The sequence below is a fragment of the Hyla sarda genome, chromosome 3 (genome assembly GCF_029499605.1).
Source record: "Hyla sarda isolate aHylSar1 chromosome 3, aHylSar1.hap1, whole genome shotgun sequence".
Lineage (NCBI taxonomy): Eukaryota > Metazoa > Chordata > Amphibia > Anura > Hylidae > Hyla > Hyla sarda.
Genome location: NC_079191.1, coordinates 187825053 through 187889911, shown reverse-complemented (window position 1 = coordinate 187889911; position 64859 = coordinate 187825053). Strand labels below are relative to the sequence as shown.

At 44.3% G+C, this 64859-nt stretch overlaps 1 protein-coding gene, 1 non-coding gene and 1 pseudogene across 4 annotated transcripts; 2 read left to right on the top strand and 1 right to left on the bottom strand.

Annotated features, from left to right (window-relative positions):
* Positions 1 to 14364: 14364 nt before the first annotated feature.
* Positions 14365 to 37070, bottom strand: TMEM14A (transmembrane protein 14A). 3 transcript variants are annotated; one of them, XM_056565723.1, is made up of 6 exons: positions 36737 to 36756; positions 26396 to 26457; positions 25177 to 25256; positions 20708 to 20809; positions 18032 to 18119; positions 14365 to 14616 (listed from the first exon to the last, which is right to left on the bottom strand). In XM_056565723.1, exons 3-6 carry the CDS (start codon positions 25250 to 25252, stop codon positions 14577 to 14579), a joined length of 306 nt encoding a protein of 101 aa, XP_056421698.1. In that variant the 5' UTR covers positions 25253 to 25256; positions 26396 to 26457; positions 36737 to 36756; the 3' UTR covers positions 14365 to 14576. The 3 variants fall into 3 exon arrangements, with proteins under 3 accessions (XP_056421698.1, XP_056421696.1, XP_056421695.1); XM_056565721.1 differs by lacking the exons at positions 26396 to 26457; positions 36737 to 36756 and adding an exon at positions 36935 to 37070; XM_056565720.1 differs by lacking the exons at positions 26396 to 26457; positions 36737 to 36756 and adding an exon at positions 36884 to 37020.
* Positions 37071 to 46371: 9301 nt separating this feature from the next.
* Positions 46372 to 46479, top strand: LOC130363333 (U2 spliceosomal RNA; annotated as a pseudogene).
* Positions 46480 to 55227: 8748 nt separating this feature from the next.
* LOC130363312 (U2 spliceosomal RNA) lies at positions 55228 to 55413 on the top strand. Its single transcript, XR_008891787.1, has one exon. It is a non-coding gene; the product is annotated as a U2 spliceosomal RNA (small nuclear RNA).
* The last annotated feature ends 9446 nt before the right edge of the window (positions 55414 to 64859 follow it).

Sequence of the window (64859 nt, the reverse complement as noted above, 5' to 3'; positions counted from 1 at the left end):
CTGTCCCTGCACGCCCGCTGCCGGACTCTGCAGTAAGTGTAATGAGGAAGGGGGGGGGGGTTTGTGATGGAGGGAATGAGGTATGGCGCGGGGGGAGGGAGACTGAGGGGGACTAACTAATAGTTTATCTACACAGGTTGCCTCCAGCTGTTTCAATACTACAACTCCCAGCATGCCCTGACAGCCAATAGATGTCAGGGCAAGCTGGGAGTTGTAGTGGTGAAACAGCTGGAGGCACCCTGTGTAGATGAACTAAGGGCAGATTTGAAGTGGATTTTAGAAATTAGTGGATATTAGAAATACCTCCTTATAGAAACTGCACCCTCAAAGTATTCAAAATAACATTCAGAAAGTTTGATAACCCTTTAGGTGTTTCACAGGAATAGCAGCAAAGTGTAGGAGAAAAATGTTCTTGTAGGGAAGTCATTGAATTTTTACAAGGGGTAATAAGAGAAAATGGCATACTATTATGGAAACTACACCCCTCAAGGCACATAACAAGGGGTACAGTGAGCCTTTACACCCCACAGGTGTTGTATTTAAAAAAAAATAAATAAATAAATAAATTCACAAGTGCAGTCCCCCCCCCCCAAATTTACAATTTTTACAAAGGGTAATCGGAGAAAATGCCCCCCAAAATTTGTAACCCCACTTCTTGAGTATGGACATACCCCATGTTAGGACTGTACGGGCGCACTACAATGCTCAGAAGAGGAGTAGTGCCATTGAGCTTTTGGAGAGAGAATTTATCTGGAATGGAAGTCGGGGGGCCATGTGAGTTTACAAAGCGTCCACCCCCCCCCCCCCCCCACACACACACACACATTTTCACGGACCAGTGTTCCAAAAATCTGTCAGACAATCTGTCAATTTCGGACAAATTTTCTCTCCAAAAGCCCAATGGCGGGCCTCCTGAGCATTGTAGTTCGCCCGCAGATCACTTTACATCCACATATGGGGTATGTTCTTACTCAGAAGAGATGGGGTTACAGATTTTGGGGGGCTTTTTTTTTTTCTTCCTAATTTCCCCTTATTATCACAGCAGATCGCTGGTCTGAATTGACTGATGACATGGGGGGTCTCAGGACCCCCCACGGGGTCTGCACAGGGTGCCTGCTGAATGATTTCAGCAGGTATCCCGGTCCGGTCCCCGCCCGGTGAGCGGCGGGGACTGGAATTCCCACAGGCGTACAGGTCCCAAGGACGTACCTGCATGCCCTTGGTACCTAAGTGGTTAAAAATGCCCTATGACCACCCATAACTTTGTCATTTTTTTTTCTGTATACGGGGCTGTATGAAGGCTAATTTTTTGTGCTGTCATATGTAGTTTCTATTGGTACCTCTTTTGTGTATATACAGTCATGGCTGTAAATGTTGGCACCCCTGAAATTTATCAAGAAAATAAAGGATCACAGAAAAGGATTGCAGTAACACATGTGTTCAGGTCGTCCCTCACGCGCACATGTGACACGGCACGCGCGTTCATCCTCTGTGATTGACCATAAGTCCCCCCACCACGATGGCGGTGGCGAAATCAAACCCTGGGACATATAAGGAAGCTCAGGTTTATCCAACATCCTCTGGATCACCATGGATATTCGGTCTCTGCCCGCTCTGCATCTCTGGAGCGCAGAGGACCCAGTAATTAGCTGACCCATTGGGGTTCAATTACTTTTTTTTGGGGGGGGGGGAATTGTATTTTATAATTCCCTGTTCTTATGGGTTCCCTTCTCTCCTTTTTGGGAGACAAAGAGGCCCTGAAGAAATCTATAGTTAAACATAAGAAATGTGAGGTTTGTGCTATTTTATACTGCATGAAGGATATAATAAGCCTGTATGGATAAGATAATTCAGCAGGAATCCCCGTCTTTTTTGGAGGAACTTTGTTCTATTATAGAATCTGAAGTTCAAACTTCTGTTGCTGCGGCTCTGCCTAAAGCTCTGATTATTGACCCATCTCCACCGGTTGATCCCTCACATATTTTGGATCTTCCTTCATTTTCGCATCCTCCTCCTTTTAAAAACTCAGAAAACCACTGTGTTTGTAAATTCTGACTCAGATTCTGAAGTACATGTACATATAATTTCTTTTGGTGCCTACTCTCAAGAGGAAGGTGAAGTTATTGAACCTTGTCCCCAGAGGAATGATAAGAGATATTATTTCTCCTGTGAGGACACAGCATTAACCAGAATTTCTATGAACATTTCTGAAACCACAAAATCCACTTCTAGCCAAGATCTCATGTTTGCGGGATTGAAACCTAAAAAACAGGTTTTCACCGTTCATTACACTATTATGTGGAGGTAGTAGCCTCCCTGAGACTAGAGTGGATCACCATCATTCCCTACCTAGACGATCTACTGATTACTGCCAATTCTTATCACACCCTCTCTCTACATGTCCAGGGGACAGTGTCTTGCCTACAAGACTTAGGCTGGATAATACATTTCCAGAAGTCGGATCTCTTTCCCTCCAGAAGAGATTTCTAGGCATGATCCTGAATTCAGAGGTACAGAAAACCTTTCTTCCAGTGGAAATAGTATCCTCTATTCAGCAGAAGATAAAGGAGATAATGCGAAAGAAAACTGTTACCTTGAGGATAGCCATGTCCCTGCTGGGGTCCATGACTTCCTGCATACTAGCTGTACCCTGGTGTCTGAGTGATACCAGAACTCTTCAGTCACAAATACTGAAGACCTGGGATCTCTCGTTCTCCCTAGAGAACAAGATGAAGGTTCCTCTTATTGTAAAGAAATCCCTAAAGTGGTGGCTGAAAGAAAATCTTCTTGTTGAGGTACCATGGATCTCTCATCTATCTCCATAACAGATGCCAGTCTGAGGGGCTGAGGAGTTGTGGTGGAAGATCTCCAACCTTAGGGTTCCTGGTCTCAAGAAACTCTAACCTGTTCCTCGAATTATCGAGAGTTAAAAGGCAATATTCAAAGCTTTAAAAGCTTCAAAAAATCTAGTGGGGGCCTTCATGTAAAGGTCTATTTGGCACACACTACAGCAATGGCCTTTATCAATCATCAGGGCAGAACAAGACACACACCCCTGAATATTCTAGCAGAGAAAATATTCATTTGGGCAGAACAAAATGTGTTATCCCTTTCTGCAGTACATCTGAAGGGAATAGACAACGCAGCAGCCTATTTTTTTAAGTCGCCATGTTTTGGATCCAGGGGAATGGTCCCTGAATGCTCAAGTTTTTCTCTCCCTGACTCAAAGCTGGGACCTTCCGGAGATAGACCTATTTGCCTCTCAAAAGAATTTGCAGAGTTCATTGATTCTTCTCTCTCAACCCAAGAGAAAACCCGGAGGCGGTGGATGCTCTTCAACAAGAATGGTCCTTCAATCTCACATATGCATTTCCGCCAATTCCTCTAATCATGAGAGCTCACCAGAAGGTGAGACTAGGAAGAGGAAAATTCATCTTCAAAGCCCCAATGTGGCCGAAAAGAAGCTGATTCAGTCTTCTAAAAGAACTTCCATTTACCTTAAGCAATGGAATTTTTTTTTATCATGGTGTGGCTCCTCCTCCGGATCCTCTTAACCCAGAATATTAGATTTCCTGTAGGATGATTTTAATTTAGGTTTATCTTTAAGTACACTTAAAGTTCAGACGGCAGCCCTTGGCTGTTTTTTTTTATATCGGCATTGCTGAACACAAATGTGTCAAAAGTTTTTTTGCAGCAGTATCCAGAATAAGACCGAAAATATCTAATCTTACTTCCCCCTTGGAATTTGAACCTTGTATTATTATCTCTAACTAAAAGTCACTTTGAGCTTTTGTCGCAATCAGCTATCAAGTTTCTTACCTGGAAAACTGTTTTTCTAGTTGCAACATCTGCCAGAAGAGTAAGTGAAATCCAATCCCTGTCTATTGATTATCCTTACCTTACAGTGCTAGATGATAAGATCATTCTAAAGCTCAATCCTGCCTTTCTCCCAAAAGTCGTATCTAATTTTCATAGATCTCAAGACCTAATTCTTCCCTCTTTCTGTGCCAATCCCAAGAATAAAAAGAAGGAAGAGTTCCATAAACTGGATGTCAGGAGAGTGGTCTTACATGATCTAGAGACTACTAAGACCTGGAGGAAAGACTCTAACCTGTTTGTTCAATATCAAGGACCAAGTAGGGGCACGAAAGCATTAAAAAAATCAATTTCCAGATGGCTCAAGTCTGCAATCAGTCAGTCATATACTGCTGCAGGTCAAGATGTTCTGGTAGGCATTAAAGCTAATTTAACTAGGGTTGTTTCAGTCTCCTGGGCCGAGAGAGCTTTGGCCTCTCTAGAACAGATATGCACACTTCTCCGCACACTTTCTTTAAGCATTATAATCTGAATGTGGCCTCTACTTAAGACCTTGGGTTTGGCTGAAATGTGCTGCAGGCCATGTTCCCTCCTTAAGTCTACATTTATCTGGTATGTCTCATGTGGTGCTGTCGTGAGGGACAATCTGAAAAGTCGGAATTATTACTTACCAATAATTCAATTTTCATGAGTCCATCACGACAGCACCTATTTATTCATACCCTTACTTTATATATGTATTTGTATATGTATATTTAATAACTGCTCTCCTAGTAATTTATAAACACTGAGGGGGTATGGAGGGAGGGATCTTTTAACCTCTCTTGTGCTTCTTGTTCCTATGCAGATAGGGGGCAATCTCATGTGGTGCTGTCGTGATGGACTCATGAAAACGGAATTATCGGTAAGTAATAATTCTGACTTTTGCTATACTCATGTTTATTCCCTTTGTGTGTATTGGAACTAAACCAAAAAAGGGAAGAAAAAAAGCATGTTGGACATAATGTCACACCAAACTCCAAAAATGGGCTGGACAAAATTATTTCAAAATTGTGGATAAATAAGATTGTTTCAAGCATGTGATGATCCTTTAAACTCACCTGGAAATATAAAAATCACACCTAAAAGCAGATAAAAAGGAGAGAAGTTCACTTAGTCTTTGCATTGTGTGTCTGTGTGTGCCACACTAAGCATGGACAACAGAAAGAGGAGAAGAAAACTGTCTAAGGACTTGAGAACCAAAATTGTGGAAAAAATATCAACAATCTCAAGTCCATCTCCAGAGATGTAGATTTGCCTTTGTCCACAGTGTGCAACATTGTCAAGAAGTTTGCAACCAGTGGCACTGTAGCTAATCTCCCTGGGTGTGGACAGAACAGAAAAATTGATGAAAGGTGTCAACGAAGGATAGTCCGGATGGTAGATAAGCAGCCCCAAACAAGTTCAAAAGATATTTAGGCTGTCCTGCAGGCTCAGGGAACATCAGTGTCAGCGGGAACTATCCGTCGACATTTAAATGAAAGGAAATGCTATGGCAGTAGACCCAGGAGGACCCCACTGCTGACAGACATAAAAAAGCAAGACTACATTTTGCCAAAATCCTTCTGGGAAAACGTCTGGTGGACAGATGAGACCAAGATAGAGCTTTTTGGTAAAGCACATCATTCTACTGTTTACCGAAAACGGAATGAGGGCTACAAAGAAAATAACTCAGTACCTACAGTGAAATATGTTGGAGTTTCATTGATGTTTTGGGGTTGTTTTGCTGCCTCAATGTGGGTGCCTCAAATGTGTGCAAGGCATCATGAAATCCGAGGATTACCAATGGATTTTGGGTTGCACTATACAGCCCAGTGCCAGAAAGCAGGGTTTGAGTCCGAGATCTTGGGTCTTCCAGCAGGACAATGACCCCAAACATACATCAAAAAGCACCCAGAAATGGATGGCAACAAATCGCTGGAGAGTTCTGAAGTGTCCAGCAATGAGTCCAGATCTAAATCCCATTGAATACCTGTGGAGAGATCTTAAAATTGATGTTGGGAAAAGGCGCCCTTCCAATAAGAGACCAGGAGCAGTTTGCAAAGGAAGAGTGGTCCAACATTCCGACTGAGAGGTGTAAGAAGCTTATTGATGGTTATAGCAAGAAACTGATTTCAGGGAATAAACATGTGTATAGCAAAACATGTGTTACTGCAATCCTTTTCTGTGAGAAATACTTAATTGTCTTGAAAAATTTCAGGGGTGCCAACATTTACGGCCATGACTGTACACTGTTCCAAAATATAAAGGGAACACTTAGACAACACACTGTAACTCCAAATCAATCACACTTCTGTGAAATCACACTGTCCACTCAGGAAGCAACACTGATTGACAATCAATTTCACAGGCTGTTGTGCAAATGGAACACACAACAGGTGGAAATTATAGGCAATTAGCAAGACAACCCCAATAAAGGAGTGGTTCTTCAGGTGGGGACCACAGGCCACTTTTCAGTTCCTATGCTTCCTGGCTGATGTTTTGGTCACTTTTTAATGCTGGGCGGTGCTTTCACTCTAGTGGTAGCATGAGACAGAGTCTACAACCCACACAAGTAGCTCAGGTAGTGCAGCTCATCCAGGATGGCACATCAATGCGAGCTGTGGCAAGAAGATTTGCTGTGTCTGTCAGCGTAGTGTCCATAGCATGGAGGCGCTAGCAGGAGACAGGACAAGACATCAGGAGACATGGAGGAGGCCGTAGGAGGGCAACAAACCAGCAGCAGGACCGCTACCTCTGCCTTTGTGCAAGGAGGAGCAAGAGGAACACTGCCAGAGCCCTGCAAAATGACCTCGAGCAGGCCAGAAATGTGCATGTGTCCACTCAAACAGTCAGAAATGGACTCCATAAGGGTCGTATAAGGGCCCAATGTCCACAGGTGGGGGTATGCTTACAGTCCAACACTGTGCAGGACATTTGGCATTTGCCAGAGAACACCAAGATTGGCAAATTCGCCACTGGCACCCTGTGCTCTTCACAGATGAAAGTCTGGAGACGCCATGGAGAATGTTCTTGTCACGATCACACCCTATCGGTCCAGCCAAGACGCTAGAGAGAGTGTGATGGTGCAAGGGTTAAAGCCGCCAGACCTCTGGGTATCCACTACTAGTCCCAGCAAGTCACCAAATTAACCCTTAGATAAACGTGTTTCACCCGAGCTGCCTTCAGAAAGGTGAGCTCATATATTTAGAGATCAAAGACCAGAGCTGATTAATTAAACATTTAATCTGATAAAAGGTATCACAGTGCTATGCATAAAAATACAGAAACAAATGACATACAGGTATAAGAATATATATAAGAGTTTAGCAATCAAGTTCAGAAAAGTAAAAATGAAGTTCTTACAGCATTGATATTATAGCAGTCCATGAGAGAGGGTCTCCAGCTGTTCTTAGGATGGTCTTGTCAGCTTGGGGCACAGATCTTAACAACCCTCTCTAGCATTGTTACATATTATATATCTCCTTTTTGGAGGGACTCCATTCCCCCCTCCCCTCTGGTCCCACCAGGGGGCATCTCTCTTCCTGGCCCTCTTATCTGGTTGATTATATGCAGGACTTCAAAAGACGATGTAAACACACAGCCAGACCCCCCCAATAAACTTCAATATACAAAAGACACAGGATACACCGTCTGAATGACCCCTCACCCCCCAGGTCTTAGTTTATACACAGATGCAATAATAAAACACAGGTATGATTCCATAATCAGGCCTTGGGCCTGACAGTTCTGCTGCCTGCAACATCCTCCAGCATGACCAGTTTGGCAGTGGGTCAGTAATGGTGTGGGGAGGCATTTCTTTGGGGGCGCACAGCCCTCCATGTGCTTGCCAGAAGTAGCCTGACTGCCATTAGGTACCAAGATGAGATCCTCAGACCCCTTGTGAGACCATATGCTGGTGCGGTTGGCCCTGGGTTCCTCCTAATGTAAGACAATGCTAGACCTCATGTGGCTGGAGTGTGTCAGCAGTTCCTACAAGAGGAAGGCATTGATGCTATGGACTGGCCCGCCTGTTCCCCAGACCTGGATCCGATTGTCAGCACATTCAACTATTTAAAGACAAAAGTATTTCATATGATTAGTTCATTCATTCAGATCTAGGATGTGTTATCTTAGGCTCCTTTCACACTATGAACAGGACCCGTTGTATAACACACGTTATAAATTGCGGGCGATCGCGGGGTAAAATGGTCATTAGAAAAGCCCTAAGCCCTAACTTACGTTAGTAAATTCCATTATAGTCTATGGGATTGTTCTAATACACGTTTTAACCCGTTCTCGCCCATCATTCATAACGCAAGTTATTTTGGGTCGGGAGATAGTAGCTGGAGAAATGTGGATGGGATTATTAACATTATACACCATACAGGATCAATTAACATATTTTGATATTTCATACATTTATGCACATGCTAATACAAAATGTGTTTAATTTATTTTTTAATGCTTGTTTGGGTAAAATGGAGAAAAAGGGGCGCTTTTATTTATTTATTTATTTTTTGTGCCGCGGGTACGGAATCTGAGGGGTTAATGTTGTCCATCAGCACGATCGCTGATGTCCGCCATTACCTGCGGGTCCCTGGCTGCTGATAGCAGCCAGGACCTGCCATGCATGAAGCAAGCGCAATTCCTGTGCTCGCTTTATGTATAGGATCTAAATATATGTCCTGGTGCGTTATGTACCAGGACACCAGGATGTACATGTCCTTTAGGAGTGAAGGGTGCCAATACATTAAAAAACACTCTTCATGCAGCATAACATCCACAGCGTATACACTAGTTTTATTGAATTTGATTGCTATGCAAGTAAAGGATGTAAAAGAGAGAGAAGCTGGCTATACACATCAGACAAATGTCAGAAGGTAAGAATCAGTCAGTTGGATATAAACTGCCTGATCCCTTTATTTTCTGGAAGATAGCCCGCTATTTGCATTCAGTAAACGAAGTGAACATAGTTACTAATTGACTACATTTGAGTAAGTCACTGAACATTTTTGCTGTTATCCCAATATATAACACAGACATGAGGGTGTGAACCCAGCCTAACCTGATCGAACAGGATACAGAAGATTCAGCAGCTTATTCCCATGTTGCTTGTAGGCGAAGACCTCACGTCCTTGATAAAGCCATTTTGACTGGCAAACGTTGGGTGACGTTGCGGTAAATTTTAATCTGCAGTCAGTGTTATATCACAAGGTGCGAATAGGCTTTTTTGTGGTCCAAGTTACAATAGTTGCCAGGCACTAGTTGTTGGTACTGATATTGCTGAAAGCACCATGGCACTATCGGGGGTTCACCCCAAATTTATTTTCACTTTTCAATGCATATTTGAGTTTTCAGATTGAAAAGTGCAGCTAAAACTTGGCTATGCTCAAAAATTTACCCAAAGGTGGTCGGTAGCGGACTAGGTTTGGGTCATAAATTGAATTAGCCCCATGATGATCCAAGCACAGATAAATCGGCAAATGAATTCAAGATGTTGCCGATGTATACGTCCTTTAGGAGACACAAATCCTGATGTGAATGACACCTTATTAGCATGTGATTTCCTTATCTGAAACTAAAGAAACATTCTCAAGGCTTACACTTCCAGTTTGATAAATGTGTTTATAAATTGAAGTCTAAGGCTATGTTCACACACCGGAATGTCCGCATGGAGAATCTCCGTGCATACATTCCGGACACTGTGGGGAGCTGGCATAATCTGCCAACGCTAGGACCGCACAGAAATGTGCCGTCTCAAAGACTGCTATGCATTCCATGCAGCAGTATCCCGTTGAATTCAATGCAACTCTGCTGCAGCGGAATCTCCATGCCGGATTCCAATGCGGAATCTGGCATGGTAATTCTGACGTGTGAACATGGCCTAAAAGTGAGCAGAACAAGGTTGGCACCTTCCAGATACAGATCTCCGTAATAAGAAAATGGCACACCGAAATGCAACAGAATAGATATTATTTTATTTTTTGGCACCGCTTGTCTACGTCCACTAAAGATGAGCTGCTGGAACATTCTGAAATGTATACATATGGTATAGTACAGTCCATTTCACAACTGTACTAAATATCACTGTGAACCTGGACCATAGGTTTGAATGCAAAGAGTACACACATTTTTTCTTCTATAAAATAGCTGCTTTGAAAGGCGTGTTGTACTTGGCATCCATCCATTTTCAACCCATGTGCTGAGGATATGTTTATCATTACACAACCACCCATTTCATAAGCTGGTAAGATTAGCGCTGACCTAGGCCATGTTCACACACAGCAGATTTGCTTGCTGGAATTTTTGCAACTGAAAAAGCAATGGAAGGGATTATTACTACAGCATGTGCATAGTTTTCTGCAAGTCTCAGTCTCAACAAATTTGTTTTGTGTGAATTCACCTCTAAATGTGCTCAAAGTCAGAAGCTGTGTAAATTACACAAGAGGAATGTTAATCAGATAATCTTGGAATTGAATTTAAACTGTGACTTATCCTTTAAAGGGGCCTTTTTATATAGGTGTATAGAATAGTGGGTAATGGTGATATGTGTAACTTCAACAATTTGGGGGAAATTTATCAATTTTGTCTGTTAAAAAAAAGTGTAAATTCAAAGGGTACTCCAGTGGAAATTTGATTATTATTATTATTTTTTTAAATCAACTGGTGCCAGAAAGCAAAATAGATTTGTAATCTTAAAGGACAACTGCAGCAGCATTACACTTATCCTCTATCCACAGGATAGGGGATAAGTGTTTGATCACGGGGGGTCCGACCGCTGGGACCCCCCCGATCTCCCTAACGGGGCGCCGCCATAAGCGCTCATGGTGAGCGCTAAGAGCGTAGCGTCGACCTAGAAGTCGACGGTGACGCCCCGTCTCCTCCCCGTCCCCATACAGTTCTATGGGGCATGCGGGGAGGCACAAAAGCTGCCTCCCCGCCTCTCCCATAGAGATGTATGGAAGTGGCGTGCCGGCCGTAACGTCATGCTGTGGCTTGCACACCCCCTGCACGGGAGAGCCGCGGCCCCGTACAGGAGATCGCCAGGGGCCCCAGCGTTCGGACCCCCCGCGATCAAACACTTATCCCCTATCTTGAGGATAGGGGATAAGTGTTTGTAACGCTGTAGATGTCCTTTAATCCTTCCAGTACTTATCAGCTGCTGTATGCTTCATAGGAAGTTCTTTTCTTTTTGAATTTCTATGTCGGACCACAGTGCTCTCTGCTGACACCTCCAGAGCAGTATAGGTTTGCTATAGGGATTTTATTCTGCTCTGGACAGTTCCTAACATGGACAGAGATGTCAGCAGAGAGCACTGTGGTCCCACATAAAAGAAATTCAAAGAATTCAATTCAAGAAAAGAACTTCCTGTGGAGCATACAGCAGCTGATAAGTACTTAAAAGGATTAAGATTTTTTAGAAGTAACTAGCAAATTTGTTTAACATTCTGGCACCAGTTGATTTGAAAAAAAAAAAAAAAAGTTTCCAAACAGATTACCCCTTTTAAGTACATTTTTTGCTTTGGTTTTTCTCACATGTACCGTAATTATAACGCATGGGGGTTGATAAATTTGCCGCATGTAAGTAAAAAATAATTTCAGAACTCCACTTTGATTTCTTCGCTGCAACATTTTAAAAAGGCTCTCCTCCAATAGTTTTGTAAACCAGGGCTAGGCTGGGGTAGATTTTGACCTTGGTGCAACACTTTGCACTTGATACGTTACCACTGCAAGTTAAAAAATGAAACTGACTTTAGTAAGACCATTTGTAGATTTTTGCTTACTGACCTCTCTGGCAGAAAAGTTGCAAATAAATGTGCTTTGGGGAACGTGAGATTTCACACAACATTTATAAGCTAAAAATGCTCTAAACACAATGATAAATCTTCCCCTTTATCTGCTCACTTGCTGCAGGGTTTGGCATAAAATGCGCCTGTATCCATCCATTTATGATTTATTTGCTATTTCTCTCCAGTTTGGGAATTGCATGGACAGCATCATCCATTATTAAACTCTGGGTAATAAATAGTTTTTCAAGTAAATGGAGCTTGAAAGTTATATTGTTTACTGAAGTACTTTAAAGGGGTTATCCACCATAAGGTGATTTTAGTACGTACCTGGCAGACAGTAATGGACATGCTTAGGAAGGGGATCTGCTCTTGTCTTGGGGCTAAATGGTTATGTTGTGAGATTACCATAACACTGTGGCTAGCTTTTTGTGAACTGGTATTTCCTGTTTGACTTTTCTTTTTTTGACTCCAAATCCCACAATTCCATTTTCTTCCCTCCCACACATTAGCCACCCCACCCATTAAAACAAAAGACCTGTGGTTTTCAATCAGGGTGCCTACAGCTGTTGCATCTGTTGCAGATTGATCCCTCCACCCATTGAAGTAGATAGGCTCCCTGTCATCAGCTGACAGGTCTCGGCCGCATTGCAAGCTGGGAAAAATCCGAGACAACAGTCATTTTATATGCTGTTAAAAATAATGCGGTGAAAATCACAGAAGAATTGTGAGAAAACCGTCACACACAGGTACAGACACTATATTATGAACTACACTAACTTTATAGCCCCTGTAGCCTAGTCAAAATAAATTCCTGGAATATCCCTTTAATTACAAAAAAAAACACTGTTTTGTTCGATGTTGCACCCATTGGCTGAAAGTGTGTAGCTCTCAGTTACGCACATCTCACTACTGCCACCTGTGTCTGTCTTGGGAACTTCAGGAGAAGGAGAACAAAAGAGTTTGGCGTTCTTGTGTAATGCTTTACATCTACACTAGAGATGAGCGAACTTACAGTAAATTCGATTCGTCACGAACTTCTCAGCTCAGCAGTTGATGACTTATCCTGCATAAATGAGTTCAGCTTTCAGGTGCTCCGGTGGGCTGGAAAAGGTGGATACAGTCCTAGGAGACTCTTTCCTAGGACTGTATCCACCTTTTCCAGCCCACCGGAGCACCTGAAAGCGGAACTCATTTATGCAGGATAATTCATCAACTGCTGAGCTGAGAAGTTTGTGACGAATGAAATTTACTGTAAGTTCGCTCATCTCTAATCTACACCCCTTTGTTTCTCCTAATTCACTCTTCCCCTGCTATGACTTACAACCCCTCTGGGTACATCATGTGACCACACTGCTTGGCATCTAGTTGAATTAGAGAGCAGGGAGCAGCACTGGCACACTATGAAATCTGTGAGGCGATGGGATACAATATCTAGACATAACAGGTCCAATATTTTTAATACATACTTTTTTTTTTCCTATTGAAGTACCCCTATACTAAATCTGTTACCTTTACCTTTGCCCACATAAAAATGACAATAAAAACGACTTCCATAATTAAACAGTATTTAGAATTTCTGTGCCATTCTCTTATTCTGCTTTCTTTATAAAAAAAAAAAAATAAAAAAAAAAAAAGGCTGCTGTGGGAATACATTTGTTACTCAGTTTTTAATTCTAATCTGTTTTGCTATAAAAGCAATATGGAACTTCAGTGTGTGACTTTTACTTATACAAAGGATAATTGCTGGTTCATAGCAATTAAATCTGTTTTACCTTACAACTTTTACTTCTACACAATTAACTGCCCTGCCCAAAGCTGGGACACGCCAATGGGCCTCCGTGGCTGACATGACCGATCATGGAGCAAAATTGCACAGTAAAATTATTATTATTATTATTTTTTTTATTGTTCCTTATAAATTTGGTTTCTGGCTTGGTAATGCATTATATGGCAAAATGAAGAGTCACAGTAAAAAGTGCAACTTAACTAGTAAAAAATAAAAAGATAATTAAAATAGGCTCTCATATGGCTCTGCTGGTCTTTATTAAATTAAAAAGGTTTTGGGTCCCAGAATGTTGGGTGAAAGTAAATACAAGTAAAAAAAAAAAAAAAAAAAAAAATGTATAACTAAAATTTGGAGGGGGATAAAGGAGACATCTTCCCAACACTTATCCCATATCAGCAGTGGATAAACATGGGAGGTCTGACAGTCATCTGAAGAACAGGGGACTCCTATAGGAAAAGAGTGGCAGACACATTCTCACTGCTGCTCTATTCCCTGGTTATGAAACGGTTTCGGAAACATCCAAGCGTTGAACTTGGATACTGCAGCAAAATCTGCAACTGCAGATATTTAAAGGGGTACTCCCAAATGCTTAGAGCCGGGTGCTTGTGACGTCATAGCCCCACCCCCTCATGACGTCCCGTCCCTCAATGCAAGTCTATGAGAGGGGGCGTGACAGCCGTCACGCCCCCTCTCATAGACTTGCATTGAGGGGGCGGGGCTATGATGTCACAAGCTCCCGGCGCCGGCTCTAAGCTTTCGGAACATTTTGTTCCGAATGCTGAGCAGCGGAGTACCCCTTTAAGTACATTTAGCCTTATTCTGCACCATATCCACACAAATGGTACAGAATTTTTTGCTGTGGATTTTGATGCAGAAGGGCCAGATATGGCTGTATTCCCACAGTTTTACAATTTTTTTTTTTTTTAACCATTCATTCTACAGACACATGAGAACTTTAAGCATGCTTGTTTTATTGATTCATTCCAGATGAATTAATTGGCAATATAAAAAATTCATTCTCATGTAAAATTAATACAATACAAATGAGGAGATTAAAAAGATTTAGTGCACAGGTCATCATAGCAAAATGTATAAAATTGATCCATATCCAAAAAGTTAGTCTGTTTAGAGTGCGTTCTTCCATAAAGTGCAGGCCTCTAGCTCTAGCTCAGGTTAAGTAGCAGCTTCACGACCATGGAAATGCTGTAGAAGAAGGAAAGCATAGATAAGTTTAATATACCAATGCATGCTGCACCGTGTTGTCAAATACAGACTTTGATCTTCAGGTGAGGTGTACCCTCCCCTAATGACCACTTACTATTAAAGAGGTTATCGAGGAATAGAAAAACAAAGTTGATTTCTTCCTTAAACAGTCCTACACCTGTCCACAGGCTATGCATGGTATTGCAGATCGGTTCCATTGAAAGGAACAGAGCAAAGTTGTAATACACAACACAAGCCACACGAGGCATGGTTGTGTTTTTGGAATGTACCAGCACTGTATTTCTAATTCTGGATAACCCCTTTAAGGTTAATCTTGAATTAAACAGGGCCTTTCACTTATTTATGTGCACAAGTTTTCTGCAGGACTTGCCCATCGCCCCCCCCCCTGCCGAGATCAGAGCCCCCAAAGAAGACCCCCATAGATCAGGGAAATAATACAGCCCGGGGAAAGGTAGGGTAAAAAGTTAAAAAAGAAAAATAGTAAAAATCCCCCGACCCCTAACAGGTCCCCAAGGGTCATCTGCAGTTTTTCAGTGTGACCCGGGCTCTATTAGTGGTTCAGGGTGTTGAATTTGCCCCCCATCTTTTTTTGGCTGCAGCATTTCCCCCCCCCCATATAACGGTGTGATTTCTCATCACACACCGTTATACATAGTTACACCAAGCACACACACACAGTACATACTCAACCCCCCCCCCCCACACACACACACACAGCTCTCGGTAGATGAGTCTCTTATCAGTTTTAAGGGGAGACTCATCTTCCGCCAGTATATTCCCTCGAAGCGGGCGCGGTATGGCGTGAAGCTCTATAAACTTTGTGAGAGTACCTCCAGGTACACTTACAAGTTTAGAGTGTATGAGGGATGAGATTCCCTTATTGAACCCCCAGATTGTTCCCCCACTCTGGGTGTTAGCGGGAAACTAGTTTGGGACCTTGTGCACCCATAAGATAAGGTGGATAAGGGTTACCACGTGTACGTGGACAACTTTTATACCAGCATCCCTCTGTTCACATCCCTCACCGCCAGATCCACGTCCGCTTGTTGGACCGTGCAGAAGAACCAGAGAGGCCTCCCTCTAAATTTTCTGCAGACACTTATGCCCAAGGGTGAGTCCCGTGCCCTCACCCATGAAAACCTGTTGCTGGTCAGGTATAAGAATAAGAGGGATGTCCTTATACGAGCCATATAACGCCATGTGGAAAACATGGGTATGGTACAAAAAAGTTTTGGTCTACTTGGTACAGGTTGCCATGTACAACTCTTTTGTACTGTCCCAGTACGCTGGCAACACAGGGACATTCCTCCAGTTCCAAGAAGAAGTCCTAAAGGTCCTGATCTTTGGCGACCGGGAGAGAGCAGGCCGGACTTCCCAAGGAACTGAAGTTATAGGTGCCAGGATCATCCCAGGCCAACACTTTCCAGGTGAGGTCCCCCACACTGGAAAGAAGCAGAGCCCAGAAAAGATGCAGAGTGTGTTACAAGAGGGAGATTCGGAAGGACACCACCACTCAATGTGACACTTCCCCCAATCATCCAGGCCTCTGCATTAAGGACTGCTTCAGGGAGTATTACACTTCCATGGAGTACTAAATTTTCCCTCTTCATTTTAATTTTCCACAATTTGACCCCAATGTACCAAGTCCAGAGTACATTCCAAGTTTTAACCCCATAAAACCACTAAATTGCCCCCAAAAAAATGTTTACCGTATATACTCGAGTATAAGCAGAGTTTTTCAGCACGATTTTTCGTGCTGAAAACACCCCCCTCGGCTTATACTCAAGTGAACTCTCCGCCCTCAGTGGTCTTCAACCTGCGGACCTCCAGATGTTTCAAAACTACAACTCCCAGCAAGCCCGGGCAGCCATCGGCTGGGGTTAAAAATTTTGTGGGGGGCATTTTTCTCCTATTACCCCTAGCAAAAATTGTAAATTTGGGGGAAAACTAGCATTTTTGTGAAAAAAAAAATACTTTAACGAAAAGTCGTCAAACACCTGTGGGGTGTTGAGGCTCACTGTACCCCTTGTTACGTTCCTTGAGGGGTATAGTTTCCAAAATAGTATGCCATGTGTTTTTTTTTGATGTCCTGGCACCATAGGGGCTTCCTAAATGGGACCTGCCCCCCCAAAACCATTTCAGCAAAAACTGCTTTGCAAAAGCCAAATGTGACTCCTTCTCTTCTGAGCATTGTAGTGTGCCCGCAGTGCACTTGACATCCACATATGAGGTGTTTCCATACTAAGAAGAGATGGGGTTACAAATTTTGGGGGGCATTTTCTCCTATTACCCCTTGCAAACATTGTAAATTTGGGGGAAAACTAGCATTTTAGTGATAAAAAAATAAAAAATAATTTACACATCCAAATTTAACAAAAAGTCGTCAAACACCTGTGGGGTGTGAAGGCTCACTGTACCCCTTGTTACGTTCCTTGAGGAGTGTAGTTTCCAAAATAGTATGCCATGTGTTTTTTTTTTTTTTGCTGTCCTGGCACCATAGGGGCTTCCTAAATGTGACATGCCCCCCAAAAACCATTTCAGAAAAACTCATTCTCCAAAATCACACTGTCGCTCCTTCCCTTCTGAGCCCTCTACTACGCCCGCTGAACAATTGACATACACATATGAGGTATTTCCTTACTCGAGAGAAATTGGGTTACACATTTTAGGAAGATTTCTCTCCTTTTACCCCTTGTAAAAATTCAAAAACTGGGTCTACAAGAACATGCCAGTAAAAAAATGAAGATTTTGAATTTTCTCCTTCAATTTGCTGCTATTCCTGTGAAACACCCAAAGGGTTAACAAACCTTTTGAATGTCATTTTGAATACTTTGAGGGGTGCAGTTTTTATAATGGGGTCATTTGTGGGCTATTTCTAATAAGAAGGCCCTTCAAATCGACTTCAAAATAGAACTGGTCCCTGAATAATTCCAATTTTGAACATTTTGTGAAAAATTGCTGCTATACTTTGAAGCCCTCTGATGTCTACCAAAAGTAAAACATGTCTATTTTATGATTACATCATAAAGTTGACATGTTGTATATGTGAATCAATATATAATTTATTTGGTATATTCATTTTCCTTATAAGCAGAGAGCTTCAAAGTTAAAACAAAATGCAAAATGTTAAATTTTTTTCATCAAATTTTGGAATTTTTCACCAAGAAATGATGCAAGTATCGACAAAATTATACCACTAACATAAAGTAGAATATGTCACGAAAAAACAATCTCGGAATCAGAATGAAAAGGTAAAAGCATCCCAGAGTTATTAATGCTTAAAGTGAAAGTGGTCAGATGTTCAAAAAAAATGGCCGGGTCCTACAGTGAAAATTGGCTGGGTCCTTAAGGGGTTAAGCTCTACTCAGAAATTGTAAAAAGGGAATGAACTCACCTTATTACTGCTAATAATCCAGCAGGGAACATTTTCCTACCACGATAGTACCTGAGGCCCATTACTACAGACAGAGTGCCTGCAGCAACTATGGGAGAAAAATTTAATTTGTTAGCAGTAGTGAAATTACCATTGTTATGTTCACAGAAAAGAGATTCTACTTTTAAGGTATTTACAGTTTGGCTTACATGATACAGTTGCATATTTTGGCAAAACCTTTGTATCAAAATTCTGCAATAATGCTCAGTAAAATGCATTTAAAGGGGTTCACCGATGCTTAAACATCTTCTCCCCTATCCAAAGGGGCTATCACGCCCCCTCCCATAGGCTTGCATTGAGGGGCGGAGCGTGACATCACACGCCGGCGTGCATGATCCCGGGGGTCCCCAGTGGCGGGACTCCCGCGATCAGGCATCTTATCCCCTATCCTTTGGATAGGGGATAAGATGTTTAAGCACCGGAGAACCCCTTTAAGGGCTCATTCACACTACGATTTGTGCCTCCTATGCACATGATACAGTGGAAAACTGTCAAAATGACATGCCATATCCATGCTTGGACAGGCATGGGCCCCATTTATTTCAATGGCCCGAGCGTAGACAGTTTGACTGCGTTCTAGTAATTTTTTGGGCATATAAAAGTTGCTGATTTGTTGCTATGGGCAACTGGTCAAAAATCTTAAAACATAAAACAGATGCAGATTTTGCAACAGATTTCATGGCATCTCTTTTTATATTACTAATTTATTGTCATAATCAAAATTAACTTGAAGTTGCATAGCTGCATTGCTCTACATGATCTTTCATTGGTGTGGAAAGCATTGTATGGATGTATGGATCCTATTAACCCCATCTATTCTATGGGTTAGTATAATTTCAATGATACTGAACTTTTTTTTGGGTTAAAAAAATAAATTAAAAACTTGAAAGAGGAAGAAAAAAAAACTGTTCATTGCCATGTTCCGACCCCTGTAACTTTTTTATTTTTCCATCTACAGAGCTGTGGTACAGTTTATTTGTTTGAACCATGAGCTGTGGTTTTTAACTTTTAACTTTTGTTTAGTTTTGGCTTTGTGATCACTTTTTCCCCCCATTTTTCTGGGAGGTAATGTAACCAAATATCAGTAATTTTGGCGTTTGGAGTTTTATTTTGTGTTTACGCCATTGACCATGCATGATCAGGAATGTAATAATTTAATAGGACAATTATGCAAGGGCAATACCACATATGTTTTAATTTATTTTGGAATGTTTTATTTGAAAAAAAAAAAAAAAAAAAAGGAAAAAGGAGTGATTAAAATGTAATGGGCACTCGACTGATCCATGTAATGGGCACTCGATTGCTAAGGGCTGCCTAAGGCTGAGTTCACATGGTGGAGTTTCTGGGCTTCCACTTAGATTCTGTTCTGTCAAGCTGGCAGCAAATTCGTTGCAATTTTGCAGAATGTGCGCTGAATTTATGGAGAATTTCTTGCACTCAACGCACAGATTCTGGGCAGAATTCAGAGTCCCATTGACTTTAATAGGACTCTGCTGCAAAATTCCGCAAAAAGAATTGACATTCTTTTTGCAGAATCCAGAAGTTAATCTGTAAGAATGGACAGTGGAAAATTCCATTCACTGCAATGTTAACTTCATATAGCAGAATTTTCAAGCTGAATTTTTCCTTCAATTTCTGCATGGAAACTCTGTGGTTGGTGTGAACATACCCCAAGGCTATGTTCACACGGCAGAATTTCTGTGCTGAATTCCGCCGAAACTGACTGCACATTGATTTCAATGGGATTCTGCAGTTCCATTCAGACAGCGGAATTTCCATGGCAGGCATTCTGCCGCAGAACTTCTACAAAAATATAAGACCACTCATCTATTTAGCGGAATTTTGCGGCAATTTTCCGTGAAAACACAGAAATTTCACTACATTCAACAAGCTTTGCCGTATGGAATTTGTGCGGAATTGCAGAAATTCCGTTGTGTGAACCTAACCTAAGCCAGCCTTTAAAAAAATAGCTGATCAATGAAAGCCAGAGGAGAATATGTGAGACCCCGGGCTTCCACAACAATCCATCAGCATCCAGCAACTACATTGCAGAGGGGCTGATGGGTCCCCAAGACACCAGGGAGTACCGGCAATTAATTTTTTTATGCTGGGATCGGTATTGATCACAGCACTTAATTTAAATGATAGACATCAGAGTGATCTCCAATGTCTGCCATTACTGGCCTCTGCCAGTTATGATGCGGATCAACGCTATATTCCACGCATATGATGCGGATCCTCGCATATTCCCCTCACCCGACTCATGATGTACCTACCGGTCCCTAATGGGTCGATAAGGGGTAATTATACAGGTAAATACAATTATTACAATACTTTATAGGGAATCTATTCACACCTGCAGACAAGGAGATAAAACAAATGATACCTTTGCTGATGGCTGTTTGCAAAATGATAAATTAATGTTTTCATAGAGGTAATGCTAAGCTACAGCATGCACACCTCTTCCCTCCTCCACTTCTGAATGATGATCTACAGACCTAGTGCAGGACGAGGTGGGGAAGGGAGGAGGCATGCATGCAAACTGGGGATTAGGTATAATCTCATACTATTATTTCAAATTAAAATTTATTTAAAAAAAAAAAAAAAAAACACACCTAAGACTATAATTTTACTTACTTAATGATATCTTGATATCCCTCGGATTGGTGGAAACACGCAGAGCCCCATAAGCTGCAAGCAATCCAAAGGTGAGACCGGCAGCAAGGGATACAATACTGCCTGCAAGAAAAAGCAACATAAAGAAATTGAAGAGGCTAAATTCCATTAATCCAACATACATGGAATAAGCACAATCATGGATATTTTGATATTCTGCAGGGTTGTAGGAAATTGTAAAAATAAATATTATCTGCTACTGTAACTTCTAGGGGAACTTCTTAACCCCTTTAGCAGGGCCAGACTGGTCTACCGGCATAGCAGGATAATTCCCGGTAGGCCAACCGCTCCGTGGCCGGCAGCCTCCTCACACTAACATATAAAGGTCCTTATGAGGACCTTGTGTGTAATGGCTGCAGAGTGGCAGAGCTGAGAGCTATAAGCTCCCAGAGCCCTGCCACTCAATCCACTGACCGACTCCGGGGCCGCACAGGACGTCTGCGTCATTGCATGGGCGTCGCGATATGTCGTCATCACGCCTATGATGCGAACACTACTGTTTTTTTTGGTTTTTTTTGGGGGGGGGGGATTGTTTGAAGCCTGCATGTATACCTGCCTGCCTAATCTAAAGGGAGGAAACCTACCATACTTACCTAATGTGGGTTGAAAGGGGGGTCTGTCTACCTACCTAATAATAAGGGGGGGGGGGGGGGGTTAGAAATCTACCTAGCTAATGTAGAATGGGGATGGGGTTGAGGAAAGATGCCTGTCTACCTACCTCATATAGATAGGCAGAAAATGTATCCAGGCAGCTAAGGTAGAGGGAGGGAAGAAGGGGGGGGGGGGAAATAACCCTGTTTACCTACCTACCTACCTAATATAAAGGGGAGGGGGAATCTAACTAGTTAATATGGAGGGGGAACAGCCTGCTTACCTACCTAATATAAGGCTGGAGAGAAATCCCAATTATGGAGGAAGAGAGTGGGTGAGGAGAAGCCTATCTACAGTTGTGGCCGTAAATGTTGGCACCCCTGAAAATTTTCAAGAAAATGAAGTATTTCTTACAGAAAAGGATTGCAGTAACACATGTTTTGCTATACACATGTTTATTCTCTTTGTGTGTATTGGAACTAAACCAAAAAAGGGAGAAAAAAAACTAATTGGACATAATGTCAAACCAAACTGCAAAAATGAGCTGGGCAAAATTATTGGCACCCTTAACTTAATATTTGGTTGCACCCTTTGGAAAAAATAAGTGAACTTCCTATAACCATCCATAAGCTTCTTACACCTCTCAGCAGGAATGTTGGACCACTCTTCCTTTGCAGACTGCTCCAGGTCTCTCTTATTGGAAGGGCGCCTTTTCCCAACAGCAATTTTAGGATCTCTCCACAGGTGTTCAATGGGATTTAGATTTGGACTCATTGCTGGCCACTTCAGAACTCTCCAGCGCTTTGTTGTCATCCATTTCTGGGTGCTTTTTGACGTATGTTTGGGGTCATTGTCCTGCTGGAAGACCCAAGATCTCGGACACAAATCCAGCTTTCTGACACTGGGCTGTACAGTGCGACCCAAAATCCATTGGTAATCCTCAGATTTCATGATGTCTTGCACACATTCAAGGCACCCAGTGCCAGAGGCAGCAACACATCCCCAAAACATCATTGAACCTCCACCATATTTCACTGTAGGTCCTTTTGTTTGTAGGCCTCATTCCGTTTTTGGTAAACAGTAGAATGATGTGCTTTACCAAAAAGCTCTATCTTGGTCTCATCTGTCCACAAGACATTTTCCCAGAAGGATTTTGGCTTACTCAAGTTCATTTTGGCAAAATGTAGTCTTGCTTTTTTATGTCTCTGTGTCAGCACTGGGGTCCTCCTAGATCTCCTGCCATAGCATTTCATTTCATTTAAATGTCTACGGATAGTTCACACTGACACTGATGCACCCTGAGCCTGCAGGACAGCTTGAATATCTTTGGAACTTGTTTGGGGCTGCTTATCCATCATCCGGACTATCCTGCGTTGACACCTTTCATCAATTTTTCTCTTCCGTCCACGCCCAGGGAGATTAGCTACAGTGCCATGGGTTGCAAACCTCTTAATAATGTTGCGCACTGTGGACAAAGGCAAATCTACATCTCTGGAGATGGACTGGAACCTTGAGTTTGTTGATATTTTTCCACAATTTTGGTTATTAAGTCCTCAGACAGTTCTCTTTACTTTCTGTTGTCTATGCTTAGTGTGGCACACACAGACACACAATGCAAAGACTAAGTGAACTTCTCTCCTTAATCTGCTTCCAGGTGTGATTTTTATATTGCCCACACCTGTTACTTGCCCCAGGTGAGTTTAAAGGAGCATCACATGCTTGAAACAATCTTATTTTTCCCCAATTTTGAAAGGGTGCCAATAATTTTGTCCAGCCCGTTTTTGGAGTTTTGTGTGACATTATGTACAATTTGCTTTTTTCCCTTCCTTTTGTGGTTTAGTTGCAATACACACAGAGGGAATAAACATGTGTATAGCAAAACGTGTGTTACTGCAATCCTTTTCTGTGAGAAATACTTAATCTTCTTGAAAAATGTCAGGGGTGCTAACATTTACAGCCATGAATGTATGTAACATAAAGGGGGAGATCTATCTGCTATATGGGGTCACAGAAGGGGCCAAAGTGCTATATGGGTGGGGCACAGAGGGGGTCTTACTACTGTATGGGGCGCAGAGGAGGCCTAACTATTGTATGGGGACACAGAGGGGGCGTAACTGCTATGTGAGGAAATATTGATGGGAAGTTTCTATAGAAGTGTGGATGGTGCTGAAGCGAGGAGACTAAAAAATGTTTGTCTGGCAGATTCTGTGGTAACAAGTCTTGCCCCGGGAAAAGTCTTCATGATGCCCAGGAAAGATGGAGAAGAAAAGTAGAAGTGAACAACTCTCAACAAAGAAGACACCCCCCTGTGATTCAATGGATGTAACTGCACTTCTATTTTCTGCAGATCCTGTGTAGTGTTGGTGCCTACCAGTATATGGTCACTGTATGGGTAATTGTGGGCATTGATTCAGTGTTGTGTTCTATGAGAGCTCTTTTTGTATGCACACTGTAACTGGGCGGCCCCTGTACATCACTGGTTTGTAGGGATGTAAGAAAAAAATCGATTCTCGCGATAATCGCGATTTTTTCATTTGCCGATACTGAATCGATTCAAAATATTTTTTTAATCGATTCTTTTAGGGATGTGGAATTTTTATCTCCTGACGCCCGGAACAGCATGTCATGTCCTGGGCATCAGGAGATACAAGTTCCACATTTGTGGAGCCGGGCAGGCCGGATCTGACACGGCGTCGCTCTGGGTGTATGGAGCGGGCTCCGACTCGTGCCCGCTCCGTACTATGCGACCCCCGGCTGATTTCAGTAGCCGGGGGCCGCCGCTAATAGCCAGCATGCGGCGATCGCCGCGGCTGGCTATTAAAGGAGTACTCCGGTGCACACTTTTCTCAAGTTATGCAAAATAAAAGAAAACACACTTTATCTTACCTGCCAACGAGCCCCAGGAGCTCCGGTACAGGTGTTCGGTCCCCGGGCTGTATTCTTCTTACTTCCTGTTAGCCCGACACGTCACACGGAGCTTCAGCCTATCACTGGCCGCAGCGATGTCCCGCCTCTGCTGGTGATAGGCTGAAGCTCCATGTGACGTGCCGGGCTAACAGGAAGTAAGAAGAATACAGCCCGGGGACCGAGCACCTGTACCGGAGCTCTGCGGGCTCGTTGGCAGGTAAGATAAAGTGCGTTTTCTTTTATTTTGCAGCCCGGACGGGATAAAATGAGAAAAGTGAGCACTGGAGTACTAGATCGCCGCTGTCAAAGCTGACAGCGGCGTCTATTGGGATCTATGAATGCTCCCAGGTGGGCGATGTATCGGGATATATCGCGATGTATCGTCACCTAGACGGTATCGCGATATATCGGGATATATCGAATCGCCACACTGGTATCGCGATTCGAATCGAATCGCCAAATTCTTGGCGATTCACACCCCTACTGGTTTGTTTAGTATGTGCTATTTTTGGGGGGACACATACAATTTGCTGACTAGCAGAAACTTGCATGTCTGCTACAATAAAGCTGTATCAGTTGGTGACGTTTACTGAATGGCTATTCCAGGACCCATTATGCTCCAGTACTTGGCTTTAAAAAAACATCTTTAGTGATTCAAACCTAAGTAGTATAACAAATAGGGTACAAGGATCCTTGCAGAATTTCTGCATGGAGAAGTGAGGAAAGTGACATGTGAACATAGCCATAGAGGAAATGCATCAGTTATTCAGCACAGAAAGCCTAAATCTGCAGACAATGCTGTGGATAGAACGCAGATTTTTTTTAAATGAATCAATTGGCTTTATCCGCAGTAAGTAAGTAAGATTTGGCACAGGTTCTATGCTGTGGATTTTGAATGTAGCCAGAAGTATTATTTTTAATATTGTTCTTACCTTTCCGGGAAAATCCCATAAAGCCCCCAGAAACCAACAGGGCTGCATATCCAAAACCAATCCAGTCTACAGCCATGATTCTGATGAAATAAGAAGGCATGACATAGCGTTAAGGGGGCTGTTTCCAATTAGGATATGGCACAAAGCTCTACCTCCAAATGCTGTGCACTGTCCAGTGGAATCCTATTGATAACAATGGGGCTCTGCTGCAGCGGAATTTCTGAGCAGAATTTCAAAGCGGAATTCTGCTCAGAAATTCTGTAGTGTAAACCTAGCCTAAAGGGTATTCTGGTGCTAGAAATTTTGGAAATTGTGCATTAAATTTAAAAACAGTGCATTAAAAATACTCATTGCCCCAATACCCCACAGATGTTGTTTCAATATTGCCCAGTCCCTGCTGATCTCTCACTGTTCCTCCATCACGCCATCCCAGGAAGAAGTGTCTTGTTAGCTAGCTGCTGCGCCCGTGATTGCCTGAGTGGGCAACTCCTGGCAGGGACAATACAGCAGAGCATGGAACCTGGAGGAGCAATGGGGATTTATCAAAACTTGTGTAGAGGAAGAGTGCTGCAGTATCCCATAGCAACTAATCAGATGGCTACTTCCATTTTTCACAGGCCTCTTTAAAACTGAAAAATAAAGGACCTGATTGGTTGCTATGGGCAACTGCATCACTCATATTTACAGGTTTTGATAAATCTCTCCCTGTGAGTATTTTTACTTTTATGAATTTTTTTTTTATGCACTCCAACTCCACTCTAAAAACAAATTTCTAGTACCAGAAAGAATACCCCATAAGGGCTCGTTCACATGAGCGGATTTTGCTGCGGATTTTAGTGCATATTTTGCTGCAAATTTTCAGCTGCTTATTTTCTGCAGCTTATTTTTTGCTGGTAAGTCAATGATAAAATAAGCAGCAGAAATTAGGCATCTAAAAATATGCAGCAGAAAATAAAAAGCTGCAGATCAGCTGAGGAAAATCCACACATAAAATCTGCTCATGTGTTCACAGGTGCTTATTTTCTGCGGCAGATTTTCTGTAGAAGATTTTGTTACCCATTGAATTCAATGGGCAACAAAATCTGCTGCAGCAATTCTGCAGAATATCTGCAGTAAAAATAAAGGACATGTGAACTGACCCTTAAACTATGTTCACACAGTGAAATGTCTGCTGTCCGTGCAGACATTCCACGGACAGCGGAGTGCCAGCAGAACATACCAACGCAAGGACAGCTTGGAAATGTGCTTTCTTATAGACGGCAATGCGGTTCCTTGCTGAATCTGCAGAAAAAAAATAGACATATCTATTCTTTCTGTGGATGCCGAAATTGGAATTACCATGGCAAAAATATCTGTTCTTGGGAATTCTGCCATGTGAACAGAACAGCAGAATCCCATTTAAATCAATGAGACTCTGCTGCAGCAGAATGTCAGTGCGGACTTCAGCACAAAAATTTCAACATATGAACATGGCCTTAGGGTATGTGCAAACTGCATATTTTCTGCTGCTGATTTTGCTACCTGTTAAAATGATTAATATACAATATAACTTATGCAAGGGTATACAAGATGGCTGACAAGAGTCAAACCTAAAATGGATGCCATGACCTTTAGGAACAGTTAAGCTATAGCTAGATACTATAGATAGAATTACTGAGGTATGCATAACTATACTATTTTAGGAAGGGTAGTAATGTACAATCAGTATGTAAGTTAAGCGTGACATAATGTATACACCCATTAGTTAAAGATATACTCAATCCAACCCACTAGGAGGAGATATATAGAGACAAGTATATTTATGGATATAAGGCGTAGTATAACCACGCCCACATATGTAAAGAACACACCCATAAGTACGGTATTTAAGAAGACTGCAGGATCATTAAAGTATTATTATGGAAGCATCATTAAGGCATCATCATTAAGGAAGCCTCATCCATGGAGGACGAGGAGGACATCATGAAGCAAGACCATTGAAGTAAGCCAAGACAAGTCTGATGAAGGAGGAAGCCATCTTAGGTGAACTTTCCATGATGGATCCAGCCCACACAACCCTCACTTGGTGAGATTGTTCTAAGAACATGCCTACACTTCCTACTGTTATTATTGTAATACTTAAGCAAGAACTGTTATTTACATAAGATTTACTAGTTTATTCTGTCTGCCATATTTGTCTATGAGCCTAAAATAAATGTATGATTGTTTACTTAATTTGACGTAAAGTGAGTAATTTATTCCTCTCCAATGGTGACTGTGTCAAATGAAATTTGACCAGTATAAGAATGTAACATTTTGGCGACGCCAGCCATTCGTCTTTGTTCAGCTTGTACAGGGGGAGAGACGTACGGATGCCATATACTATACAAGCTTCCCAGGAAGACGAGACCCTAAGAATCTGACGACCATTGGAGAAGGCCAGGGAAAAGAATTCAGCTGCGGGAACTTGCTAAAGGACGTTTCAGCAAAGCAGACTGAGAGACAAGAGGCTATCTTGTGAGTATTGTTTTAATAACTCTATATTATGGTAGACAAATGTAAATTGCAGGTTTCAGACATGTCTAGTTTTAAGTCAGATGTATCTAAAGTAGACTTAACACAGTTATGGTTTAAATTAGTTACAGAATATGAAACTAAGAATAAGGAAATAGATGGTAAACTATTTGTAAATAAAGAGAAATGTAAGCTAGCAAATCTGGTACATATGTCACAAGTTTTCCATGATCAAGTTTTGATGCATGGAAATTATGGAATTGTATCCAAAAAAGATTGTGGTATACAATGTAATGGTGACGTAACAAGTCAGAGTCAAAATGTGCTGGCATCTGATTTGGATACAGAGTCACAAGCAATGTTTACTACTCAGTGTAGTGAAGACTTAAGGGAGTCAACTGCTGACATCTGTCAAAGTGACAGGTCAATGCATTTGTTAACAGAATTACATTATTTGAGTAAACTTAAAAAAGAAATCCCTACATTTAATAAGAAATTTCATGTAGCGAGAAGCTTAGAAGTTTTTGAGGTACATGTAGCTAAGCTTGGTTTAACCAAGTCTCAAATCAATAAAACTTTCCGATTATATATTCCTGTAGATATTTGGAGAATTATAGAGTTACATCACAATGTACAGGGAGAAGAATGGTTGGAATGTGATGATGTTGACAGGCTGACAATGCTCTGTACAGGTGTCAACAAGGACATTCCAAGCATAGATATGTTAACTTCCTATCAAATCGGTAAAGACCAATGTGTTTTTGAGTACATGAAAAGTTTTGAACGAATGTTCAAGGTGATTATGGACAAAAACACATCAATTGATAAAAATCAGATTATGATAAGTACATTTATTAAAAAGTTTCCTTTCATGGATAAAGTAATATTAGCAATAGCGTCAAAGAAAAATTCGTTAATCGAAGTAGCTAAACTAATTGATGTAGCCAGGAAGCAACAAAAATATAGAAATTGTCAGGCTTCTAAAATATCACAAAGCAACATGGCTAGGCACACTTGTAACAAGTCCAACATACAGGAGAACATTAGGCAGACAAAGCCAGAACCACTGTCAGACATCAGGCAAGTGAGACACATAATAAGGGAGAAAATGGTAGCTCAGAAGAGACACATATCACTGAGAGATCACATGACAGAAAGTCCACAGCTCCAGAAAAGTTCAACACATAATCTGAGTAAACCTATATCAAAAGGAATTGTAACCCCAACATTGTCTAAAACGAGTTACAAAAATCAGGATGCAATCTATGAACAGCGAAGGAGATTACTACATATAAATGTTAAGCCATATAATAATGAAACAATTAATTTTGAAAGTAATCCAGTAAAAGTGTTAGCAGGTAAGATTGAAGGAATTCACTCTGCACTGTCCAATCACAACACAGCTGTTGGTAGTGAAGCTAAGACAACTGTAGAGGAAAGTGACATCCCAGCTTTAACAAGGTCTTTGAATGACAGGCTTAAACATTGTAAGTTAGAGAAAGTAGAGCATAGAGAAATTAAAGGGTTAATGGGATTGTTTACTGATTTTCTTATGGAAGAAATGATTAAACCAAAAATAGCAATTGGATAAAAAGGTTTGAAATAATCTTAAGTATAGATTACATGGTAAATGATTTTTGGCTAGTCTAATGGATTTTGGCAATATTATGTAAAAAAATGTTAGTTATGTTATATGGTAATGAGAGATTGATTAATGATATATGTTTTTACTCTTTGCTACATTTTTTATGGTAAAGAGTAGAGATATATATATGCTCCATGGAGTAAGACAGATCAGATGTGTACATATATATATATATATATATATATATATATATATGTATATATATATATATGTATATCTGTGTATAGATATTTAAATATATACATTACTATTGATATGGATGTATGCATATACAATATTAATAAGATAGAGAAAGATCATGTTTCTTTGAAACAGCTGTAGTGTTATAATCTGGAGACCACTGTTATATGTTGTTATTCTGCAATGATAATAGAATATGTAACTAATGATATCTGCTTTTATCTCTTAGTCGAAGTAAAAGTTGTGAAAACAAATAAAAGTTATTTTGTCCCAAGGATATGGTTAACAGAGATGCAGGACAAGAACTGATTAGCTATAAGTTTTGTGACTAACATTAGCTAATGAAGTTTAAATAATGTATTGTATGTACTTACATATATAATTGCATCTTGTATATGTTTAAAAAGCATGAAGAATAAAGTTATCCATTTTGCTCTGTAAAGTAAGCATGGTTCTTCTCTGTCTCCTCCATTTAAGTAACCTTGAGTCCATGTATCTGTCGCCATTGTAACTGCACGTGTGTGTAAATGAAGGACAAAATGGGCACGGGCATGTAAAACCTTGGGTACGAGCATTTTTTAGAATGTGTGCATGTATCTGTGATTGACAGGGACCATGTGTGACCATATGTATAATTAAGGATATACATTGTAAGTAAATTAAGGAATGTGTCTTTGGAAAACTGAACCCAAAGTGTGATGTGAGTGATGACACCGCAGTGTTTGTAAGAAGTGAGTTAAAAATATTGAAAAGATAAGGCCTTTTGGATATTTTCAAAGACATGTCTTGAATTCATTAATTTAGTTAATACATATATTAATTAATTAATTAATTAATTGAATTCTTGGGAAGTACTTCATATAAATTGTATATTTTAATGGTACCAAATTCAAATTATTAAATGTATGAAAAGGTGTATTCAGTGAGTGAATAAATGTGCTGAGTATGGAGAATATAGTGAAGTGACTGAAGTATGCTATGGTCTAAGAAATATAAAATAATGTTTGAAATTCAAAAGATAAAAGGTTAATAATGATTGGTCTTATATGGAATAAGATATGAGTGCACAATATTTCATTCTATACCAAATTATAGAGAGAATTACATATTGACATGAAAATACATATATTTCTATGTTAATATGGAGAAATTGGTGAATCAAATTATTTCAAATATTATTGTGATTAAAGTTTCTAAGGGTATTGTATTGTATTTTATTTTATTCTAGTTAATTTTAAGAAAGTTTAGGTTACATTATGGTTATTTTCATATGAAGGAATTTTAAGGTAATTACACACTGACATAATGTAGGTTCAATTATTAATTGTTCTTTGTTTTACATGTTCAGTATACATGAATATTCATACGGGAATTAATTCAAGCATATACACAAATTCATATATAGTGTGTGTTTGTGAATGTGTTGTATAAATGTTTACACAAGTAAATCTTCATGCAATTCACATAAGTAAGAGGGGAATTCCATCTATCTCTCTCTCTCTTACGAACAGTAACCCTACACTTTGAAATATATTGTGGTGTTCCCAACAACAAAGGTCACAGAGTGCTTCAGCTCTCATAAGCTGAATGGGCCAAGTGATAGCTGTTAAGACAAAGTCTGGTATTGGGAAAGTGATATAATACATCACTATAACTTCTAAAAAGGTACAAAAAAGTGAAATACACACAACAATATAAGGTTTTATACACATTTTATGGTGTCATGTGGGATAATAAAAAAATTGGGTAATAAAGATTATTTTGATAAAATGTCCATTTTATATAGTGAATAACATGGTGGAATACATGGGTAATTAATTAATAAAGTTTAAGGTTATATTTAAAGTAATTATTAATATGAAATAAAAATAAGAATGTTATGAGTATGCTTAGATTTACATGACATATGAGAATAACTTATGAGTTAAGACTTGTTTACTATTATACTATTGTATTGTTTTAAGATATTTAGAATTCACAGTCAGATATGGTTAATATAATAGTATAATAATAATAATATTATGAATAGTCATAGTATAATGTTTAGCATATGTGTCATAATAATAATAATGTTTTTTTAATAATTATTTCATATTTAAAATTATAAGGTATATATGATATGAAATGATGTGGTATATTGTAATTAAGATATTACAGAAAAAGTTACCAATATTTTGGGTATAGTTTAGGGAAAAATAAGTTTTTGTTTTTGACTATTTTTGATATTTCCAAAATCAAGTGGGATATCCAAGTAAAACAGATGAAGAACAAAGATAAGTTTTTGGACTATTGGACTATCTATTATTTTTTAATTGACTATTTTTCCAAAGGATATTTGCTGGACAATTGATGGACAAGAACAGCTGATGAGCATCATTGCTGGGACTGACTACAGATTGTTTTCAAAGAACTTCTCTGTTGAAATTATTTTAAAGTTCTCCCATGGGGAAAGGAGTTCACTTGCTGTGAGGATCAAGGATATGATGAACTGTGTTTCAGGAAAAAGACTTTATGTCTACAGATGAATAGGAGTCTGAAGTCCAGAGGTAACCAATGCTAAGGTTTACCTGTATTAAAGGAATATAAAGAGGACTTGCTGGGACTTCTAGTTCTACAGAAAAGCAGAGATTACGGCCTGAGTGGAATTCACTGAGTCAAGTAACAGAGTGAGGTATTTGACCATCAGCTTCTGTCTCAAGCAAAGGAGTTAAAGAAATGTATTGTTTCTACAAATTGGGCTAAAACATAAGTCCAGGAGCCAAAAGGTGAAGAAAAAAGTTATTTGAAAAAGGACTGTTTTCTTATCACTAGCTGTTGTACCAGCAAAGAAATGAAAGAGGTAAAATTAACTGTTGCAGTGCTGATGCAGAGTCTTTGAGGAAGTGACTTATCATCAAGGGATGTAAACCCTTGGCTGTCCAGGATTAAAAAGAATGTTTCCTATTACAGTAAAATTCAAGGAACCAACTGACAAGAGGATGAACGTAGAATTGGAGCAAAGAAAGAAAATTTGTTATTATTGGTAAAAATAATCAAAGGACAATGACATTATGTTTTTCAAGGATTTTGTAAAGTTTTTCCATTTCAAGGATTTTTTATGGACTGTGTTATGGACTGAGTCAAAAGTTACATTGATCTTCTATAGTTTGATTTTTTCCAAGACCCAAGAAGACAAAGATTTAGATTAGATTTAGGTATTGGTTAAAAATGTTTTTTATGAAAAATAAATTACAGTATACCACAACACAACATAACATAATATAACACAATATGGTAAAATGATAATGTATTATTGTATGGACTAGTATAGCATGATTTGTTATATATCATGATATACTATGACAAAGAATTATTAGAATAATGATAATAATACCAATATATACCATGAATGGATTTATTTACTTAAAATTGATATTCTAAGATGATATATACTAATTTAAAGGGGATTGTCTAATTAATTTATAAAAAGACTACAAAGTAAGGATTTGGTTACTAATACTATATATGGTAATTGTATATTGAAACAACTGTATTATGAGTAATTTTAAAAAACTCATAATAGGGGGAAATGTTAAAATGATTAATATACAATATAACTTATGCAAGGGTATACAAGATGGCTGACAAGAGTCAAACCTAAAATGGATGCCATGACCTTTAGGAACAGTTAAGCTATAGCTAGATACTATAGATAGAATTGCTGAGGTATGCATAACTATACTATTTTAGGAAGGGTAGTAATGTACAATCAGTATGTAAGTTAAGCGTGACATAATGTATACACCCATTAGTTAAAGATATACTCAATCCAACCCACTAGGAGGAGATATATAGAGACAAGTATATTTATGGATATAAGGCGTAGTATAACCACGCCCACATATGTAAAGAACACACCCATAAGTACGGTATTTAAGAAGACTGCAGGATCATTAAAGTATTATTATGGAAGCATCATTAAGGCATCATCATTAAGGAAGCCTCATCCATGGAGGACGAGGAGGACATCATGAAGCAAGACCATTGAAGTAAGCCAAGACAAGTCTGATGAAGGAGGAAGCCATCTTAGGTGAACTTTCCATGATGGATCCAGTCCACACAACCCTCACTTGGTGAGATTGTTCTAAGAACATGCCTACACTTCCTACTGTTATTATTGTAATACTTAAGCAAGAACTGTTATTTACATAAGATTTACTAGTTTATTCTGTCTGCCATATTTGTCTATGAGCCTAAAATAAATGTATGATTGTTTACTTAATTTGACGTAAAGTGAGTAATTTATTCCTCTCCAATGGTGACTGTGTCAAATGAAATTTGACCAGTATAAGAATGTAACACTACCCACTGACTTCAATGGGTAGCAAAATCAACTGCAGAAAATATGCAGCAGATCATGTACATGTGAACGTACCCTTAAATGCCATCAAGAAACCATTACGATAGACAAGGACCCTATTTTAGTCCTGCACTATTGGTATTGGTCTAATTTTCCATTAAAGGAGGTTGTAGTTTCTTCTTTACAAAGTTGTTTAGTCATTACATAACAATAAATAACATTGTGACATATACCGCTATATATTTTTCATTTTTCTAGTTCTCTAAATGCAGCGTGCAATGAGATGAAACCAAGTGCTTCACAAAACACATTTCGAGATGAGCATTTTTTTTTTTTAGGCTACGGCAAAAGCTTTAGCCCAAAGAAGGCTTTCCAGCAAATTACATAGTACGGTTGAAAAAAAGAGATTATTTTGTGATGTTTGAATCAGTATATACAGATGTATTTTCACACAATCTGCTCAAAATAAGTCTGATTAATTTGGCATCTGTAACAATCACAGGCATAAAGATAATTGTGGAAACTAAGGGATGTTTTCCTATTGACTCCGATAGAGGTCAGTAGGAAAATAAGGATCTTTTTAAAATAAACCATAAAACATAAAAGGGGGAGATTAATCAAAACCTGCGCAGAGGAAACTATGACCAGTTACCCATAGCAACCAATCAGATCACTTCTTTCATTTTTGAAAAGGCCTCTGAAAAATGAAAGAAGCGATCTGATTGGTTGCTATAGGTAACTGGTGAAAATTTCCTCTGCACAGGTTTTGCTCAATCTCTCAACTATGTCCATTTTATGTAAAAAAACAAAACAACTAAATAAATAAATAAAAATTAAAAAAACGTGAACATTTAGCCTCAAAGCATGTGGCAGAAGAATTAGGTTAGCCTCAGAATCTCTGATAAGTATTGCATTGCTGAATAGACAGCAATACATTTCCGAGCAGAATCTGCAGCCTTTCAGCTGTCAGATGCAATTTTGCAACAGCTGGAGGCACACTGGTTGAGAAAAAATGCAGTTTAGCATCATTTGGACTACAAGGCTACTCCAGGGAAATAGGAACTTTCCTTAAAGGATAAGTCTCATGCATAAAAAACGTATCCCCCCTATCTGATGGATCTCCAAGCACTGGGGCTCCCTGCGATCTCCTGTACGGAGCCTCTGTGATGTAGCACAGGAGCGCGTGAGGACCCCCGCATGAAGCAGAGGCCGCCACGCCCCCTCCATTAAGCTCTATGGGGGAGCCGTTCGGCAACCTTCGGCTCTCCCGTAGAGCTTAATGGAGGGGGCGTGGCGGCCTCCGCTTCGTTCGGGGGTCGTGATGCGCCGCTGTTCTACAGCACAGAGGCTCCGTACAGTAACCTTCGGCTCTCTCAAAGAGCTTAATGGAGGTGGCGTGGCGGCTAGAGATGAGCGAACTTACAGTAAATTCGATTCGGCACGAACTTCTCGGCTCAGCAGTTGATGACTTTTCCTGCATAAATTAGTTCAGCTTTCCGGTGCTCCGGTGGGCTGGAAAAGGTGGATACAGTCCTAGGAGACTCTTTCCTAGGAATGTATCCACCTTTTCCAGCCCACCGGAGAACCTGAAGGCTGAACTAATTTATGCAGGATAAGTCATCAACTGCCGAGCCGAGAAGTTCGTGACGAATCGAATTTACTGTAAGTTCGCTCATCTCTATTCGTGACGAATCGAATTTACTGTAAGTTCGCTCATCTCTAGTGGCGGCCTACGCTTCGGGCGGGGGTCGTGACGTGCCCCTGTGCTACAGCATAGGGGCTCTGTACAGTAACCTTCGGCTCTCCCACAGAGCTTAATGGAGGGGGCGTGGCGGCCTCCACTTCGGGCGGGGGTCGTGACGTGCCCCTGTTCTACAGTACAGGGGCTCCGTACAGGAACCTTCGGCTCTCCCATAGAGCTTAATGGAGGTGGTGTGGTGGCCCATAACGGGCGGGTGTCGGCCCATAACGCTCACCTGTTCTACAGCACAGGGGCTTCATACCCCCGTGATCTAAAACTTATCCCCTATGCTTTGGATAGGGGATAAGTTTTTATGCATGAGACTTATCCTTTAAACAGATGCTGGTGGGGGTTCACCAGTCTGTATGGGTCTGAAGACACTCCATTTCTGCCCCCGTTAATCAGGTTCATTGGCATTCTGCTGAAAACGGGGTGCCGACGTATACTGTTAACGGGAGCAGCAGACCCCATTGACCTCTATGGTTGAAAGGCGTCACCTAGTGACTCCTTTTGGGACATATGCACGATTTCAAAAGCGCAACAGCCCCCGTCATGAGTCTGTTTAAAATAGCGCATACGTCCCGAACTGAGTCACTAGGGGTGACTTTGTTGGGATATACAAGTTAATGGGGTCCCCCTGCTCTAATAACAGTATACATCGGCAGACTGTTTTGTGTTTGTACCATAAAGAAGTTGAGCACCATATGAGGGGGGGGAATGAAACTAATGACAAAGCCATATAAGCATAAGATAGATTTCCATAGTAAAATATGTATGTTGTATAACAGCTCCACATCCTGGGGCTGTCCACCTGCTGCACAACTGCAACTCCCATCATGCCACACAGACTCCAGCTTATAGGACCGTGTTTTCCAACCAGGGTGCCTTCAGCTGTTGCAAAACTACAACTCCCAGCATGCCCGGACAGCCGAAGGCTGTCCGGGCATGCTGGGAGTTGTAGTTTTGCAACAGCTGGAGGCACCCTGGTTGGAAAACAGTCATAAAACTTTAGTATTGAAAGCAGCCATCTGATTGGTTGCCATGAGCAGCCCCTCCACTTCTAATGGCAATAACATTTATCCCCCCCTCCTCCATAAAACAGCTGTCCCCCCCCGTCTCCTCCTGGAGTCCTGTAATAGCCCGCCATGCTGTGTCTCCACACCCTGTCTCCGCCGGCACTCCTCACTAGGAGGAAGAAGCTTCCCCTGGAGAAATGGCTGCAATGGTGACGAGACCCTGTGCACACCACAGCGTTATAAACAACAACACCACCAGTCCCCTCCTCTACTATTTATATTAATTAACGCACCAGATATTAATAAGAGCAGAATCGCAGGCAGCGTCCACAGTTCACACCTACCTCCGCCCGGTACCGCCTCCAGCAGCTAACCTTTCAACTGTGACTCGGAGCGGGACCCGGTGTGCACAGGATGTGGATAGAGTATATGTATATATAGTGTCAGACGTTTAGCCTATGACTGTTACTATTAGTCTCCATTTTGGGAGGAATGTAAAACTTTTTATTTTGGAAATTGTCCATTATTATTTTTTTTTTTTAAAGCCCATTTTGTGTGTGCCTAGCGACATCGTGTGGCTGTATGTAACATTGCAGCAGTGGCTTCTTTCTGTTGGAAGTATTTCGCCGCTATGGCTGCTGGGATAGGATTAGTGAATTTCAGTGCGCACTCTAAATGTAAGTTTGTAAACACACTGGACTCGTCATGGTTTGTCACACACTTCACTAGACAAAGCATTGTTCACAGAAGTGTCCTAATTATTATTATAATTCATTATTATTATTATATATTTTTTTTTTAGCATGAGACTACATAACCTTACTCTCTTTTTATTTTGTTCAGTCTTTGCCCAGCACAAATAGTGTGTGGAAACTTAAAGGAGATATCCAGTGGTGAAAAACGTATCCCCTATCCTTAGGATAGGGGATAAGTTTCAGATCGCGGAGGTCCAACCGCTGGGGCCCCCCCGATCTCCTGTATGGAGCCCCGGCAGCCCGCGGGAAGGGGGCGTGTTGGCCACTGCACGAAGCGGCGGCTGACACGCCCTCTCAATACAACTCTATGGCAGAGCCGGAGCGATGCCTTCGGTAATCTCCGACTCTGCCATAGCGATGTATTGAGGGGGCGTGTCAGTCGCCGCTTCTTGAAGTGGTCAACACCCGCTATCTGGCCAGCGAGCCGGGGCCCCGTACAGGAGATCGCGGGGGGCCCCCAGCGGTCGGACCCCCAGCGGTCGGACCCCCTGTGATCTGAAGCTTATCCCCTATCCTTAGGATAGAGGATACGTTTTTCACCACTGGACTACCCATTTAACCCCTTAAAGAGTAGCTCCCACCATCCCTTTTTTTTTCTTCTTTCTGTCCCTGCCTATTATTGCCCCTCTATCCCTAACCCCCTCCCTGACTTAAATTTTTTTTTTACTATCTTAAAAAGGCCTTTTTGTCTGCCTGGTAGTGTGCTCACTACCAGGCAGACTTCCCAGCACGCATGACGTCACTGATGCCTGCTGGGGCCGACACTTCCACCCTTAGTTCACCTATACTGGGTGCCTCCAGCTGTTTCACCACTACAACTCCCAGCTTGCCCTGACATCTATTGGCTGTCAGGGCATGCTGGGAATTGTTGTAGTGAAACAACTGAAGGCACCCTTTGTTGAAACCAATATCTTTTGTTACGTAACTTGCTCTACCCACGAAGCCCCCCTCCCCCTGTTGCCGCCGCTCAAGCCACTTTACCCACCCCACCCCAAAAATCAATTACCAAAATGCAGGGGCGCAGGACAGTCATGAGGCAGCAGCAGCATCTGTCGGGAGGCTGGGCCGGCATGCGGGGCCAGGGAGCCAATGGGCATGCATCCTCTGTGCTCTCAGCTCACTCCCTGCCTGTCTGATTGACAGGCAGGGAGCGAGCGCAGGCTGATTGGCTGACTGAAGTAGGACCGATTGCCCGGCTGCCATCGGTCCTAATTCAGTGGTGACGTCACGGCAGGCTTCAGCCGGCCACTAGGAGGGAGACCCCTAGGGCCGGTTTTCAAATATAAAATAAACTATTTTATTTAAAAAATATATATATTAAAGTATATTAGAGATATATTGTAGTACATAAGTACTACAACATATAAAAAAAAAAAAGGTTGGTAGTGCCCATTTAAGGACCAGGCCCATTTTGGCCTTAACCCCTTAAGGACCAGGCCATTTTACACCTTAAGGACCGGAGCGTTTTTTGCAATTCTGACCACTGTCACTTTAAACATTAATAACTCTGGAATGCTTTTAGTTATCATTCTGATTCTGAGATTGTTTTTTCGTGACATATTCTACTTTAACTTAGTGGTAAAATTTTATGGTAACTTGCATCCTTTCTTGGTGAGAAATCCCAAAATTTGATGAAAAAAATGAAAATTTTACATTTTTCTAACTTTGAAGCTCTCTGCTTGTAAGGAAAATGGATATTCAAAATAAAACATTTTTGGGTTCACATATACAATATGTCTACTTTATGTTTGCATCATAAAATTAATGAGTTTTTACTTTTGGAAGACACCAGAGGGCTTCAAAGTTCAGCAGCAATTTGGAAATTTTTCACAAAATTTTCAAACTCGCTATTTTTCATGGACCAGTTCAGGTTTGAAGTGGATTTGAAGGGTCTTCATATTAGAAATACCCCATAAATGACCCCATTATAAAAACTGCACCCCTCAAAGTATTCAAAATGACATTCAATAAGTGTATTAACCCTTTAGGTGTTTCACAGGAATAGCAGAAAAGTGAAGGAGAAAATGCACAATCTTAATTTTTTACACTCGCATGTTCTTGTAGACCCAATTTTAGAATTTTTGCAATTGGTATAAAGGAGAAAATTTTTACTTGTATTTGAAACCCAATTTCTCTCGAGTAAGCACATATGTCATATGTCTATGTTAATTGTTCGGCGGGTGCAGTAGAGGGCTCAGAAGGGAAGGAGCGATAAATGGTTTTTGGGGGGCATGTCACCTTTAGGAAGCCCCTATGGTGCCAGGACAGCAAAAAAAAACACATGGCATACCATTTTGGAAACTAGACCCCTCGGGGAACGTAACAAGGGGTAAAGTGAACCTTAATACCCCACAGGTGATTCACGACTTTTGCATATGTAAAAAAAAAAAAAATGTTTTACCTAAAATGCTTGGTTTCCCAAAAATTTTACATTTTTAAAAAGGATAATAGCAGAAAATACCCCCCAAAATTTGAAGCTCAATTTCTCCCGATTCAGAAAACACCCCATATGGGGGTGAAAAGTGCTCTGCTGGCGCACTACAGGTCTCAGAAGAGAAGGAGTCACATTTGGCTTTTTGAAAGCAAATTTTACTCTGGGGGCATGTCGCATTTAGGAAGCCCCTATGGTGCCAGAACCGCAAAAAAAAAACCACATGGCATACCATTTTGGAAACTAGACCCCTCGGGGAACGTAAAAAGGGGTAAAGTGAACCTTAATACCCTACAGGTGTTTCACGACTTTTGCATATGTAAAAAAAATAATAAATTTTTACCTAAAATGCTTGGTTTCCCAAAATGTTTACATTTTTAAAAAGGGTAATAGCAGATAATACCCCCCAAAATTTGAAGCTCAATTTCTCCCGATTCAGAAAACACCCCATATGGGGGTGAAAAGTGCTCTGCTGGTGCACTACAGGTCTCAGAAGAGAAGGAGTCACATTTGGCTTTTTGAAAGCAAATTTTACTCTGGGGGCATGCCGCATTTAGGAAGCCCCTATGGTGCCAGAACCGCAAAAAAAAACCACATGGCATACCATTTTGGAAACTAGACCCCTCGGGGAATGTAAAAAGGGGTCAAGTGAACCTTAATACCCTACAGGTGTTTCACGACTTTTGCATATGTAAAAAAAATAAAAATTTTTTACCTAAAATGCTTGGTTTCCCAAAATTTTTACATTTTTAAAAATGGTAATAGCAGAAAATACCCCCCAAAATTTGAAGCCAAATTTCTCCCGATTCAGAAAACACCCCATATGGGGGTGAAAAGTGCTCTGCTGGCGCACTACAGGTCTCAGAAGAGAAGGAGTCACATTTGGCTTTTTGAAAGCAAATTTTGCTCTGGGGGCACGCCGCATTTAGGAAGCCCCTATGGTGCCAGAACCCCAAAAAAATCCCCACATGGCATACCATTTTGGAAACTAGACCCCTCGGGGAACGTAAAAAGGGGTAAAGTGAACCTTAATACCCTACAGGTGTTTCACGACTTTTGCATATGTAAAAAAAATTTTTTTTTTTACCTAAAATGCTTGGTTTCCCAAAAATTTTACATTTTTAAAAAGGGTAATAGCAGAAAATACCCCCCAAAATTTGTAACACAATTTCTCCCGAGTACGGCGATACCCCATATGTGGCCCTAAACTGTTGCCTTGAAATTCGACAGGGCTCCAAAGTGAGAGCGCCATGCGCATTTGAGGCCTAAATTAGGGACTTGCATAGGGGTGGACATAGGGGTATTCTACGCCAGTGATTCCCAAACAGGGTGCCTCCAGCATGCCTGGACAGTCAGTGGCTGTCTGGTAATACTGGGAGTAGTTGTTTTGCAACAGCTGGAGGCTCTGTTTTGGAAACAGTGGCGTACCAGACATTTTTCATTTTTATTGGGGAGGGGGGCTGTGTAGGGGAATGTGTATATGTAGTGGTTTTTACTTTTTATTTTATTTTGTGTAGTGTAGTGTTTTTAGGGTACAGTCGCACGGGCGGGGGTTCACAGTAGTTTCTCGCTGGCAGTTTGAGCTGCGGCAGAAAATTTGCCGCAGCTCAAACTTGCAGCCGGATACTTACTGTAATCCTCCGCCCATGTGAGTGTACCCTGTACGTTCACATTGGAGGGGGGAGAAACATCCAGCTGTTGCAAAACTACAACTCCCAGCATGTAGGGTCTATAAGTGCATGCTGGGAGTTGTAGTTTTGCAACAGCTGGAGGCTCTGTTTTGGAAACAGTGGCGTACCAGACGTTTGTCGTTTTTATTGGGGAGGGGAGGGGGGCTGTGTAGGGGTATGTGTATATGTAGTGTTTTTAACTTTTTATTTTATTGTGTGTTAGTGTAGTGTTTTTAGGGTACAGTCGCACGGGCGGGGGGGTTCACAGTAGTTTCTCGCTGGCAGTTTGAGCTGCAGCAGAAAATTTGCCGCAGCTCAAACTTGCAGCCGGATACTTACTGTAATCCTCCGCCCATGTGAGTGTACCCTGTACATTCACATTGGGGGGGGGGGGGGAACATCCAGCTGTTGCAAAACTACAACTCCCAGCATGTACGGTCTATCAGTGCATGCTGGGAGTTGTAGTTTTGCAACAGCTGGAGGCACACTGGTTGTGAAACACAGAGTTTGGCATGCCCTTTTTGCATGCTGGGAGCTGTTGCTAAGCAACAGCAGGAGGCTGTCACTCACCTCCTGCTGCTGCTGATCGACGCTGCAGGTCAGTCCCGCCACCGTCGTCGCTCCTGGGGCCCCGATCCCAACATTAACGCCGGGGATCGGGGTCCCCAGCACCCGGGGTCGTCTTCCCGCACCCGTTCACGTCCTCCGGAAGAGGGGCGGAGCGGGTGCGGGAGTGACACCCGCAGCAGGCGCCCTGATTGGTCGGCCGGGAATCCGGCCGACGAATCAGGGCGATCGTGAGGTGGCACCAGTGCCACCTCACCCCTGCAGGCTCTGGCTGTTCGGGGCCGTCTCTGACGGCCCCGATCAGCCAGCAATTCCGGGTCACCGGGTCACTGGAGACCCGATTGACCCGGAATCACGGCAGATCGCTGGACTGAATTGTCCAGCGATCTGTGGCCATCGCCGACATGGGGGGGCATAATGACCCCCCTGGGCGATATGCCGCGATGCTTGCTGAACGATTTCAGCAGGCATCGGGCACCGGCTCCCCTCCGGCTAGCGGCGGGGGGCCAGGAATGGACAGGACGTACTCCTACGTCCTCGGTCCTTAAGAACTCGGAAACAGGGGCGTAGGAGTACGTCCATTGTCCTTAAGGGGTTAAAGGGGTACTCCCGTGGAAAAACTTTTTTTTTTTTTAAATCAACTGGTGCCAGAAAGTTAAACAGATTTGTAAATTTCCACTACTTTTTAGGGGCTGTTTACTAAAGAGAAATCCAAAAAAGAAATGCATTTCCTCTGATGTCATGACCACAGTGCTCTCTGCTGACCTCTGCTGCCCATTTTAGGAACTGTCCAGAGCAGGAGAAAATCCCCATAGCAAACATATGCTGCTCTGGACAGTTCCTAAAATGGACAGCAGAGGTCAGCAGAGAGCACTGTGGTCAGGACATCAGAGGAAATGCATTTCTTTTTTGGATTTCTCTTTAGTATACAGCACCTAAAAAGTACTAAAAAAGGATTAAGATTTTTTAATAGAAGTAATTTACAAATCTGTTTAACTTTCTGGCACCAGTTGATTTAAAAAAAAAAAGTTTTCCACGGGACTACCCCTTTAAGCACCAGAGCGTTTTATGCACATCTGACCACTGTCACTTTAAGCATTAATAACTCTGGGATGCTTTTACATTTCATTCTGATTCCGAAATAGTTTTTCGTGACATATTCTACTTTATGTTAGTGTTATATTTTTGTCGATACTTGCATCATTTCTTGGTGAAAAATTTCCAAATTTGATGAAAAAATTGAAAATTTTGAAAAAGGAAAATAGATATTCCAAATAAATTATATATTGACAATATGCCTACTTTATGTTGCCATCATAAAGTTGACATGTTTTTACTTTTGGAAGACATCAGAGGGCTTCAAAGTTCAGCAGCAATTTTCCAATTTTTTACAACATTTTCAAAATCGGAATTTTTCAGGGACCAGTTCAGTTTTGAAGTGGATTTAAAGGGCTTTCATATTAGAAATACCCCACAAATGACCCTATTATAAAAACTGCACCCCTCAAAGTATTCAAATTTTTTACACTCGCATGTTTTGGTAAACCCAGTTTTTGAATTTTTACAAGGGGTAATAGGAGAAAAAGCCCCCGAAAATGTGTATTCCAATTTCTCTCGAGTAAGCACATACCTCATATGTGTATGTCAAGTGATCGGCGGGCGCAGTAGAGGGCTCAGAAGGGAAGGAGCGACAGTGGGATTTTGGAGAGTGAATTTTGCTGAGGGTGCATTCACATACTATTACCAGCAACGGGTTTCACACTGCGGGAAACCTGCTGCGAGTTACGCTACCATTGATTTGAATGAGTCCACAGCCAGTCCGCAATAGTGTCAGATTTGCGGACTGTCCGCGGTCCCATTTAAATCAATGGTAGCGTAACTCGCACCCCTCAAGGCATGTAACAAGGGGTCCAGTGAGGTGTTTGACGACTTTTCGTTAAAGTCGGATGGGTAAATGGAAAAAAAAAATTTGCACTAAAATACTGTTTTTTCCCCAAATTTTACATTTTTACAAGGGGAAAAGGGAGAAAATGCCCCCCAAAATTTGTAACCCCATCTCTTCTGAGTATGGAAATACCCCACGTGTGGACGTCAAGTGCTCTGCTGGCAAACTACAATGCTCAGAAGAGGAGAACCGCCATTGGGCTTTTAGACAGAGAATTTGTTTGGAATGGGAGTCAGGGGCCATGTGCGTTTACAAAGCCCCCCATAGTGCCAGAACAGTGGACCCCTCCACATATGACCCCATTTTGGAAACTGCACCCCTCACAGAATTTAATAAGGGGTGAAGTGAGTATTTACACCCCACTGGCGTTTGACATATCTTTGGAACAGTGGGCTGTGCAAATGAAAAATTAAAATTTTCATTTTCACGGACCACTGTTCCAAAAATGTGTCAGACACCTGTGGGGCGTAAATGCTCACTGTACCCCTTAATACATTCTGTGAGGGGTGTAGTTTCCAAAATGGAGTCCATTGTTCTGTCACTATGGGGGGGGCTTTGTTTTTTCATTTTCCCATCCAACTTTAATAATAATTCTTCAAACACCTGTGGGGTGTTAAGGCTCACTATACCCCTTGTTACATTCTGAGAGGGGTGTAGTTTCTAAAATGGGGTCACATGTGGGTATTTATTTTTTTGCCTTTATGTCAGAACCGCTGTAAAATCAGCCACCACTGTGCAAATCACCAATTTAGGTCTCAAATGTACATGATGCACTCTCACTCCTGAGCCTTGTGTGCCCGCAGAGCATTTTACACCACATATGGGGTATTTCCATACTCAGGAGAAATTGCGTTACAAATTTTGGGGGTCTTTTTTTTTCCTTTTACCGCTTGTGAAAATAAAAAGTATGGGGCAACACCAGCATGTTGGTGTAAAAATTTTAATTTTTTTACACTAACAGGCTGGTGTAGCCCCCAACTTTTCTTTTTCATAAGGGGTAAAAGGAGAAAAAGACCCCCACCTCCTGAGTACGGAAATACTCCATATGTGGCCCTAAACTGTTTCCTTTAAATAGGACAAGGCTCCGAAGTGAGAGAGCGCCATGCGCATTTGAGGACTAAATTAGGGATTGCATAGGGGTATTCTACGCCAGTGATTCTCAAACAGGGTGCCTCCAGCTGTTGCTAAACTCCCAGCATGCCTGGACAATCAGTGGCTGTCCGGAAATGCTGGGAGTTGTTGTTTTGCAACAGCTGGAGGCTCCATTTTTGAAACACTGCCGTATGATAAGTTTTTCATTTTTATTGGGGGGGGGGGGCAGTGTAAGGGGGTGTATATGTAGTGTTTTGCCCTTTATTATGTGTTAGTGTAGTGTAGTGTTTTTAGGGTACTTTTGCACAGGCAGGTTTACGGTGAGTTTCCCACTAGGATTTTGTGCTGAGGCAAAAAATTTGCCGCAGCTCAAACTTGAAGCAGGAAATTCACTGTAAACCCACCCGTGGGAATGTACATTCACATGGGCAGGGGGCCAAACCTCCAGTTGTTTCAAAACTACAACTCCCAGCTTGTACTGACAGACCGTGCAGGCTGGGAGTTGTACTTTTGCAACAGCTGGAGGCACACTGGTTGGAAAACCTTAATTTAGGTTCTGTTACCTAACTCAGTATTTTCCGACCAGTGTGCCTCCAGCTGTTTCAAAACTACAACTCCCAGCATGTACTGATCACCAAAGGTCATGCTGGGAGATGTAGTTATGCAACAGCTGGAGATACACAGCTACAACTCCCAGCATGCCGAGACAGCTGTTTGCTATTTGGGCATGCTGGGATTTGCAGTTTGCAACATCTGGAGGGCTACAGTTTAGAGACCACTGCACAGTGATCTCCAAACTGTAGCCCTCCAGCTGTTGCAAAACTGCAAATCCCAGCATGCCCAAACAGCTGTATGGCCATGCTGGGAGTTGTAGTTTTGCAACATCTGGAGGGCTACAGTTTAGAGACCACTGTATAGTGGTCTCAGGCTGTAGCCCTCCAGATGTTGCTAGGCAACTCACCGGCTTCCGTAGGATCCAAGGAGCCGCATTGCCGCCGTCTGCTGCCGCCGGTCGTCCCCCACTTCCGCCACCAATCATCGCCCGCTGCCGCCGCCGATGGGTGAGTGGACCTTCGGCGCTTGTTCCCCGTCGGTTCCCCGTTCTGCCCAGCCTACTGTGGGTGGATAGATATCAGCAGTCACCCCGGTCCAGTCCCTGCCCGGCGCGCGGCGGGGACCAAAATTCCCACGGACGTACGTGTACGTCCTTGGTCCTTAAGTACCAGGGAGCCAGGACGTACGCATACGTCCGTGGTCCTTAAGGGGTTAAGGCTAGTTTATACTAGTTGTCTCCCGTCCTGATATTCTCCTTGCTGCTAAACATGCTTCTAGTCCTTTTGGCTAAGATCAAGTGTAGTATCTGTTCTTATCAGTTTCATTCCAGTGGCAGTCCACACCGGTGTGGAGTTGGTGGGGATGGGTGCTGCATGGAGGTCGCAGGTGTACCAGGGCGTTTCGGGGCTGGTTCTGAGGAATCAGCCAGCCGGCTGCTCCGATGTGACCTGCTTCCTCCGGGTCTCGCCATGAGGCTGAGAGGGTCTAGAGCTGAGGTACTTTTGTGCCTCGGGGGTGGTGACCCCGAGGAGCCCAAACTCACTGGGTGTACTGGCTTACTGAGTGGAAGCACAGGCACCATAATCTCTTCACCTTGTGGCACTCACCTCTTGATTCCCGGCCTTCTGGCTAGGATCAGAGAAATTTTTATAGATCCGGCCGGATGTCCGGGCAGTATATCTGCACACATTCACTTATTTATTTCTTTTTGTCTCACTGTGTCACTTTTTGCATGTTGTATGTCCACTGGATTTGTCAGGATGCGGTAGCCTTTCTGGGTGTCCCTCCTGGCGGTCTAGGGGAGGTGTATGTGGCCATTAGGTTCCGCACCTCCCTGCAAACACCCCTGGTACTCCTGCATTGGCAGGGTACCTACCGTTATTGGCTCTGCGGGAAGATACCTTGGCTAACGCCAAGGGGGATGCCGGGAACATTTGTGGTCCCTTAGTAGCTTCAGCGAAAAGGGACATCGAACCTGGAACCTTGCAGGTACCTTTTGGTCCAGAGGTGAAGGGTAAGGTTTGTTGGGGGGCCTCTCTCCTTTTGGAGAAGGGCTTGCGATAGACCGCATCCTCTGTGCACTTCTTTTTATTGTAACACTTTTGCACTTTTTCTTGCACTTTTCTTGACGTGTGGCAATCTAGGAGTGTCCCATAACCTCTGACCATGTCGAACTTGGCCACAGTTGCTCTTTGTCGTTCTAGAGGCTCCTCCCCTTATCGGGGATGGTCCCATTTGCGGATGAATAACGCTTCCATTTCTTTAGTATTCTCCTGTGTTATGATTCGGCTGGCTGGAGGTGGATCCTCTGTGTCAGAGAGGGATTGGCGTGGACCGTACCGGTGGACTGGTTCTAAGTTGCTACTGGTATTCACCAGAGCCCGCCGCAAAGATCTACTGTTAGAGAGCGGAGCGCGCCCTAGAGAGCGGAGCCGCGCGCCAGAACGTGACAGCTGGGGACCGGGACGGGTAAGTGGCTTTGGATGCGATTCGCGAGCGGGCACGTCCCGCTATGCGATTCGCATCCCCGTCGTCAGTGTCAGTGCAGCGCTCCCGGTCAGCGGGTCTGACCGGGGCGCTGCAGAGAGGAGAACGCCGCGAGCGCTCCGGGGAGGAGGAGGGACCCGGAGCGCTCGGCGTAACATCCTGGTAGCGAATTCTTTCCTCAGGAGGCAAATGCACATGTTTAGGGGCGTACAGTTCTCTGAGTCGGGCCTTTAACTTGTCCATCAACTCAGCCAGCTCAGCTTCTTGACGGGCCCTTTCCCTTTGTGCAGCTGGAATTGGTGGGAGTGGCTTCCCAGGTATGGGTTGTAGAACCGCCGCAAAGATCTACTGTTATGATTCGGCTGGTGGATCCTCTGTGTCAGAGAGGGATTGGCGTGGACCGTACCGGTGGACCGGTTCTAAGTTGCTACTGGTATTCACCAGAGCCCGCCGCAAAGCGGGATGGTCTTGCTGCGGCGGTAGCAACCAGGTCGTATCCACCGGTATATGGACAGGGAGCAGGTGGAAGCTAATTAGACTGATTGGGCCAGGCACCACTCATTGGTGCACTGGCCCTTTAAATCTTAGAGAGCTGGCGCGCGAGCGCCCTAGAGAGCGGAGCCGCGCACGCCAGAACGTGACAGCCGGGGACCGGGACGAGTAAGTGGCTTGGGATGCGATTTGCGAGTGGGCGCGTCCCGCTATGCGAATCGCATCCCCGTCGTCAGTGTCAGTGCAGCGCTCCCGGTCAGCGGGTGTGACCGGGGTGCTGCAGAGAGGAGAACGCCGCGAGCGCTCCGGGGAGGAGCAGTGACCCGGAGCGTTCGGCGTAACAGTACCCCCCCCCCCTTAGGTCTCCCCCTCTTTTTGTCTCCTTGTCCCTCCAAATGAGACGAGAACATAGGGGGCGACTCTTGAGTTTCCTTCCAGAAAAAAGAGAAGTCCTGGGTAGCTATATCAGCGACAGGCAATCCAGAAGAAGTGGGAATGGGGAGGGGGGGCAGAGGGTGAAGTTTGTCACGGGGCAGAGTGTTACCAGGAAGAGGGCTATGAGGAGCAGATGTGAGGCATCGTTTGTGACAAGCAGGACCCCAATTCTTGATCTCCCCGGTGGTCCAGTCAAGGATAGGAGAATGGCGTTGGAGCCATGGCAGACCGAGGAGGACTTCAGAGGTGCAGTTGGGCAAAACAAAAAATTCAATTTTTTCGTGATGCAGCCTAATGCTCATAACGCACAGTGCAGTCCAATTTTGCTCCGTTGACGGAAGAAATGTAGAGCGGCTTGACGAGACGGGTCACTGGGATGCAGAACCTATTAACCAAAGAGGCCAGAATAAAATTTCCAGCAGAACCAGAGTCCAAGAAGGCCACAGCTGAGAAGGAGGAGTTGGCAGAAGGAGCAATCCACAAGGGCACAGTGAGACGTGGAGAAGCAGAATTCTCACCAAGGGACGCCACTCCCATTTGAACAGGGTGCGTGCGTTTCCCAGACGTGGACGACGAATAGGGCAATCCACCAAGAAATGTTCGGTACTAGCGCAGTACAGACATAAATTTTTATCTCTGCGGCGAGTCCTCTCTTCATGGGTAAGGCGAGACCGATCCACTTGCATAGCCTCCTCGGCGGGAGGCACAGGGGTAGATTGCAAAGGATACTGGGAGAGAGGTGCCCAGAGATCAAGGTCCTTTTCCTGGCAGAGCTCCTGGTGTCTTTCAGAAAAACGCTTGTCGATGCGGGTGGCCAAAAGGATAAGTTCTGACAGGATAGCTGGAATTTCTCGTGCGGCCAGTACATCTTTGATGTTGCTGGATAAGCCTTTCTTGAAGGTCGCGCAGAGGGCCTCATTGTTCCAGGCTAGCTCTGAGGCAAGGGTACGAAACTGGATGGCGTATTCGCCTACGGAAGAAGTTCCTTGGACTAGGTTCAGCAAGGCAGTCTCGGCAGAGGAGGCCCAGGCTGGCTTCTCGAAGACACTACGGACTTCTGCGAAGAAGGACTGGACTGTGGTGGTGGCAGGATCATTGCGGTCCCAGAGCGGTGTGGCCCAAGACAAGGTCTTTCCAGACAGAAGACTAACTACGAAAGCCACCTTAGACCGTTCTGTAGGGAACATTGAGACAGGAAACCACGGCAGAGTCTAGAGTCCCCATCAAATTTGACCGTCAGGGACAAGCGGAGGCTAGGAGCGGGCACTCGCTGCAGAGGAGGTGCAGGAGCTGGCGGAGGAGATGGTTGCTGCTGTAGCAGTGGCAGAAGTTGCTGTAACATGGCGGTCAACTGCAACAGCTGCTGTCCTTGTTGGGCAATTTGCTGAGATTGCTGGGCGACCACCGTGGGTAGGTCAGCGAGACTTGGCAGCGGCACCTCAGCGGGATCCATGGCCGGATCTACTGTTATGATTCGGCTGGCTGGAGGTGGATCCTCTGTGTCAGAGAGGGATTGGCGTGGACCGTACCGGTGGACCGGTTCTAAGTTGCTACTGGTATTCACCAGAGCCCGCCGCAAAGCGAGATGGTCTTGCTGCGGCGGTAGCAACCAGGTCGTATCCACCGGTATATGGACAGGGAGCAGGTGGAAGCTAATTAGTCTGATTGGGCCAGGCACCACTCATTGGTGCACTGGCCCTTTAAATCTTAGAGAGCTGGCGCGCGCGCGCCCTACAGAGCGGAGCCGCGCGCGCCAGAACGTGACAGCCGGGGACCGGGACGAGTAAGTGGCTTGGGATGCGATTCGCGAGCGGGCGCGTCCCGCTATGCGAATCGCATCCCCGTCGTCAGTGTCAGTGCAGCGCTCCCGGTCAGCGGGTCTGACCGGGGAGCTGCAGAGAGGAGAACGCCGCGAGCGCTCCGGGGAGGAGCAGTGACCCGGAGCGCTCGGCGTAACATCCTGGTAGCGAATTCTTTCCTCAGGAGGCAAATGCACATGTTTAGGGGCGTACAGTTCTCTGAGTCGGGCCTTTAACTTGTCCATCAACTCAGCCAGCTCAGCTTCTTGACGGGCCCTTTCCCTTTGTGCAGCTGGAATTGGTGGGAGTGGCTTCCCAGGTATGGGTTGTAGAACCGCGTGCATATACTCGATGAGTCCCGGCTCATCCCCAAAAGTCCACTAAGGCAGATCTGGCGAGCAGCTTCAGGGCTGGAGGAGGAAGAAAAGGCCACCTCTGGCGGTATATTCACTGCAGACTCCTCCGATGGGATCTTGGCCCCAAGTTCTGTGGTGAGGGGACAATTTCACCGGCGATGCACCTCAAGGTGTCCCTACGCTCTCTGCTGGAGGTGTGTCTGGCCAATCGTCGTCATCATCAGGCAGTGGGGGAAGATTGCAGGCCCCCTCTTCATCCAATGACAACCGCTGCAGACGGTCAGCAAGTTCTTGGAAAAGTTGGGCTGCGACTGCCACAACTTTCCGCTGTTCCGGCGCCATTGTACTGTTCTCACCACGTGTAACGCTGCTCTCCGCCATGTCTGTACTCTCCGACTCCCTGTGCAGACTGAAAAGGTCGCTGTGCGTGGTGTCTTTTATATTGGGCTTCCCCGAAATGGCGGCCGGCAGGATCGACGTCATCGGTGCAGCCCCGACTTCCTGTCCTCCCAGAAACGACTCCTGTGTTTCCAAGTTCCCTTTCGGTTGTGACACAGCAACTTAGCAGCCACGCCCAGGGGAAGGTCGTGGCGCAGCGTGGGACTTCTTTGCGCACTTCTTCGGCAGCAGGTTAACTCCTCCCATGCTGACCGGACCAGAGGATCGTAGCATGAATTCGTTTTGCAGTTTACACATTGCAGCAAATAAATCTTCGCCTCCCCCCTTACTTTTGGCGTGGCCCCTCTGTAATTCACACCACACGCACCGCTCTTGTACACTGTAATGCGGTCTGTGACACATGAATAAAGCCTTTTACTTTCTGTGGGTGGGGGGGGGGGGGGAGTACAATTTCACTAGTGGCAACAACAGTAGGCACACACTCGAATCCTGTTTGTGATGCCAAAAAGGCTTTGTGGTGAATTGCTTAGTATATCCGCTATGTTAGAGGCCGAGGCCGCAAGGCTTTGGCCTAGTAAATCATCTTGTAAGCTGCAGAGGTCCTACCTCTTCCAGAATCAGCAACCCAAGAGAGCGATCAAGATGACGCAGGTCCCTTATATGGGCAGGGGCTGGCCATTTTGGATTGGTCCATAACAACTGTCACTCACCGTTACATTGCATTGTGGGTGAACACGTCATGGGAACCTCCAAAGGTCCTGTAGCAAAACCATAGAGTTCTAACCTAATCACGTGACCCGCAGGTCCTGCTACGCTGAATAGATAGGCAACCAAATATATGCACATTTACACTTATATTTATAAGAACTTCTATACAGTCATAGACTAACTGAGGGGTGACAAGGGGATAACTATAGGAGAGGGACCCCGACGTTCCTAGGGACTCTGACTATGGGGACCTCTACAAAGGTAACGTATGAAATACGGTACCGGGACACCACAAATACCTCCGTTATAAACGCCCGTTATAAAAACCCTGGACATCGGCCGTTAAACGTCCATTAGAAAATCCCATTATAGTCTATGGGATTTTTCTTATAGCCGTTTTAACCTGTTATCCCCCTTTATTAATAATGGCCTTTATTTTGTGACGGGGGAATGAACAGAAGAAATAGTGCATGCACTATTTCTCCCGTTACTATCGCCCATCACAAAATAACGGCTGTGATTAATAATGGGCGATAACGGGTTAAAACGGCTATTAGAAAAATCCCATAGACCCCACAGCCGTTAGGAATTTTCTAAAGGCCGTTTAATGGCAGATTTTCAAGATTTTTATGACGGACGTTGATTACGGATGAATTTTTATAGTGTGAAAGGGGCCTGAGAATGCTCATAAGGCCCCTTTCACACTATAAAATTCATCAGTTTTAAGGGTGCGTTCACGTGCTATTACTAGCAGCGGGTTTCCCTGGGGGAAACCTTCTGTGAGTTATGCAACCATTGATTTAAATGGGTCCATAGACAGTCCGCAATAGTGTCAGATTTGCGGACTGTCTGCGGACCAATTCAAATGAATGGTAGCGTAACTCGCAGTGGGTTTTCCACAACAGGAAACCTGCTGCTAGTTACTAGCATGTGAACGCACCCTAAAGATCCGTTTAATGTTCCGTTATGAAAACCCTTAAAATCGGCCTTTAATCGGCCATTACTAAATCCCATATTGCCGTTACAAAATCCCATTATAGACTATGGGATTTTACATTATCCGTTTTAACCCGTCATAGCCTGTTATTAATAACAGACGTTATTTTGTGACGGGAGAAAGTAATGGGAGAAATAGTGCATGCATTATTTCTTCCGTTCTTTCACCCATCACAAAAAAATGTCCGTTATTAATAACGGGCTATGACGGGTTAAAAAGGATAATGTAAAATCCCATAGTCTATAATGGGATTTTGTAACGGCCGTATGGGTTTTTGTAACGGGCGTTAAAAAGCCAATTTTTAACCCCTTAAGGACCACGGGTTTTGCCGTTTTTGCACTTTCGTTTTTTTTCTCCTCACCCTTTAAAAATCATAACCCTTTCAATTTTGCACCCAAAAATTTTTACCCAAAAATGTACGGCGAAACGAGAAAAAAAAAATCATTGGGCGACAAAATTGAAGAAAAAACGCCATTTTGTAATTTTTGGGGCTTCCGTTTCTACGCAGTACATTTTTGCGATAAAAATGACACCTAATCTTTATTCTGTAGGTCCATACAATTAAAATGATACCCTACTTATATAGGTTGGATTTTGTCGTACTTCTGGAAAAATCATGACTACATACAGGAAAATTTATACGTTTAAAATAGTCATCTTCTGACCCCTTTTTTTTTTTTTTTTTTTTGCGTATGGGGAGGTATGAGAGCTAATTTTTTGCACCATGATCTGAAGTTTTTATCGGTACCATTTTTGTATTAATCGGACTTCATGATCACTTTTTATAAATTTTTTCATGATATAAAAATTGACCAAAAATACGCTATTTTGGACTTTGGAGTTTTTTTGCGCGTACACTATTGACCCTGCAATTTAATTAGTGATATTTTTTTATACAGGGCAGGCCATTTATATGGATACATCTTAATAAAATGGGAATGGTTGGTGATATTAACTTCCTGTTTGTGGCACATTAGTATATGTGAGGGGGGAAACTTTTCAAGATGGGTGGTGACCATGGCAGCCATTTTGAAGTTGGCCATTTTGAATCCAACTTTAGTTTTTTTAATAGGAAGAGGGTCATGTGACACATCAAACTTATTGGGAATTTCACAAGAAAAACAATGATGCGCTTGGTTTTAACGTAACTTTATTCTTTCATGAGTTATTTACAAGTTTCTGACCACTTATAAAATGTGTTCAATGTGCTGCCCATTGTGTTGAATTGTCAATGCAACCCTCTTCTCCCACTCTTCACACACTGATAGCAACGCCGCAGGAGAAATGCTAGCACAGGCTTCCAGTATCCGTGCCCTTCAATTCCCTACAAATTTTCTCTCTGAAAGCCCAATGGCGAGAATCCCAATGGCCTTCTCTTCTGAGCAAAGTAGTTTGCTCGCAGAGCACTTTACATCCACATATGGGGTATTTATATGGGGTTACAAATTTTGGGAGGCTTTTTTTTCCTATTTTCCATGTGAAAATGAAAAATTTAGGGTAACACCAGCATTTTAGTTAAAAAAATATTTTTTTCATTTCCCCATCCAACTTTGACGAAAATTCGTCAAACACCTGTGGGGTGTTAGGGCTCACTGTACCCCTTGTTACGTTCCATGAGGGGTGCCGTTTCCAAAATGGGGTCATATGTGGGTATTTATACACTTTATTTTCCCACGATTAAGGGATATCAGATCCAGCTTTAATCATACATTAGTTTTTGTCCATAATATTTGCCTTCTACACCATCTGTCTTTCTCACATTTATTTATTTCTTCAGTTTATTTATCTATTTTCTGTATATTCCAAATATCCAAGTAACATTAGTTTTTAAAGCTAATACCTCCCATTATATTTAATTATATCTGCCTATATACATATACCCACACTCACATAACCCACACAATGCATGCAACATCCCATTTTTCAATCCAATCCAGACTTTCCATTCACCCTCATTACACACTTCCAGTCCAAGGTACCATTCCTGTTTTTTCTAATTGCCTAGAAACTTTCCCGCCAAATTTGGCTTCTGAAACCCAGACATCTGCTTACCCTCCATGATCACTGAGGATGGACCATGTAGGGCCGAAACGTGTCTGATCTCAGCTTGCCACCCACCACAGTCACTACAATTACTAATCAGAGCATCAACCAACATCCAGGACAACATCACCCTGCAACAAATACTGTTTTAACCGTAGTGAAGCGTATTGTATGCCTCTCAAATACGCACTAAGTATGTCAGGCAGAGAAGTGCCAGGATGTGCACAGAGGAGTGGCAGAGGCCTAAATCCTTCAGGCAGAGGTCGCAGCAGACTAGGGGCGAGTGGCAGCAGGAGTCGCAGCGAGAGGCCTGATCTCCCGTTATTAACTAGCGGTTGTGTCTCGACCAGCAACCCATCGGCCATCGTCGATTGGTTAACACGGTCATCCACTTCATCACAAGTGACATCGCTTCTCGGCCTTTTGACTAAGATCAAGTGTAGTATCTGTTCTTATCAGTTTACACCAGTGACCCGAAGCGCCGGTATTGAGCTGGTGGGGATGGTTGCTGCATGGTAGGAGGCAGGTGTACCGGGGCGTTCCGGGGCTGGTTCTGAGGAATCAGCTCAACGGCTGCCCCGATGTGACCTGCTTCCTCCGGGTCTCGCCATGAGGTAGAGGGGTGTAGAGCCGAGGTACTTCTGTGCCTCGGGGAGTGGTGACCCTGAGGTGCCAAAACTCACTGGGTGTTAACTCACTGAGTGAACGCACTGCACCATACTCTTCACCTTTGGCACTCACCCTTGGTATCCCGGCCTTCTGGCTAGGATCAGGGCAATTTTTATAGATCCGGCTGGATGACCAGGCAGTATATCTGCACTTGTACACTTATTTATAATTTTTTTGTTTGTCACTGTGCCATGTTTGTGTCTTTATTTGTACACAGGATTGTCAGGATGCGGTAGCCCTTCTGGGTGTCCCTCCTGGCGGTCTAGGGGAGGTGTGCGTGGCCATTAGGTTCCTCACCTCCCTGCAACCCCTGGGCATCTTGGCTTTGGTCAAGATGCCACCAGTACACGGCTCCTCGGCTGATACCTTGGCTAACGCCTAGGTTGAAGCCAAGAGCATTTGTGGTCCCTTAGTAGCTTCGGCGAAAAGGGTAATCGAACCTGGATCCTTGCAGGTGCCTTTTGGCCCGGAGGTGAAGGGTAGGTTTGTTGGGGGCCTCTCTCCTGTCGGAGAAGGGCTTAGCGATAGACCGCATCCTTTGTGCAAGTTTTTTTTAGCGTGACATGTTTGCACTTTGAGTGATAGAGAGCACTTGCCTCGACTCTAAAAAATAAATAAAATAAAACAAGTGACATCTGACACCCCCAGTCAACAGTCGGTGGGTTCCTCAGACACAACCTCAGTTGGCATAGCCCGGGAGCAGTCCCTGTTCCCCCATTTCCTCTGTCCTATGCTGTTCCCTCTCCTACAGAAGTATCTTATGCTGTGGGTTGAGCTCCACTATTCACTGAGGACGATCTAATAGAGGACAGTCAGCAGCTACTGCCCAGCCAAGAAGTGGAGGAGACATTCGCCGCTTCCTCCGCTAGGCGGACAAGTAGTGATGATTAGAGTGACGTGGGAGGTGGTGTTGCCAGGTTTCAGGGTCCTGAAGCAGACAATGTTGAGGAACCTGAGGAGGACATCAGTGACGTGCAGACACTTGTTCATGGTGATGAAGCCGATCGCAATTGGGGGCCGGGTGCAGAAGGGGCTTTATCATCATCAGGAGAAGAGAGTTGCTGGTTGTCCTTGAGGCAGCAGCTGAGCCAACAAGGCGGTAGCATGGTTGGCAGTCAGCATGCTTGCAGAAGTGGAAATTCTGGATCCAAACCACCTGCTTTGTGGCAGCCTACCTTCCTGGGAGGTAGTGGAACAGAAGTTCCTGGAGTTTGCGGCAGTAGCAGTCAATTAGTGTGGACTGTTGGTGTGAAAATCAGCTACTCGGCTGTGTGGCAGTTTTTCATCAAACATCCGGAGGAGGTTCACATAGCCACATGCAAGATATGTTGGCAGAAGTTGAAGCGTGCCCAGGGTCCCAATGTTGGCACCACAGCCCTGCGTCAACATATGCTTCACCACCATAAAGCGCCCTGGGAGAACCGTGGCTCCAATGTAGTGGTCCAGCCTGTTGCATCACCCAGTGGCACACTGCTCCCTCTTTCAGCCAGCCAAAGCTCCACCACCTCAGCCGAAGGGAGCTGTGTGTCATACCCTCCTTCTGTCGCTCCAGATGCTCCTGCTCCTCCCACTTTTTGTCAGCCATTCCGCCAACAAACCATCTTCGAAACCATGTCCAAGAGACAACAGTATGCGCGCACTCATCAAATGGTGCAGACGCTGAATGTGCTCCTGTCTAAGTTGCTGGTGCTGCAGTCCCTCTCTTTTCAAGTGGTGGACTCTGCACCTTTCAGAGAACTGATGGCATGTGCCGAGCCAAGGTGGAGAGTGCCAAGCCATCTTTTCTTTGCGAAGAAGGCAGTACCAGCCCTGCACAATTTTGTGGAAGAGAAGGTGGTCCAGTCCTTGAGCCTGTCGGTGTGTACCAAAGTGCACGGCAGCGCCGACGTCTGGAGCTGTAACTACAGTCAGGGACAATACATGTCCTTTACGGCTCACTGGGTGAATGTAGTTCCTGCACAGCCACAACCCCAACTTGGACAGGTCACACCGCTTCCTCCTCCTTGCTGTCAGCCCGTTGGTCCTGTGACAGTGTACGACTCCCCCTCCTCATCCTCCACCGTGTCCTCAGCCTCCACTGCCCAGACAAGTCTCAGTGGCCCTTCAGCATACCAGTGGCCCTTCAGCAGGGCACTTCGGTGTCACGCTATTCTTCACATGGTTTGCCTTGGCGAAAAGAGTCACACAGGAGAGGAACTGCTAAAAGTCATTCGTAAAGAAATTGGTGCATGGCTTACTCCACAAAAACTGGAAATGGTGACCAACAACGGGAAGAACATCTTGGCCGCGCTGCGACAAGGAAGGGTGAGCCATGCGCCCTGCATGGCACATGTGTTAAATCTGGTTGTCAAGCAGTTCCTGAAGTGTCCCCCCCCCCCCATTTGCAAGGCATCCTAGCAATGGGAAGGAAACTTTGCATGCACTTCAGCCACTCATTTACCGCAAAGCACACCCTCCTTGAGCTGCAGCATCAGAATGGTATCCTATCCCCCAACATAGTGTTGCTTTGTGACATTGCCACTTGTTGGAATTCCACCCTCCATAAGTTGGACAGACTGTACGAACAGAGAAAAGCCATCACCGATTTCTTTATGATCCAAGCGGATAGGGGTACTCTCCTGTGTAACTTCAATGTGAACTGGTGGCAGCTCATACGTCACACCTGCTGTTTGCTCAGGCCCTTTGAGGAAGCCACATTATTAGTAAGTCGCCAGGATTACGGGATGAACGACGTCATTCCACTGCTTCATTTCCTACAACAAGGGTTGGAAATGATGGCTGGTCAGGGCAATGGAGACGTTGCGCCTTCATCTCACGGCCACATGAGCCCTGTGGGGGCTGAACTGGAGGAGGAGGATGAGGGACACAGTGGAGCACAGTTTAGGTTTCATGAGATGGGCAGTGCCTCTAGTCATCTGACAGGAGAGGAGGAGCATGATCAACTAGAGGAGCTAGAGGGTTATGAGGAAGGCGAGACAGAGGACCCAGACACACCGTGGCAGTATGCAGTGGAGATGGAGGCAGGGAGTCCCTCCGAGTCATTTGCACAAATGGCACGAGGCATGCTCAGTTGCTTGCGTAGTGACCGCCGAATTGTCAACATTCGGCAGCGGGATAACTTCTGGCTCTCCACCTTATTGGACCCTCGCTACCGGCACAAAATGGCCTTTTTTACACCCACTGAGAGGGAGGACAAACTGACCTACTACATATAGATCCTATGTAGTCAGTTGGCCGATGCCTATCGGCGCCATCGTCCATCCACTCGCAGGTCTTGCTCGGGGGGGGCCCTCTTCACTCACCTTCCACTGCCATGACAGCTGGGGAGGGGTGGGGTGGCAGGACCAGTATCATCTCCATTAGGAGCAGCCTGAGTCTACAGTCGTTGATGAGTAGCTTTCTTCACCCGCATAGTGAATAGACTTGTGCACAAGAAAATTTTTCGTTTCGTTTTTTTCGTTTTGGATAAAATTTTGGATAATATTCGGGTGTTCGGTTTGATTTTTCAGATACATTCGGTATTCGGATTTTTATTTTCTTTCAGATACATTTGGTATTCGGGTACATTCGGGTAAATCTTTTTATTCTTTTTTGGACTTTAGCGATCCTAAAAAATTATGGAGATACCTTTTTTATTAAAATTTCGTAGGGTACCATAAAAATAAAAAAATAAAAAAGATACAGTAGTGATGGAAACAATTGTATCTAACGAAATGTATCTTTTTTTATTATGAAATGTTTATTAATTTTTAAACAGGGATCAATTTATGTGTGCGGATAAACCACTAAAAATGTAGCCAACAATAATGTAGTGTGTGCTTGTTTTTCACTTTTTTTTTTTTTACATTTTTAGGTAGTACTACTACTCCCAGCATGGAACACACTGTTCCATGATGGGAGTAGTAGTTACCTGTACTATTTGACAGATCACCGGGGTCCCTTGCAATCCTCTTGTATAATGTATAGATGCGGCTGCCGTTCTTCTATGGTCCCCTGCACTGAAGTATATAGACACATATTCATATTTCCCGCAGAGCTGTAATTGGCCAGATGGTTCCAGCTAATCACAGCTCTCTGTGAGAAATAGGAATGTGTATATATACGGCCCTGCAGGGGACCATAGGAGAGCGGCCACCGCATCCATACATTATACAGGAGCATCACAGCGGGTGTCAGGAGTGATACCCGCAGTGATCTTTCCTTAACTACAAGTACTACTACTCCCAACATGGAGTACACTCTGTTCCATGCTGGGAGCTGTAGTACCTGCATTAATAGACAGATCACAGCGGGTGTCAGAAGTTACACTCGCTGCCATATGTCTATTAATGCAGGTTTATTGAAAGAGCTTTATTGTCCGTTCAATCATTACAAGTCATACAATAAATTGCAATCACACAAAGCATGACAGTACAATACACAGCAAAGGTTCCCTAAGCTATACATCGCACATCATGCTACTCTAACACTCCGCTCAATCCTGTAATAGAAAAGCACAAGAGATCGAATAACAAGACAATACAATCTGTGATCGGGCTAGGGGCGTGGGCTGTGGGGCGGGGGTTTGGGGGGTATGGGCGACTATGTGGAGGTGGGGAGGGGGCGGATCACAGGGCCACACTGCTGGGCTGTATCTTCAAGGAGACATGGGAGAAGGAGAGGGGTCTTCACTCCTCTTCTTCCTCATCGACGGCCGGGCTGTCCAAGATGGAATAGTCTCTAAGCAGGCTCTTAATGAACCTGCGGCAGTCCCAGACGGACATGTTCTCCCTGTTGATCACGAGGCGGTTCCTGGCAAGCCACACTGTGTCCTTAAAACAGTTCATAAGGCGCCAGGCCTCCTGGATGGCCTCCACGTCGTGGGTCCCAGGGAAAAGACCGTAAAGTACCGAATGGTACGATAGGCAGTTCCTGGGTACAGAGTCTCTGAGTTCATGTTCCAGGGCATCCAACAGACCCTGTGCAAAGGGGCACTGCCAAAACACGTGCAAAGATGTTTCCTCCACATAGGGGCACCGGGGCAGTACCGGGTTGTGCACAGGTTGCGGGCATGCATGAACGACCTGAGAGAGAGTCCTCCCTTGACGGCAATCCACGACAAGTCCTTGTGTCCATTGGTAAGCCGCTTTGAGGCCACATTAGTCCAAACTGTGTCTGCAGTGGCTGCGGGGAGTCCCGGAACCAGCTCCGTCAAGTCCTTAGCTCGGATGAGCTTGTAGATTGTCTTCGGCTTCCATAGGTCAGGTTTCAGTCCTTCCAGCTGGTGCTCCCTCACAAACCGGACAACATCCCCATAGAACCAGGGAGCGGTCCAGTTGTAAGGGATGGAGCTGTCCCACCTGTCCCAGCCCAGCTGTCTCCAGAGGGGCATGAGAAACAAGCGAGACATGGACCTGCCAGCTGAGCCAGTCTTTTCAACAAGAGTCCGCTATATGCTGACACATGCAAAGGAGGCCCTCAGCAGAGTGGGGATATCGGGTATTCCCTTCCCACCCTTGCGGGGCTCCTTGTACATCACAGTCCTCTTGACTCTGTCCATTTTGCCCCAGATGAAGCGAAACACTGTCCGGGTGATGGCCTTGCAAGCGGTGGTATGGGGAGGCCAGGCCTGTGCGGTATACTGGAGCACAGGCAAAACTTCACTCCGCAGGACAAGTGCTTTGCCTTCAATAGAGAGCTTTCTGGAGCTCCACAGTCCGATCTTAGAGTTCATCTTTCCTAGTCGGTCTGGCCCAGACTTAAGGGCTGCTCCTTCCTTCCCGAACCAGACTCCAAGAATTTGAATGAAGTCCGGCTTAACAGTAAAGGGGAAGGGGGTAGAAGAGGCCAGGTGCCATTCCCCGAAGAGCATGGCTTCCGACCTCCCGCAGTTGACTTTTGCCCCCGAAGCTCTGCTGAAGTCCTCGCAGGTCTGGACGAGTGCAGTCACCGAATGCTGGCCAGCACAGAAGACGGTCACGTCGTCCATGTAGAGCAAGCACTTGACCTCGTAGTGATCTGGTGCGGTGATCCCTCTGATCTCTCCATTCTGCCGGATAGTCTCAGCGAAGAGCTCTATAACAGAAACAAAAAGAAGAGGTGAAAGAGGGCAGCTTTGTCTAACCCCTGAAAGGATGGAAAAGGGGTCAGTCTTCCAGCCGTTCACCAACACCTTGCTGTAAATATCAAAATACATGACGTTAACAAAAGAGCAAAACATCTTCCCCAGACCTAGCCTGCGCAAAGCCCTGCCCTTGAATGCATGGGAGACACGGTCAAACGCCTTCTCCTGATCCAAACTGACCAGGACGGCGCGGCCACAGCGGTCCTGGATGTAATGGACCGTGTCTCTCACAAGGGCAAGGCTGTCAGCAATCCTGCAACCAGGAATGCCGCAGGTCTGGTCCGGATGGACGATCTGCCCGATGACAGATTTCAGCCTGTTGGCCAGCACCTTGGCGAGGATCTTGTAGTCCACGTTCAGGAGAGAGATGGGACACCAGTTTTTCAGGTCACATCTCTCCCCCTTCCGCTTATACAAGATTGTGATCATCCCTTCCCTCAACGACGGAGGCATTCTGCCCCCCACCACCATCTCCTCGTACACCTCCAACAGGTCTGGACAGATCAGGTCACCCATCGCTACATAGAGCTCGGCCGGGAGACCGTCACTGCCCGGGGTCCTGCCGGGCTTAAAGGATTTAGCGACAGAGAGCAGCTCCCCCACCATCATGGGATCGTCCATAGCCGCCGCACCTGCGGGATCAACAACGTTAGTGATACCTGACAGGAACCTCTCGGCGGCTTCGGGGTCGGATGACTTGGGGGCGTAGAGGTTGCTGTAGAAGTCGGAGACGACCCCCACCACCTCCTCCTTGCCCCTCCTCATGTGTCCGGTTTCATCTCGTAGCTCAGTCAGGGGCGTGTGGCCAGCATGGAGCTTCCTGAGTTACACTTCTCACCCTTCTCCAGGTTCTCCGTCTTGGAACGAAAGACGATTCGCTTGGATTCCTCCTCAAAGTGCCTTTTCAAGCTCTTTTTGGTATTCTCCAGCTCCTCCCTGACGTCCCAGCCACACTGGAGCAGGTCCTGCAGGGACCGCAGCTCGCGCTGCAGTTTCCTGAAGTCCCACTTCTTTGCACACGCCTGTTGTCTGCCTTTTGCCTGAAAGAAACAACGGAACTCGACTTTAACATATTCCTACCAATCGCAGATGCAGTTAAACAGACATTTGTGATTACGCAATACAAGGTACGCATCCCTAAGTTCCTCCATGACCTCCCTCTGCTCCAACAGGGCACAATTCAACTTCCAGGAGCCTGGGCCAGGTGGGAATCCATGGCCCAGAGTCCCCCGAAATCGAATGGCCCTGTGGTCAGAGAAGAAGCAGGGGACCATAGAGTACGACACCTTTCTGACTGCTCTCGAAGTGAAGATGAAGTCTATCCGAGAACGGAGCGAGCCATCGGGCGGCTCCACGTATAGTTGACGGAGCTGTTCCCGATGGACCCAACAACGTCCTGCAAGGATGCCTCCGTCACCATCTCAATCAGCAGCTTAGACGTGACGTCCAGGTTGGCGGATGTGCCAGAACTGCGCCCGTCCACCTCAATGGGGCAGTTGAAGTCACCACCCAACACTACTGCCTTAGTGGTGGTGAGCTGACCTCCAGTCGGACATTCTTCTCAGGGGAGGCATACACGTTGATGAGCCGCACTGGCTCACCCGCCCAGGAACTGTCTGCGACGAGAAGTCTGCCAAAGACTAGCTCCCGGACAGAATCAAGTGCAAAGTTACCTCCCCTGATTAGGATGGTCACCCCCGCAGACCTACTGTCACCCCCACCAGACCAGTAGGAAGGGCCGTGAGACCACCGCCTGGCCCGATGGTTGTGAGACCTAGAAGCAGACAAAGCACATTCCTGCAGCATGTAAACATCACACCTCTGAGAATCTAAGAACGTAAGGACAGTCTTAAATCTAAACCTAGCTCTAATACTCCTAACATTAATGCAGAAGATGTTGATATCAGCCATGGGAATAAAAAAGAGAGGTTAGTTCAGATACTAGTTACCACTCCGGTCGGGCTGGTCCCCTTCTCTGGCGCCTGTCAGCTCCTGTGGCTTCTCATAGCGCCCTTCCAAGAACTCGTCGTAGACCGGGTTGGCTGGTGCATCTAGGATTTCTTTGACCTCTGGGTCCTGCAGCAGCTCCTCCATAGACTGAGCTTGGACTTGCTCCGCTTGGACCTGCTCCACTTGGGCCTGCTCCATCTCCTCCTCTCCATCTGAAGTTGAAGGCTCTCGCAGACCTGCTCCATCTCCTCCTCTTCCTCTGAAGCTTGAGGGGTCTCGCAGGTCTCGATGATCTTTCTCTTGTGGGACTCAGCTGATGTATTGTCCCTTCCTTTCCTCTTCCTCTGTATGGTACCTGGGGGAGGAAGCACAGGAAAATCCTCCGAAGAGCGGGCACCAGCAGCTGGAGGGGGGTTAGGTGCTGCTGGGCCAGGAGAGAAAGGAGTCTGGGTGGGGCGGGGGGCAGGAGAGAGTGTCTGGGCAGGGGAAGGAGGGGAAGGGGCAGGAGGGGGAGGGACGGGGCAGGAGGGGCAGGGGAGGGGCGGGACGGGGCAGGAGGGGCAGGGGAGGGACGGGGCAGGGGTGGTGACTTTCGCCTTCTTACCCTCCTTGGTCGTCCTGGCCATCCGTGCTGCTGGCTCCGGAGCTGGGGCTGGTTTCGGTGCTCTCGCTGCCACAGATGCCCATGTTCTCTCCCTCTGGGGGCAGTCCTTGTAGCTGTGGGCCACCAATCCACAGAGGTAGCAGGTCTTGCTCTTGGGGCAATCCTTGGTCGTGTGACCTGTCACACGGCAAAACCTGCAGGCATCCTCCTTACAGTCCTTGCCCTCGTGGCCCATCTTGCCACATCTCCTGCAGGTCTGCGACATGTCCTGGTAGAAGATAAGTCCTGTGGAGTTGCCCAAGGAGAATGTCGGTGGCAGGTGCTGTAGTCCATCTGGAGAAGCAAGGTTCTTGTTCAGTCTGACGACCACAGAGCACTTGCAGGTCCAGTATCCTAGGGAGTTCAGGATGCGGGTGGGCTCCCTCACCACGGTGCAGAAGCGCTTCAGGAAGGTCGAGATTTACGTGACTGGGGTGTGTGGGTTCCGCATTGAGACCGTCACCCTCCTCTCCTCTCTTTGAATAGGGCAGTTGCCCACAAAGCGAGAGAAAGGGGATTCGCGACTCGCTGTTTTCACCGCCTCCCAGTATCTTCTACAGGTCCCAATGGTGGCAAAGGTGATATAGAAGATTCCGGACATGAACATTGCTATTCCAAGGGTATCAGCTGTGGAGAAGCCTTGATCCGCCACCATCTTCTTGCAGAACACGTCG

What these genes read in the sequence shown, in the direction of transcription:
- TMEM14A (XM_056565721.1), bottom strand. Translation starts at nt 25,252, where the DNA reads ATGGCTGTAGACTGGATTGGTTTTGGATATGCAGCCCTGTTGGTTTCT. An exon ending in TATGGGATTTTCCCGGAAAG is followed by an intron (nt 20,810 to 25,176) that starts GTAAGAACAATA and finishes TTTTTCTTGCAG; the next exon opens with GCAGTATTGTATCCCTTGCT. An exon ending in GGATTATTAGCAGTAATAAG is followed by an intron (nt 14,617 to 18,031) that starts GTGAGTTCATTC and finishes CTTCTTCTACAG; the next exon opens with CATTTCCATGGTCGTGAAGC.